The following is a 69,965-nucleotide window of genomic DNA, read 5'->3' as shown; positions in this document are numbered from 1 at the left end:
AGTGTGTGCGAGTGCTGTGCGTGGGACAAAGGATTCCAGAGAAGACACTCAGTCATGAGCGAAGATCTTTCTGCATCTCCGTTTCACCGGGTTAAATGAAGATATAAAAAGAAGGGTCAGTGTGGGGCTCATTGAAGACCACAAGCATTGGACGCTTTGGAGGGGACAGCTCCAGCTGAGGGAATAGATTGCGTGGGTGGGTGGGGGAGCATGCTCCAAGCCGTCTGGAGAAGCAAGGCAGGGTCCTGAAAGCAAGCATTTATTAAATCTGTAGGCTTTTACTGAGCTCCATTCGTACCTAAGATTTCTGGAGCCTATACAGGTTTAGGAGGTATAGTTTGTTAGGGGGGAAGGGGAGAAAGCCGTGGCGTAAGTGACCCCTCTTCATCTCGACTTCCCTTTGCAGGAGCCGTGATGGGGCCCTTCGGAGCCCTGTGTTTGGCCTGGGCTTTGCTAGAGCTGGCCAGAGCGTGTCCTGAGCCTTGCGCCTGTATTGACAAGTACGCGCACCAGTTTGCAGACTGTGCCTACAAAGAGCTGCGCGAGGTCCCAGAAGGACTGCCAGCCAATGTGACCACGCTTAGTCTGTCCGCCAACAAGATTACGGTGCTAAGGCGGGGAGCCTTCGTCAACGTCACACAGGTCACTTCGCTGTGGCTGGCTCACAGTGAGGTGCGCACCGTAGAGTCTGGGGCATTGGCAGTGCTGAGTCAGCTCAAGAACCTCGACCTAAGCCACAACCTCATATCTAACTTCCCTTGGAGCGACCTTCGTAACTTGAGCGCACTGCAGCTGCTGAAAATGAACCACAATCGCCTGGGATCGCTGCCCCGGGATGCACTCGGCGCGCTGCCGGACCTGCGCTCTCTGCGCATCAACAACAACCGGCTGCGTACCCTGGAGCCCGGCACGTTCGACGCACTGAGCGCGCTGTCTCACCTGCAACTCTATCACAACCCCTTCCACTGCAGCTGTGGTCTCCTGTGGCTGCAGGCCTGGGCGGCGAGCACCCGGGTCTCCTTACCGGAGCCCGATTCTATTGCGTGCGCCTCGCCTCCTGAGCTGCAGGGCGTGCCGGTGCACCGCCTGCCCGCCCTGCCTTGCGCACCGCCCAGCGTGCGTCTGAGTGCCGAGCCGACGCCGGAGGCGCCTGGCGCCCCTCTGAGCGCAGGCTTGGCTTTCATGTTACACTGCCTCGCTGAAGGCCACCCTACACCGCGCTTGCAATGGCAACTTCAGATCCCGGGTGGCACTGTAGTCCTAGAGCCACCGGTTCTCAGCAAGGAAGAAGACGGAGGAGATAAGGCAGAGGATGGGGAGGGTGACGGAGATGAGGACCTTCCTACACAGACTGAAGCACCAATCCCGACGCCAGCACCTGCTTGGCCAGCGCCTCCAGCCACCCCGCGCTTCTTGGCCCTCGCAAACGGCTCTCTGTTGGTGCCCCTCCTGAGTGCCAAGGAGGCAGGCATCTACACATGCCGTGCACACAATGAGCTGGGTACCAACTCAACCTCAGTACGGGTGACGGTGGCTGCAGCGGGGCCGCCAAAACACGCGCCTGGAACAGGGGGAGAACCTGATGCGCAGGCCCCGACCTCTGAGCGCAAGGCCATCATCAAGGGCCGTAGCAACAGCGTTCTGCCTTACAAGCCTGAGGGCAAAACCAAAGGCCAAGGTCTGGCCCGGGTCAGCGTCCTGGGGGAAATCGAGGCGGAGATGGAGGAGACAGATGAAGGAGAGCAGGTGGGAAGTCAGATCCCTACAGATTCGGTGGGGGAGAAGCACTGTGGCCATGGGGACCCCTCTCGGTACGTGTCTAACCATGCATTCAATCAGAGCTCAGAGCTCAAGTCGCACGTTTTTGAGCTGGGTGTCATCGCGCTGGATGTAGCAGAGCGTGAAGCTCGGGTGCAGCTGACGCCTCTTGCTGCGCGCTGGGGCCCTGGGCCAGATGGTGCTACGGGAGCACGGCGGCCTGGAAGGCGGCCCCTGCGCCTACTCTATCTGTGCCCTGCTGGTGGTGGCGCGGCAGTTCAGTGGTCACGCGTGGAGGAGGGGGTCAATGCCTACTGGTTTCGGGGCCTGCGGCCTGGCACCAACTACTCCGTGTGCCTGGCACTGGCGGGCGAGACGTGCCACGTGCAAGTGGTGTTTTCCACCAAAAAAGAACTGCCATCCCTGCTGGTTATCGTGACAGTGAGCGTGTTTCTCCTGGTGCTAGCCACTGTGCCCCTGCTGGGTGCCGCCTGCTGCCATCTACTGGCCAAACACCCGGGCAAACCCTATCGTTTAATCCTGCGACCTCAGGCCCCCGACCCGATGGAGAAACGCATCGCCGCCGACTTCGACCCGCGTGCTTCCTACCTTGAGTCTGAGAAAAGCTACCCTGCCCGTGGTGAGGCGGGAGGTGAGGAGCCGGAGGAGGTCCCGGAGGAGGGCCTTGATGAAGATGTGGAGCAGGGGGACCCAAGCGGGGACCTGCAGAGAGAGGAAAGCCTGGCGGGTTGCTCCTTGGTGGAGTCTCAGTCCAAGGCCAACCAAGAGGAGTTCGAGGCTGGCTCTGAGTACAGCGACCGGCTGCCCCTGGGAGCAGAGGCGGTCAACATCGCCCAGGAGATAAACGGCAACTACCGGCAGACTGCGGGCTGAGCCCCCAGCACGCCTGACCTGCCCACCTCTACCTTGGGTATCTCATAGCCTAGGGATGGCAGGACTTTCTCACCCTCACGGGACCCCACCCCACCCCCAAGCCTTCCGTTACTCTTCCTCCTTAGCCCTCCCCAGGCGTCACTACTAGGGATTTCTAAGAGTGGGCCGAATTCAGTGGTCCCCCGCCAGTCACCGTCATTCTCTTGGCGAGCTTGAATCCCCACCCCACCCCCACCCAAAGCACAGAGACAGGCTCCTACCTCCTCTAAGACACCACCCACGGACAGCGAGAAACCGTCTATGCCTTCCATTCCACCGCGACGATCTGCGAAACCCACTGCGCACCCCACCCGGTGGGAACGATAGGGAACCTGGAGGCAAGGGGAACGCGCCAGTCGTTGGCCACATCTGGTGATAATAATGGGGTTGGTTTCGGGGTTTGCCCGGGATCCCTAGGACAGGTCCCAAGCGTGGAGCGCTGTGGCTCTCATCTTGACCCCACTCGCCTTTTCAAGGTTGCATGTGCCAGAAGCCGGCTAATTTTGAGTCTCAAAGTCCCTTCCCTACAGTGATCCAAATCCGCGCCTCCCTCCATCCCTCCCCCTCCCCCGCCCCAATTCTGTCCAGTTGGAACCAAGCTAGGGTCCTGGAACGCCTTTCAACTCAGCGCACTGATTTTCTTATTTTCGTTGTTGTCAAAGACAGCGACATTTCTGGGTCTGGTGCTAACACAACCTTCCCATCGTCTGGGAAACTGGGTGTGTGTCAGGTGTGAGAGTCGGAATCCGTTTTCTTCTGTCTCTCTTAATTTCAAGCGCTGCGGGACCGCGCACCCCTTTTCCTCGCAAGGTGCGGGCTTGGTCCCTGGCCAGTTTCGTTGTCAGTGTCTTGCAGGTGCCAGAAGTTGATGCGCGCACCACAGTGGTTCTTGCAACTCCGTGGGGTCCAGACCCCGGCAGAAACGTGCTGGCAGCGCAGGAAGCTAACTGTGACCCCCGGGCACGTCTCCCGGCCTGACTGGGGCCAGCACGTGGCAGTAGTTGGGGGAGGGAGTCCCTGGGTCCCCTCCTCCCAGGAGAAGAGAGTGCCCAGCTTGTAGTCCCCGCCGAGCGTGGGCTGTAGAAGTCCGTGTCCTGTAAAGCGTGATGGTGTAGTGTAGAGGGGCGGGAGGGCGGGGTGGGAAGGTGGGCGAGGAAGGTGGGAGGGAGAGGGCGGGAGTGGCGCGGGGACTCGGGCGGGACCAGTTTTTAGTTCTTCTAGGAAAGCGTCGGGAGGGGGGTTTTCAGGCGTCTGGAGCTGCGCTCTGGCTCTGGGCGAAGTGCAGCACAAGCGTGGGTGGCCCCGGGAGGAGTTGACCCCGGAGCCCACGTCCTTTTCTAAATACTTCTGTATGTACACTGTCAATAAAGTAATCGATTTGAACAGGACTCGGTGCCTTTTTTTGTGTCGGGGGGAGGGGGAGGTCGGGGTCTGGTGGGAAGTTAGGTGACAACAAAGGAACCAGGCTAGGGATTGAAGAAGGAAGCCACAGAAGCCGCCCTTTGGGGGTCTCCTCTTGTGTTTGCCCGATGGTCAAGTGATTTTGTCACGTGTTTGTTCCTCGCCCCTGCTCTGGGGGCTTCCAACTTCTAGGTGGAAAAGTGAAAACACATGGGGTATGGGGAGGCTGTCAGAGAACGGGGAGGGCTCTTAGGGAGTGAGGGGCTGGTGTCTGTGTGTGTGCACCCGCGCTGAAGTAAGCGCGCTGTTCCCTTTGGATTGAGATTGTTGTGTACTGAGGTCTCTCTGTCTCGCCCCCCCCCTCTCTCTCTCTCTCTGTGTGTGTGTGTGTGTGTGTGTGTGTGTGTGTGTGTGTGTGTTTTCTGTTTCTCAGCACCAGCCTGTGAGTTCTCTAGGAAGATGGGGGATGGGCAAGGAAAAGATTGGGGAGAGGAATTCATAGAGATAGGGCTGTTGTGGTTTGCACAGAGAAGTCACACCACACATTTCAGAGCAGGCAGATGGTGGCAGAAAAGAGGAAAAGGCTGTCTAAAACTCATCCCACTGCCACTGGACAAGCTGAAGTCAGTGTGTGTGTGTGTGTGTGTGTGTGTGTGTGTGTGTGTGTGTGTGTTTCCAGGGTGGGTGGGAGTGCTTAACCAGTGATGGTGATGCTTGGGCAGCTTCTAGGGGTTACTGAGGTGCACCACAGAATCAGGTCTGAAACACACCGACTTCACTGTTCTACAAATGGAGACTGGGAGACAGGAGCAATCAAGACTGGATGCCATGCTCCTGCTCAGCCAAAGTGCTGGCTTTGGGCTTCCGGTGGGTTCAGCTGTGTCTGGAAAGGGCAGGATGTGGCTGGGAAGGAAGATGGAAGAGGAGAAAAGAGACATGAGGAGAGTAGATAAAACTTCCATCCTTCCTAATCCTTCCTGCTTCCATAGGTACTAATCTACTTGGACCAGTGTAGGATGCAGAACAGGCCCAGGTCAGACACCCAGCATTTCATCCTAGCCTCAGGCTCCACTTTAACTTCCTACTGAATCCCTGCCCTGCAGCCTGGTCATTGCTAGGAATACCATCTTTCAGGAAGACTAGTCCCATATCTGGGTAAGGACAAGGACTGGCTTAATTCCCAGGACTGATTCAGTGATCCGCACACAGGATTACACCTGGATACAGGTCTAGCTGGGCCAGTGAGTGCTTAATGGTTTTGGTCCCTCCGTGTCATCTGGTCATGGATCTACAGTGGGAAAAGGGCTACTTCCTCTTCCTCTCTATCCCAAGGATTGGGTGTTCTCTTAAGACCCCTAGAAAGCCTGGATGCCCAGTGGAGAAGGAACAGGGGGAGCTCAGAGTTCAATTCTTTGTTAGGGCCATGCTTCCAATCAGATGAACAGACACTACTCAGCTAGACTTGGTGCTCCCTAGGTGCAAGGTCTGCAGGCTCTGCCCATGGAACCAGATGTGTGGAGGCCAGGGGCCAGGATGCTGGGGCTTTCTGCTGGCTCTGCACATAGATATGAGCCCTCGCAGGAGCTCTGTGTTTCTGTTCAAATGTTTGCAGATGCGTACAACAGCTCTTAGCTTCTGCCTTCCCTCTAAAGCTCCACGTCAATTTTATTCTGTCTTTTCTCTTTCCCCCTTGTTCTCTTACAGGTTGTTCTAATTCAGTTACCCACTTGAGGTTTAATTTGTGGATCCACCTGTCATTCAGAGCTGGGGTAAGCTCACTATTTACCCACCATCACCACCAATGAGCCAGTTTTTGAGCAGCTTTTAAAGTGTGTCTATCTCTGCTGCCACCCGTCTGACTTGACTTTGTCACTGACTTTGCCCCTGTGAGGGCTTGTCGGGGATGGAGATGTAGTCCTCACCTCTATCCCCCACTCCAGAGCTCCACAGCAGCTCACTCAACCCACCTTCTTTGTGCACCTCTGCATGCTTGGGGTGCTGTGGTAGCTCTGATTTCCCCAGAGTGTGTGGTCATAAAACGTATAAGGATGTCACAGAGTCACAGAGTTGGAAAGCTCTCTCTCTCTCTCTCTCTCTCTCTCTCTCTCTCTCTCTCTCTCTCTCTCTGTGTGTGTGTGTGTGTGTGTGTGTGTGTGTGTGTGTGTGTGTGTGCAGTTTTGTATTGAGGGACCTGGAAAATGGTCAGAAAATGCAATATGACAGCAGTAGCCTCAGAACTCAGAGCATTATGTCAGGAGCAGTAATTCTTTGCGCTATAGAAACCAGACACCCAGGATGTGGCCTTGAATTCAATCAGAAACCTGTCTGCAGAAGGTGATTTGAAAGGAGGGCCCCTACAAGTGTTTCCTGGGGATCAGCTAGAATGAGACCATCCCGAGGACCATTAATACGAAGGAACAAAGGACGTCAGGGCTTCTCTAGCAAGGAAGGAGCTGGTGTGGGGACCTCTGCTCCCAGAGCCATCCGTGTCCAGAATGCAGCCCTCCATCTGTGAGAGCAGGATGGCAGCCAGAACTGAATTAATGTCTTGACAAACAGGGAAGGCCAAAAATGTGGAGGTTGTTCCTACCTGACAGTGATGAGAAATTTAATTTCTCTTTCTAGTTCGCAGAGCAATGCTTTTTGGTAGGTAAAGTGTGTGCGTGGGGTGCCTGCGGCTCTCACTCAAGGTTTCTTAACAGCTCAGGTATGGCACTCTTCAGAGAGAGGACAGAAGGCATGACTTGCTGTCGGGGTGGGGAGACACACCAGCATGAGCACTCAGCAGGGAAACTGGAGGCCCTGACTCAGAGATTAAGTGCATATTGAGGGAAAGCTATGCCCAAGTGTCAGGACATAACAAAGGCTCTATGTGGGGACAAGAAATTGTCACATTTGACCTAATGGATGCCTTTCTCTCATACATCTGCAGCACACAAAAATATCGACAAGCCAAGCTGGAGAGCTGGGAGTGGAGGAAACAGGGCCATTCCATTTGTGACACGTCCATTAATTGATTGTGTTTGAAACACACCCACCTACACCTGTACCTTTAGTGACAGGATTTTTCCTTAGGGCTCAATAGGGAACAGTGTCACACGGAAATGAAAAGATCTACTGCGGCTGGCCTGGAGAACAGATTGCATTACGAAGTGTCCTACAGTATTAACATTTAGTTCAAAATATGCCCAGCATTCTTAAGAAGACTTGACATTTTTAAAGCCATTCAAATACCCCGTGCTAAGTAGAAAAAAAAATGGAACAAATTGGGTTAAGTCAGTCGGGAAGGTTTTATATCACACATCGGAAAAGTAAGCAGTTTGAAGATGAGATGCTTTCGAAACTGTGCTTAGTGGTGTTCTTTGTTCAGACATGTGAGTGTAAGTTTAATAACTAAATTTTAGTCCATATGGAGTAAGGAGGATAGAAATGCTTATATTTTTATCGGCTGTTTATGGCTTGAACTCACCCCCTTGCGTATGGAGTAATTTGCTTTTGGCAGATTAGCTGCGTTTTCTCTTAGCGGCACTTGAGTGAACTGGCCCTCAGATTGAGTCTAGAAGCCGTTCAGAGTATTGAACTGTCTGAGAGAAAAGCTGCCAGGGTCACAGGAATGAGGGAATAGCTGATCAGTGTTGAAATGGAGACAGATAAGGACGGGGAACCAATTACCAGATGTGTTTTAATTGCAGTGATTCGCTAAGTGTTTAGACTGGATATTCCAGCAATCACTACCTACTATTAACACAAATAATAATAATGCCATTAATAGCCAAAACTGTTTGAATGTTTACCATGTTCCTGAATTCCAGGGCCATATTCTGCTTTACAATAACCATTTTATTAATCCTTATGGCAATCCTGTGATAATATTATTGTTCCAGTAGACATGCAAAGAAACCAGAGGACAGAGAGGGTTAGCAATTTGTTGAAGGTCACACAGCTGGTGATGATCAGAGTTGAGATTTGTCTAGTTCTCTGATCCATCAAGCTGAACTCCTCCAGATTCCTCTATTAATTAGATTTTTATAGAAGATACTATGTTCTATATGTTGTTAAATTTACTAATAATTATGGAGTTAGCCTAGGGGAAAAAATTTATCTTGCTGTCCTTTATTTCTCAAAATAGCAGTCTGTCTCTGACAATAAAAACAATACCCAATGCCTACTTAAGTCCAAGGCAGTAGGAATATGATTTTGAGGCCATCCTGATTTAATTTTAATTTAATATACATATTAAAATTTAGGCTAGTCTGAGTGACACAGCAAGACCTTGTCTACACAAAACAAAACTTTAAAAAATAATTCCTGCTCAGGCTATTGTTACTGCTTCTGATTTCCCATTGCAACTTGTTGGTAGGACCCTGTTGCTGAAGACAAGACACACACTTTGTGTGGGCACATAAGGAAATAAATCTGGAATTGGCCTGGAAATGTCTTCCCTATTGACGTCCATGATACCAAAAGGTGACACTCCAGGCCTATGAGGGAGAAAAATCACCAGTAGACCTACTCAGTGGTGGACCCTGCATGCTACGATACCAACCCGCCAGGGAAGATGTGCCCCTGAACACAATAGTGGCACGGCTCTTATGGGGGTAACCAGCTGTTTTCTGATTGGATTTGAGTCCTGCTTCACAGAAGGGCATTTGTGCCTGGTACTCCAAACTGGGTCAAACTCCCATGGCTGAGGAAGTCATAGGCCTTCGAGTGGGTACATGCTGTCAAACTGCCCCCTAATATTTATGTTTGAACCCATAAATGAGTGCTGCTCTCAATCTTGATCAGAGAAACTGAGGTGACCAGTGGTCAATACAGACTCATAACTGGTCAAAGTATAGAGGAAAAGACTATTGAGTGTGCAGCCCTGAATGAGACATCTGTTTCAAACCCCAGGGCTCAGGGAACTTTCCAGAAGTGGGGGCAGAAAGGATGTAAGAGGCAATGTATGGGGTGGAGTGTTCTAAAATGCTATCTTTTGGACATGAAATGGGGGCTGCACTTATATAGAGTTACAATAGCTATGGTGACATGCACAAGCTCTGGTTAAAATCAAACCAGTTGGTAATTCCAGGATGGGTGGGGGAGCAATTATGAGGCTCCATCCCTAGTTGAGAAGTTATTGGCATTTGATGGCTGCTAAGGTAGGGGGAGTCATTTTTCTTTGGGGGTTGCCCATGCTTATGCACACAGCACTAACTGGACTCAGTATGTGATGATGAAAATGAGGAGGAGGAGGAGAAGGAGATGCTGGGGGAAGTTCAGGGAAATGGAAGGGGGTAGTTGGTGTAGATATTATTAAAGAATGAATACAAAATATTCTTTAAAAAGGTAAACATGCAGTTCCTGCTTTAACTATACCTTTGTGTTGTCACTGAGAATGTGATTGTCACCTCTTAAGAAAGTGCTTGGCAGTATACAAAAGTTAAAGAAACTTCACAACATAACATATCAGTTTCACTCTTGGATATACACCCAAAGCCCGTAGTGTCTTTCTTTGAAATAGTCCCAGACAGTAGAGGGGAGAAAATAGCCTGTAGTTTATGGTGGAATACTACTCAAACATGAAAAAGACTAACTGTAGCTGTGCATAGCATTGATGTCATCACGCTGAATGAAGTAGCCAGCCACAGAGGAGAAAGCAATGTATGGTGTCGCTCACAGCAAATTTTAAAGCAGGTGAGGCTGGTGAAAGAAAAATAATGTTGGAAGACACTAAGAGGGGCTCTGGGGGGACTTCTGAGGTGCCGGACATGGAGCAGATCTTGATCTAAGTGACAGCTACTCATCAAGTTGCACTTTAGATGTATGCCTTCCATTGTATTTATTAGATGACAATTTTTAGCGTGTGTGTGTGTGTGTGTGTGTGTGTGTGTGTGTGTGTGTGTGTATGCATGCTTGTATGTGTATGGTACATATGCACATGCAGAGGACCAAAGCTGATGTCTGGGTCTTCCTCCATCACTCTCTACTGTATTTACTGGGGCAGGATCTTTCAGCTGAGCCCAGAGTTTGCAGCTAGACTAACTAGCCAGCCTATTCCAGTTAGCCTGACTTTACATGTGCTGGGGTTTCTGGTGGCTACCACTCTTGCCCAGCTGTTTATGTGGGCTTTGGAGATTGGCCTCCAGTCCTCATGTCTTCATGCTGCAAGCACTTTATCCATTGAGCCCCCTCCACAGACCCCATACCTCAAGTGTTAAAGATGGAAAAATAATCCTTAGACCTGAATGTGGTGGCGCATGCCTTTGATTAATCCCAGCATTTGGGAGGCAGCAGGTTGAGCTCAGTCTGGTCTACACATCAAGTTCCGGGCTATCCTGAGCTACATGGTGAGACCCCGTCTCAACAAAAAGGAAACAAATCAAAACAAACAAACCCTTGGGAATGCAGTGACCAAGTTACTTGGGCTCATTTTTGATCTGCCCTGTCCAAGACAGCGCCGCCAGCCACACGTGGCTGTTTTTGGCTTTTAGTTGATTAAAATGAAATACAATCAAAATGTCAGCCCTTCAGTTACATCAACCGCATCTCAAGTGCCCAACAGCTACATGAAGCCAGCGGCTACTGTGGTTTGGACAGAAGGGATAGAGAAAACTGATGAAATTTACAGAAATGCATTGAAAATAAATTATGATTTCCCCAGCCAATGAAAGCCATAGTTAGCACTTTACATTTCCTTTAGACTTTTTCTAAGGCATTTTATTACATTGCATGAGTAGCGTATGAATGCACTTTTGTCGTACAATAGTGAGCACCCCCACCCCACTCGGGGAGCGCCCATGCTGTTCTTTTCAGCCTCCCCAAGAGCTCCCGAAAGCATCCCTACCCCACCAGATTTCTAGGGCTTCTCTCTCCTTCGTCTCTAGCTACAGTGGCCCTAGGATATTGTAAGATAAATCAGATGGTGACCGAACACAGCACTGACAGGCGCCACTCTTGCCGAGAGTCCCCAGAACAAGGTACTAGCTGGAAGTCCAGCAGAGCTGTTTTTGTTTGTCTTGTGGGCTTTTCTTTTTTTCTTCTTTTTCTTATTTTTTTTTTTTCTGTTTTGAGACAAGATCTCACTAGGTAGCCTAGACTAGCCTCAAGATCTCTACCTCTCGTGCTTCCTGAATGCTGAGATCTCGGGCATGCACAACTGTGCCTTGCCCCAGCAGTCATTACTCTGTGAAGACCCCATGGGGAATTGGCCTGTAGCCCGGGGTCAGCTGAAAGAAGTCCAGCAAGGTGGAGTGTAGGAGGTACACAGGCTCAACTAGGTCCTCCTGGGTGGGCTCAGAGCTCTTGGGCTACCTTCATGAGTGCCATCAAAGAACACTGGAGGATGTTGGTTCCTGCTGTACCCATGTGGCAATTCTCTCTGTGGCTGGTACATAGATTAACCGACTGTCTGGTCAGTTCATCTTCCTCTCCATGTTTACTTTTTGAGTTTGGTTCTTAATTCATGAATTTTTAAGTTTTCTTCATCTTAATACTCATGCGTCTAGCTATTAGTGTCCTCTTAAGTACTCCTGCTACAGACCCCTGAGTTTTGATAGCTACTGTTCGCGTTGTCACTTAGTCTTAAATATTTCATTCCTACAAGATTTGTTCTTGGGTTTATGAATAATTTAGAGACATGCTTTTACATTTTTAAATGTATCGTTTTTCTGTCATCTTAAAATCACGTCTTTAATACTAATTTCAGTGCATTGTTGTCACAGAATAGCGGTTGCACATTGCTCATTATTTGGTGATTGTTAGAACCTATTCCAAGGAATAATACATAGCTAATTTCTGTAAATGTTCATTCAAGTTTGAAAAGAATGTTTGTCTTGGCCCTGGGAAGATGGCTAAGTCACTAAAATGTTTGGCATGCAAACACGAATACCTGAGTTCCGTTCCCAGAGACCACATACCAGTGTGCCTTTGCAGCCCTAATGCTGAGAAGCCAGAGATGGGGCCTGTCCTTGGGCACTGGACAGCTATCCTAGTCTTCATGGAGACCGCTAAAGCAGTGAGAGACCCTGTATCAAAACAAACAACAACAAAACAAAGGAAAAACTACTGAGGAACAGCATCCCAGGTGGCCCTCCAGCCTCCACGTGCACACACGTGCGTGCAAACCTGCACAGACAAAAGAACATTTGCCCTGACCTTTTGAATTTGCGATTTTCCTGTGTTCACTAGGTTTGTTATGTTATTGGTTACATGTTCTCTAATTTTTAGTGTGGTGTGCTTGCTCTACCCATGTCTGAGAGAAGTGTTTTAAGATTTCCTTCATTTTCCCTTACGATTTTGTGGATTTGGCACTGTGTGTTCTCGAGGTCCTATCATAAGGTGCATTGTTCCTTAACCAGCATAATGTACAAAAAAGAAAAAGAAAACAAAGAAAGAAAAAAGAAAAAAAAACATAACAACTATTGCCACAAAGAGAAAAACTTGCTCAGCCTGTACCCAGATCAACAGAAATAAAATGACCAGCCCTGGGCTGCTGCCTCATCTTCTTTGATCTACTTCTCCCGCCCCCCCCCCCCCAACCTCTGCCCTGCAGGCCCTCAGCCTGGACTGGAACTTCATGTAGAGGAATTCCACATCTTTGTCCAGCTTCCCTTGCTCAGCATCAGGTCCGTGGGATTCCTAAGGATGACAATTCTTGCCCTTGTCATCCTCACCCTGTTGTTGATGGACACCTGTGCTGTTTCCTGTTTGGGGCTATCACAAAGAACCCTGTTATTAACGTTCTCTTCGTGTCTTTTGGGAAATTTATGCATTTCTGTAGGAGTGGAATTTGAAGCTATGTGATGTGTGTGCTCAGCTTTAGTAGAAACTCCTAGAGTTTTTCTGGATATGTCAGTTTAACCTGCATCAGCCTGGAGGGTCCTTACTGCGGCTTCTGTCTGCTCTGAGCTTTAGGAGTTCTGTTGGGTTGGTAGTAGTACTGTGTCGTGATTTTAATTGGCATTAGCTGATGGCTAAGGAAGTGTGAGTGTTTACTGTCCATCCTGTTATGCAAAAATCCCACTGTAACTTCAAGGCCAGTCAGGACTATGTTTAGCGAGATTTTGTCTAAAAAAAAAAAAAAACCCAAAAAATTAAAAAAAAATTACAAAGTGTCTTTCTTCCCTTTTTATTGGGTTGTATCTGTCTTTCTTCCCCTTTAATTATTTTTTCACTCTTATTTAGGCCCAGCATGTGCTTTGGCGCACATATTGGTGTCTGAGGACAACTTGTGGGAGGTACTTCTCTACTTTTACCATGTGAGTGCTGGAGATTAAACTCACCTAATCTGGCTTGGCTGCAAGCAAGGTCTTCTTTACCTGGTCAGCCATCTTTCTAGTCCTTTCTTTTTCTTCTTAGGCAGGGTTCCATGTTATTATAAGCTGGCCTCAAGCATCTTATGTGGCCAAGGATAGCCTTGCAGTTCTGATCTTCCTACCTCTACCTCCCAGGTACTAGGATTGCAGGCATGGACCACAACTCCCTATTTAGTGCTGAGGATAAAACTGGCTTTTATGCACAGGGCTTTGGGTACTCTGCCAAAACGCTCTACTGACCCTGCTACATCTCCAGCCCCTGGTTATCTTTTTCTTACTATAGGAGTCAGTTATATACTCTGGTTATGAATCCTTTGTCTTTAAAATGCTTTTACCTTGTCTCTGGTTTCTTTCTTTCTTTCTTTCTTTCTTTCTTTCTTTCTTTCTTTCTTTATTTATTTATTTATTTATTTATTTATTTATTTATTTATTTATTTATTGTTTTTTCAAAACAGGGTTTCTCTGTGTAATAACTCTGGCTGTCCTGGAACTTACTCTGTAAACGAGGCTGGCCTCAAACTCACAGAGAGCGTCCTGACTCTTTTTTTTTAATTTTTAAATGATGTCTTTTTATGGAGTTGGCTTTCATTTTAATGTATTCCAATCTGTCAATTTTTCCTCTCATGGTTAGTACTTTTTCAGTCTGTGTATTGGGAATTTTTGCCTAAGGTCTTCAGAATAGTCTCTCATTTTATCCTAAAAGCATTATTTGACATTCATGTTTGCAGCCCATTTGCAAGGCCTTTGGTGTGTATAGTGAACGGAGCCAACATTTCCCCCATGAAAATCTCAAGGTGGCCCAATCGTTCTTGTCACAAAGATAATCTTCTCCCACTCTGAACTCTTTAGCCCTCGGTCATCAAGTAGACGGCAGCATCCGCATGAGTTTCTCCTGCTCCCCTGTGTCTCCAGCTTCTGCTGCCACATCCGTTCTCTGATGCTCTCTTCGGCATCCCTCTTCCGCTCATGAGGATCTCTGATTATACTGAGTCCTGAAGCAATTTTCCTACTTAAAAATCAACCAACAAGCCTCCTTGTAACCTCAGTGTTACCCTTTGTCATACAATACCACTTTCATGAGTTTTGGGAGTTAAGATATACATCTTTGTTTGCTTGCTGTTTGTTGAGAAAGGACCTCCTGTACTACTTTGAAGCTGAGGATGGCTTTGAATTTCTAATTCTCTTGCCTCTGCCTCCCAAATGCTGAGATCACAGGCATGTGCCACGGGGCTTGTTGGTTTATGTTTGTTTGGTTTTTTTTTTTTTTTTTTTTTTTGAGCCAGGATCTCACTGTGTAGCCTAGGCTGGCCTGGAACTCACTGTGTAGCCCAGGCTTGCCTCAGACTTGTGATCCTCCTGAATTCTGAGTTTACAGGGACGAGTCACTGCACTTGGTGAAGACATGTGTATCTTTGGAGGGTTGCACCTGTTACAGTGAGTGTGATCCAGTTCCTCTGCATCATCACCAGCATTTGGGGTATCACTGTTTTGTGTACCAGTGCCTCATTGTGGTTTTCAACTCTCGTTTCTCTAGTGGCTCAAGATGTTGGAGATCTTTTTGGTGCTGTGGTATGTGCTTATAATTCCCAGTACTCAGCAGACTTAGGCAGGAGGATCTTGAGTTCAAGGACAGCCTAGGCTATGAAACAATGTCCTTTTAATTAATAAAAACAATCCTGTGTGTATGTGATGTATGTTTGTTTCTCTGTGTGAGTGTGTGAGCGCACATGCATGCACCATGGCATGCCCATGGAGATCAGAGGACAACTTTCAGGAATTGGTTCTGTCTTTTCTGTGGGTTCCAGCTCAGCTTGTCAGGCTTGCCACGGGAGAGCTGTACCCAGTGAACCATCTTGCTGGCTTGAAAGACTGGTCCTAAAACACAACGTGCTCACGCCTGCGGTCGTTTTCTAATGGGATTGTTTGTGATGTGTTCAGCTTGAACTTGGAAAGCTTTTTACAAACCCTAACCACACACCAGATAGACACGCGGTTTGCAAATATCTTCTCCCATTCAGCAGCTTGTCTTTTGATCCCTTTTGCCCAGTCTTTCACGGGAGAAGCCCTTTTAATTTTTATGAGATCAAATTCACCGAGTTTCCTTATTTTTGCTGTTATGCCTGGGAAGTCTTTGTCTAGCTCCAGGTCCTAAAGATTTTCCCTTCTGTGTCTGTTTTTTCCATTAAAGATTTAAAGTTATAGATTTTATCTCCATCCCTGATCTATTTCCAGTTGATTTTTTGTGTAAGGCTTGCAGTATGGTGGAAAGGATTGCTTGTTGAAAAGCCGACTCTCCACCATAGAGCTGCTTTGTGTCTTTGCTGGAAATCAGTTGGGCAGGTGTGGGTGGGACAGCTTCCGGGTTCTCCAGTCTGCGCCACCGAGCTCTGTGGGTAGTCCTCCATACTGTATTGATTGCTGTAGAAAGTAAACCCAAATGTCAGGTGCAGCGATGCCTCCCACTTTATTTTGCCTACCACAAGGCTATTTTAGCTACTCTGAAGGCAGTGTCTGCCTTTATATATTGTAGAATAAGCAGTCTGTTTACAGAAGGCCTTGCTGAGATTTGCATAGAGCTGTGTCCACCCGCAGACATCTTTACTAGCACGAACCTCGAAACCCACAAACATGATACTGTCTTTCCATTTATCGAGGTCAACTTTGATTTTGAAATTTTCATAATTACAGACTGTATAAAGTCTCAGTGTATATGTATATATGTGTGTATATATGTATATAATAAAAAATGTATTGTTTGAAATTTCAGACTCCGCATGTTTATTATTAGTATATCAAAGTACAAAAAATTTGCATGCTGTTCCTATGTCCTACAACTTTGCTGAACTCACTATTAGTTCTAAAAAAGTTATTCTTTCCTTGATTTTCTAAGATATTTTAATTCTATCATACTGATTTTTTTTATCATTATTATTTTACTTTGAGACAGTGTCTCCCTATGTAGACCAAGCTAGCCTTGAACTCTGCTCCCTAGTGCTGGGGTTTAAGGCATGTCACCATGCTCAGCTTTGGTTTTGTTTTTCATTTTTTGAGGCAGAATCTCACTAGTATTTCTTTTTAGAGACAGTCTCACTCCGCAGCCCAGGCTGGTCTTGAATTCATTATGTGGCGCATACTGATCTCAAACCAATGGAAGTCCTCCTGCCTCAGCCATCAAGTGCTGGGATTATAGGTAGGAGCCAGTATACTCAACTTAAATGTTGATTTGCGACAACTCTCACTTAGTTTTTGAGACAGGATCTCATAATGTAGACCAGTCTGGCCTTGACAGCATGGCGACCCTTCTGTGTCGGCGTCCCGAGAGCAAGAGGGGGCTGACAGGGATGAGGCACCGTTCCTGGACCAATTCCTACTTGATTTATTCATGGGCACATGTGCTGGCTACCTCTCCTAATGTTGTTAGTTTGTATTTCCTCTCTCTTGCCTTTTTTTTTTTTTTTTTTTTTTTTTTTTTTTTTTTTTAATAAAAAAAGATTCTCCTGTTGTGGACTGTTTGAAAGACCCAACTTCTGTGTTTGCCAACCAATTCTGTCCCTTACCTAGTTTATCAATGTCTGGCTTTTATCTTTGTCAGTATTTTTCTTTCTATTTTCTTTATTATTCTCTCTCTCTGTGTCTTTTTTTTTAGCTCCTTGAGAATTTAATTATTATAAAAACTTCTATTGCTTAGGAGCAGATTTGTCGAAGGCTACTGGTGAGACCTTTCTATCATCTATTTATTTTTTAAAAGGTTCTGTTTTAGTATTTTTAATAACATGTAGGTGCATGTATCTGCAGGTGGGAATGTGCACACGAGAGTAGGTACCCAAAGAAAACAGAGGTATTGGATTCCCTGGATCTGGAGTTGCAGACAGTTGTGAACTGCCGGACATGAGTGCTGGGAACCAAACTCCAGTCCTTTGGAAGAGCAGCAAGTACTTTTAACTTTCTGCATATTATTTCAACACTTTTGTTCAGGTTTTTTTTTTTTTTTTCGAGACAGGGTTTCTCTGTGTAGCTTTGTGCCTTTCCTGGAGCTTTGGAGACTAAGGTTTTACTATGTAATGTTTTATGTTTCAAAGAGTTTAAGTTTCAAAGATGTTAGTATGTGGTGACTGATGGAGTTCTGAAGACAGATAGTGGAGACGAATGGAACGTGTCTCTCAGGGTGGTTAAAACTACATGATGTGTACTGCTCGCTGCTAAAAACTCCAGTGAGCATTTGAAATAATTTGACACTATTAGGGATTTGGACTCTGATTCAAAATAAAGTACAATATCTGGAAAATCATCTCATGCATGTTTTACTACAAAAAGTTGGTAAGTTTAGTTTGAATTTCCTCTTGAAGTCAAGATTATCTTTAGGTTGTATTTTATGTTTAATTATGTAATTGTGTGTGGATATGTGCGTGTGTTTGGGGGCCCTTGAAAGTCAGAGCTGTGGGATCCCCTGAAGCTGAAGTTACAGGGGGCTGTGAGCTGCCTGACTTGTATGCTTGGAACTGAACTCAGCTCCTCTGCAAGAACAGTATATACTCTTTTTAAAAATGTATTTCATATGTGTAGCTGTGTAGCCTGCATATATATGTATAATATATGTATACACATACATATATATGCACATTATGCTCTTAGAAACCAGAATCCAGTTTGGATCCCCTGGAACTGTAGTTAAAGATGGTTGTTAGCCACCAAGTGGGTCCTGGAAACTGAACCCGGTCATCTGTAAGAGCAATAAGTACTCTTAACCACCTCTCCAGTCCCTAAGCCAAGGACTTCTACAAGTATATTTTTAATCTTTCAGGTGGATGATTTTGTGAACTGTTGCTATTGGCTGATCTTTTTTTTTTTTTTTTTTTTGATTTATTTATTTATTATGTATACAGTGTTCTGTCTGCATATACACCTGCAGGTCAGAAGAGGGCACCAGATCTCATTACAGATGGTTGTGAGCCACCATGTGGTTGCTGGGAATTGAACTCATGACCTCTGGAAGAGCAGCCAGTGCTCTTAACCTCTGAGCCATTTCTCCAGCCCCTGGCTGATCTTTTTTTAAAGTACATTGATTAGTTAATGTGTGTGTGTGTTGGGGAGCCACGTCTCTCCTCCTGTTATGTGGGTCCCTGGAATTGAACTCATATCATCAGGTTTGGCAGCAAACGTGCTTTTACTCCTTGAGCCAGCTTGCTCTTGCTTTTTTTTTTTTTTTTTTTTTAGAGAGAGAGAGAGAGAATGAGAGAGAGAGAGAGAGAGAGAGAGAAATGGTCTTTCTGTATAGCCTTGGCCATCTTGGAACTCTCTCTGGAAACCAGACTGGCTTCAAACTCACAGAGATCCACCTGCCTCTGTCCCCTGAGTGCTGGGATTAAAGGCGTGCACCCCCATGCCCCCAGCTGGCTATTTTTTTAAAAGAAATTTTAATTTTATAATGTATGGTTTGTGGGTTTGTGAAGGTACCATGTGGTATTTTCTGTGTTTTGAGTTTAAGTGATTGCTTTTGTGAACCAGTTGATTTGTTTGTTTTAATTTCATGTGTGTTTAAAGAGAATATATACTCTCTTACTATTGGGTAAAATATTTTAGATGACCTTTAAGATCAAGTTACTTAATTATCACTGAATCACTTGTATATTTGCTTATTTTCTGTCTGATTTGTGGACTTCTGGGAGATCTATTTGGCTAGCGGGGTGGTACAAACCCTATATCCTAGCTACTCAGGAGTGTGAGGCAGGAGGATCACAAATTCAAAGCCACTTGAGCTACAGAACAAGTTCAAAGGTAACAGGCAAAATAAAAAGGGTTTTGTTGTTGTTGTTTTTAATACTGAAGCCGAGGAGACACCTCAGTTGGTGAAGTGCTTGCTGTACAAAGACCTGAGTTTGATGCACATAACCCATGTAAAAAAGTGGAGTGTGGTGATGCGTGCTTGTAATCCCAGTGCTGAGCGAGAGGGGTGCACTCTAGCCTAGTCATCCAGCTCAAGTCAATGAGAGACCCTGTCTCAAAGAAATTAAAAAAGGAGGGGGTGCTGTAGAAGCAGCTCAGGTTAAGAGCGCTTGCTCCAGCAGAGGACCAAGGTTCAGATCCCAGCAGGCACAACTCACAACAGTCTGTAACTCCAGTTCCAGGAGACCCAACACCCTCTTCTGGTCTCTGTGTTGTATGCACGTGGTGTGCACAAGCAAGTGCAAGCACAGGCATATGAACACACACACACACACACACACACACACACACACACACACACAGCCCTTGAGTGCATTCGAGAACATTAGTACAAATAAAATAAATAAATGTTGTAAGAAAAGCTTTCAAAAGAAAAGGTATCCAGCATCTGAGGAGTGGCCCTGCAGCTGTCTTCCTAGCTCTTCCCAGAACACCCAGACGTGTTTTCCTCTCACATTTCTGCATTTCAAAGCTGTAGTGTGTGAATACCTAGGTGTGTGACCTCCCAGAGGGCCACAGTGTCTGCTCATGTGTCATCCCTGCTGTTGTGTGTGATTTTACCATAAATCTGTTCTTTTTTTTCCGGTGCTAAGATTGCAATTTTCATTTTCTTTGTTTTATAATGTATGCCTAATACATTCTTTTCTATTATTAAAATTTATTTTTAATCAAATATTTCTCTAAGGAAAAAATCCAGCCCTTGTGCCTCTCCTCTGATTCCAGTTCCCCAGGGCAACTGTTCTCAACTTTTCCCACCTCCGCTCTTTCCTACCATATTAAAAAAGACATGCTTTCCTGGATTTTTTTAAGTTTTGAATTTGACATATTGACTTCCTGTGGAGAATGAAGAATTAATTCTCTCTCTCTCTCTCTCTCTCTCTCTCTCTCTCTCTCTCTCTCTCTCTCTTTCACACACACACACACACACACACACACACTCAATACTTCCCTTCCTCCTTCTAGTATAATTAAATTGCAATTATTGCTTAAATCAATGTTCACAGTTGTCATTATGATAATTATGCAAACATTATTCGCAGCTGGTCCCTGTGTAGACCTACACTCCTGTTTCTTTTCTTATACAACCTTCTCTTCTTCTTGAAGTTGATAATTACCTTGTTCTTCTTGTTTGCTTATTTTCTTTATTTCTATTACTGTATCCAAATTGCCTCAGAAGCACAAATTCCAGGGGTGCTGGATATCTGATAAATTCCTGTCTTCATGGTTACCAGGCAAGCACATTACCCACTGAGCCATTTCTTCAGCCCCTACTCTGTCTTTTAATGAAGCAGGTAAGGATTCTGATTTGTAAGACTTAAAATAAGTGTATGTAATTATTAAACAATCAAAAGTAGAAAATTACGCATCACAAAAAATGTCTTTAAAGAACACACGCTGGAACCCACAAGGACGGATGAGAACTCTCTCTGGCTTTGGTAATGCGGGCCCCTTGCTGGAGAAGCGGGTGCCCACTTCACATAACTAGATGCACACCTGGCCCGGGTGTCGGGGGCACTGGAAAAGGATTCTGGGGAAAAGTGGATCGTTTTCAGACCCGCTACACTGAGGAGGTTGCCGGGCAAGGAAGCACCCAGACTGCTGTCTTCTCTCTTCCACGCCTTCCCAAATGTCTCTGTGACCACTCCAACTAAAACTATTCCAGAAGAGGAACTCTGAGAAACAGCTCAGCTCAGCCGAGTAAGTGGACAAATTACAAAGCTGCTTCTTGACGCTAACGACTATGTCCTGTCCCGTCTTTTGTTTTCCTTCTCAGTACTAGGGATTGAACGAGAGTCTCAAGCACTCTAGCTAGTGCTCCATCACCGAGCTGCATCTCCAGACCCTGCCCTGTGGCACTTTCCATAGAGCAAAATAAAAGACTAATTCAGGCTTTTCTTTAGCGTGTTTGATCAAAATATGTTATTATTAGTTGAGATTAATAAGATACATAACATCATAGGTGTCAACTTGAAGGGTTTTGTGTGTGTGTGTGTGTGTTTTTTGTAGGTTTTGTGTTTGTCTCATGTAGCCCAGTCTCAAACTCCCTATATAGACGAGGATGACCTGGAACTCCTGATCCTCTTGCCTCCATCCCCTGCATGCTGAGATTGTGTGTGTTATCACACAAGTTTGTTTGTGGTCAAGATTTCACTGTGTAGCCCTGGTGGGTCTAGAACTCTGTGTAGACCCAGCTGGCCTCAAAGGGGCCATGACCTTTCTCCACCAGCCTCTCAAGTGCTAGAGTTACAGGCGTGTGCCACCACACCCAGGCACAACCTGAAAGGTTTTGTGGGGATGTGTGTTTTAACTTACTTATTATTTACTTTTATGCATATGAGTGTTTTGCCTGCATGCATGTATGTGTACCACATGTGTGCCTGGTGCCTGCAGAAGCCAGAAGACAATGTTGGGTCTCCTGGAGTTACAAAGAGCTCTGAGACACTTGTGGGACTCAGGTCCTCTGCAAGAGAACAAGAGCATAACCACTGAGCCATCTCTTCAGCCACCCCCCCCCACCCGGGGTGTGTGTGTGTGTGTGTGTGTGTGCGTGTGTGTGTGTGTGTGTGTGTGTGTGTGTATTGTCTGTTGCTTGCTTTTTGCTATTGTTTTGAGACAGGATCTCACTATGTAGACCAGGCTGGTCCTGAACTCTCAGAGCTCTGCCTGCCTCTGCCTCCCCAGTTCTGGGATTGAAGGTGTGTGCCACCACAAGCTGCATTTTTACTACAGTCACGATGTTGTGCCCCATAGACATGAAGATTCTGACCAACACTGCTTCATGTGATTCCCACTTGAAAAGCACCCTCAGTTTTAATTTATGGTGTGGCTGGGCATGGAATTCTAGATTTGAGGACATGCTTCCCTAGTGTCTTAAGGTGTTCGTTTATTTAGCAATCCTGAATACGTTTTTGATCGAGCAATGCTTGATTTGACTAAGCCTCTGTGAGAACTGAGCACTTTCCCGACACATCGGCACACCGGGATGATAAGAGGACAATTTTCCTCATGCTAGATTGTGTCTCTGCACCCCAAACTACATACATGGATGCTCACTGAGTTGATCCAGTGGTCAGGAGAACACTCCCAGGCATCATTTTTTTTTTTATAAGAGAACAAGGTGCCCATTACCAACAGCCAGTCATGTACCGAGGACATCTGAGACTCTCTGGCCCGCTGAGTGATCAGCTCACAGCAACACTACGACCAGCTCAGCAAGGCCAGCAGAATTGCCCGGATCGCCAAACCCATAGAAATTTGAAAAGTAATAAACAAGCCACTTCTATCTAAACACCAAGCTTTGGGAGCATTTGTCATGTAGCAATAAATAAGGAAATACGAAAAAACAAAACAAAACAAAAAACAAAAAAAGAAGAAGAAGAAGGAAATACTTGTGGAGCGTATGTATTTAACTGGATTTTAGAAATCCAGGTGGAATGCCTTTTATCCATGGATAACAATGGAGTTATAATTTACTGTGCTTAAAGATATGTGTGGATGAATTTGAAACACTTTCAGTTTTCTGTCCACCATGCCCTCCCACTTTAAGAAAATTGATTATGTTTCCCCACCCCCACCCCGTCCTGATCTGTATTGCTACACATCTTGTTTCTGTTCTTTTGGCCCTTTCTTATTCAAGAAACAAAGGAAGATATTGGAACTGGTTTCCTCATTTTTTCTCTGGCTATTGGATGTGCTTCAGATATAATTAGGTTCATTTTCCCCCCATCATAAGGGAACTACTGCTGAATGGCCTAGAAAACTATGAAATACAGAATAAAGCAATCAGAATCTCGGCAGGAAGGGAGCCCCGTGGGTCTGTCTGTACGTGGGTGTGTGAAAGGAGGGTTCCTAGAATGAGGCTGAGGAACATAATCTATCAGCCGTCACTTTGTCTAATCAGCTACCCATCCGACACTTGTGGAAAGCGTCAGTTCCCAAGGTGACGGGCTGCTCACAACCGCCTGTTTCTCCCCACTTTGCCTTGCTCTGATTGCCCGCAGACCCCTCCCTCTCACCCAGGCTCCCAGGCCCTCTTTCCTCAAGCCAAAGCAAGCACACAGAGCACAGTGGAATGCGACTTCTTATCAGCCTCTCCAGGGAACTGGTGGCCACAGCTGGGCGGTCCTGTTGTTTTCTCCTGCTTCTCCAGCTTCCCTCCAAAGACTTTGCTCTATTCTGCTCATCCCTCCTTCACCCTAAAAAGCAAAATCCTTTTTTTAAATTGATTTTGGGATGTTCTCAGATTTCTAGGATGGGAGTGCCCAGCATATCGCAACAGTCTCTCTTTCTAATAACGTCTTCCTGTTTAAGCACAGATTTGTTTTTAGTTGACAAATGGTGTCACAGTCACCGTTTTCTGGAGATGAAAATGTGGATGACTTCAGAAAGCAGCAGCGGCTGAGCCTTATGGTCAGAATGCCATAAGGTTCTCCATTCTTTCCTGGAACTTCACCATAGCAGGTGTTCAATATGGGGAGGGAGGAAGGGAGGGAGGGAGGGAGGGAGGAAGGGAGGGAGGGAGGACTTTCTCAATTTAATAGACAGAGAAGGAAGCTGAGAGAGTTTGTGCCTGGTCCATCCTTGAGCCAGTTTGCAACTGTCACCACCGAAGATTCTGGAAATACATCCTGCTGCAGTGAGAAATGAGCTCAGTCATTAGGGGTCCACTAGGTTGGCAAACTGGCGTGACTTCTGAGAGAGTCACACCCTTAGAACTCTCTCTCTTCCCCTCTCTCTCTAATTCTAGGGAGTGAATGAGTATGAAGGCCTCATATATGCTAGACACCGAGCTACCTCCCCGATGAGCTAAAACAAAACCATCTCACTAAGTCGCACGGGCTGGTGGCCTCGAGCTCACTCTGCAGCCCCGGCAGGCCTTTGACCTTTCCACCTCCTACTCACCTTTTGGGTAGCGAGGATTACAGGCCCAGCTAGAGCAGAGCTCTGAAACTTTGCTGCTCCAGCAGCTGGTGACTGGTTGACAGTAACTGAGTCCATATGGCTAACTGTGACAGCATCACATGAAGCTAAAATAACTGCTCAGAAATTAAAAAAAAAAAAAAAATTGCCAATGACTCAAGGTCTCTGCCGGCTCTTGCCTTGCTTTCTCCATACCTACTACCTCATCCAGGTTCTTGCCACTGTGTGTGTGTGTGTGTGTGTGTGTGTGTGTGTGTGTGTGAGAGAGAGAGAGAGAGAGAGAGAGAGAGAGAGAGAGAGAGAGAGAGAGAGGAGAGAGAGAGAGTCTCAGCACTTGGCTCATCCTGGTGACAGGCAGGAAGTTGAGCTAAGCCTTGGCGGTCCTGAAAAAGCTAAGTCAACGAAAATCTTCACTTCCCCCCATACCCTCTCTCCTCCCAGACCCAGCGACCAGGCTGTTTCCAGCCCTGGCAGCTTAGCTGTATTTTGTTATCTCTTCGTCACTCCTGACCAGCTCTGCACTATTTCTGGATTCATATCTGCCCTCTAATAAGACAGGCGTCTCTGCTAGCTTCCTGGTAGCCCTAATTCTGCTCTAGAAGCATGGAAAAAGGACATGGTTCAACAGAACTAACATCCCACTTGGGGAAAAACAAAACAAAACAAAACAAAAACAAAAATCAGACTGGGTAAAACAAATTGGGCACACATACATGTTGCTAGTCACATGCATCACATGCCCCAGCCCTGATCTTCCCCACTTAAGTAACTTAGTCTTTTTGGAAAGCTTTTGCAAGCATGCATGCATCTTTAAGTATTGTTGTGGTCGTATTTTCTTAATATTAATGAGTCCCTCTCCCCTTTGGTTAAGAAATCATTTAAGTCCATTTTTACCTGATTAACCCTTCCCTGTCACATCAATGTGCCAGGACCAATGTAATTCCCCAGGAATGGGAGGCACTTCCCTTTCCGCCAGATGATCTTTGGGGTTTGGGCTACAGGCCAAAGATTTCTAATATCTCATTGGCCTTACTGTGACTAACCTATGGTTTGGTGGCCCATCTTTCCCAGGAAACAATTTCAAATGCAGACTTCTGCCTGCTTGTTCCCAGGCTGGCACATGGAGCACACAGCACCATTGTAAACCTGGGAACTAAGCAGAACACAGGCCTTCCCATGGACAGCTGACAGTAGGAGTCATCAGATCTGTGTGCCCAGCTGCTTCCCTCTGCCATGAGGTAGGCTGCATCCTAGGAGGAATCTGCTTGCCTTCCCTACCCTCACCCACCCCCAGCAGGGAGTTTTATGGTAGTGAAACCCTGAGATCACCCATAGCCTCCAGGAACCTTTCTCTCAGTCACGTTCAAAGCCAGGACCCGCACGATGATTGCATCACCTCCCACTTTTTCCATTTGCACGGCTGAATAGCTGTGCATCAGTCTAGAAAAGTCACCCTGAGAGCTAGCTCCAGCTTAGGGAGGAGGCACACTCCTGCTTTGCCCCAAGAGATGCTTGTCTGCCATCCTTATGGTGCCATACAACCTGGGCTGTGTGCTGCAGCCCTGGCCCGGCAGGGAGAGGTCTGTTCACTAATGCGAAAGTGAATCTCGGTCATCTAGGTTGAGATAGCCACATCTCTATCAATCAAACAGACAAGCTAGAATAAATGAGGGGTTTTCTGATTGTGTCATTCAGAAAGGCACTAATGCACCGTTGACAGTAGAGGCCAGCCTTCGTACCTGAGTACATCACACCAAGCACCTCTCCTTACTGTATTGCTCCTTTGATGCTCTAGGAAATGGAGTAAAAGGATTTACAGGTTGCAACTAAAGCACTCTGTGAGGGAATGAAGGGGACATTTGGATAATACCTGGGTCCATCTCTCCCTGGCTTTGTGGGTTATTTCAGCAAACACGCATGCTCTAGCATAGTAAGCAGTGGGTTGAATTATGGCAATGAAGACATGCTTGCCATAGCTGAGCTCCTGGATGTTTTCACTTGAAAAATAGTTTCAAGTTTATGCTGGTCAGTGTTTGTCAATCTGATACAAACTGAAGTTACCTGGGAAGAAACAACCTCAGTTGAGGAATTGCTTCCATCAGATTGGCCAATGGGCCTGTCTGTGGGGCATTTTCTTAATTGTTAGTCGATGTGATTGATGTTAAGCTCACTGTGGGTGATGGTGTCCCTAGGGAGGTGGGCCTGGGTTGTATAAGAAAGCAGGCCAAGCAAGAAGAAGGCAGTAAACAGCATTCTTCCATGCCTTGCTTCAGTTCCTGCCTCTAGGTTCCTGCCCTGACTTCCTTCAATGACGCTACAAAGTGTTCAATGAAATAAACCATTTCCTCCCCCAAGTTCCTTTTGGTGAGTGTTTTATCACAGCAGGATCCTCGACACTGCAAAACCTGTCTGCTATGGCACGGAACTGTAATCCCAGAACTTGTGAGGTGGAGGCAGGAGCCTCAGGAGTTCAAGGCCGTCCTCTGCTACCTAGCAAATTTGACATCAATCTGAGCTACATAAGAACCTGTTTTTAAAAAATAAAATAAAAGGTTGGCAACTTACTTAATTCAAGCTAGGATTTGCTCATCTATCTGTATTTTTGGCAAGGAGTATAAATATAACTGAAAAACTCTATTCAGTCTATAGAATTCGACCCAAGAAAAATTCAAAACTCACCTGCTAACTGTCTGCTTCTCCTTTTATATACTACTGAAAAGACGTGTGATTTTATTACCTGTGAGATGACACTTTGATAATGTGGTCTATGCTCACTTTTCAGCTTCCCAAAAGCATGCAGAAGCACTTGGTGAGATTTTTTTTTTATTTATGGAAGTAGAATGAGATAGTTTTGCTGAAACATATGCAGATGAGATGTCTTGTAGAAAAGATGCTAAAATATTGGCCTTCTGTAAGTCAGCTTTTCAAAGGGTAGGCTAGAGGAAATGTCTTTCTCTAGTGTGGAAACACATGGGCGGCGGGAGACTGAAGGGAAAGGTCATTGCCAAATGGAAGTGATATGCCATTTCTTCAAGACTGTTCTGTGATCTGAGAGGACAAGGATGAACCTGACAAAACCTCATCTGCTGGGAGAGAGAGACAGAGAGAGAAACTAACTCTTGGAAATAAGACTCCTTTGGAACAAAATCACAGTAAGTTAAACAGGACTTTTTCAACTTCTTCAGAAAATCTGTCACTTAATTTTTTTAAAAATCAGGACACAATGTTAGATACCATTGTGGCACTGGTAACGATGTATATCCGTGAGTCTCCTCGGGCCCGCATCTTCCTCACGCCGTTACCCCTGTTCGTCCCTTGTAGCTGCTGCTGGGTTCTTCCCGTTTCACATCCCAGGTGTTCTTTTGCGCTCCTCACATCTTTCCTCACTACAGAATATTACCCTCTCTTGGTCGAGTTCCTAGATTTTTTCCTTAGGCTTTACCTACACTCACATCTCTTTAAATATACACATTATAGGCAGATCCACATGTGAGGGAGAACATTCAGGTTTGTCTTTCTGAGTTTGGGTCACCTCATGTGGTGGTCAGAATGAGATGTGCCCCACAGGTCTGGGTGTTTGAATACTTGGTCTCCAGTTGGTAGCTGTTTGGGGAGGACTAGGGGGTGTGGCCTTTTGGAGGAAGTTTGTCGCTGGGAGCAGGCTTCGAGGTTTCAAAGGACTCACACCATTCTGAGTCAGCTTCCTCTGCATCCTGGTTTGAGATGTGAGCTCTCAGCTGTTTCTACCTCCTCCATGACTGCGCTCCACCATCATGGACCCTAACCCTCTGGAACCATCAGTCCAATTAAATACTTTCTTTTCTAAGTTACCTTGGTCATGGTGTTTTACCATAGCAATAAAAAAGTAACTAAGATACCTCATTTAAAGTTACATTTTCCATATCCATTCGTTTTTCTTCAAATTTCATTATTTCACTTTTCTTTGCAGCAGAATGAAATTCAATTGTGTGCATTCACTACATTTTCATTGTCCATTCATCTGTTGGGGCACATAGGGGGTTCCACTTCTTTGTTGCCATGAACACAGGAACAATAAACATGGATGTGCAAGCATCTCTGTGGTGGGCTATGTAGTTCTTTGGCATCCCAGAAGTGGTGTACCTGAGTCATGCGGTAGTTCTATCTTTAATTTTTTGAGGAGCCTCTATATTGATTTCCACAATGATTATATTAATATGCACTCCCATCAACAGTGAATAAGGGTTCTTCTTTCCCCACATTCTCTCCAATACTATTTTTTTCCAGACAGGGTTTCTCTCTGTAGTTTTGGTGCCTGTCCTGGATCTCGCTCTGTAGACCAGGCTGGCCTCGAACTCACAGAGATCCAGCTGGCTCTGCCTCCTGAGTGCTGGGATTAAAGGCGTGCGCCACCACCGCCCGGCTCAATATATATATATATATATATATATATATATATATATATATATATATATATATATATATATATAATATATATTTTTGTCATAAGGAAACCTGCAGCTTATTTATATCCAACTTCAGTTTCAGACATTCAGATGACTCCATGTTTTTCATCCATCTTCCTGAATCAAGAGGTTTACCTTAGATGATACCAAGTGTCCTTTGAGGCACCTTGGGATGATGGACAGTTTAGACATAGATAGATGGATAGCTTGAATGATGAATTTATGGATGTGAAAAAAATCCTCCCTATGCTAATTCCCTCCCCGGTTCCACCCTTCTGAATGCTTAAGGGAAGTTCCTTGTCTGTGTATCCTGCATATTGGGCGTTAACAGCTTAGACGCAAGATTGTAAAACATCGGTAGCGAACTTCTGCCCTCCAGGGTTCTCCCATTGTGCTGTAAGCCTGTATTTAAGACCTCCTCCCTCCTTCAATAAATGGCATTCGGCATTAAATAATTAATTAATTAATTAAAAAACCAAACAAACAAAAAAATCCCAATTGACAAGCAGCTGGTCTACTAATGAGCCTGCTCTAAAACAGGCCTTTAGCAACAAAGAAAATGGTCATCATCTATGGAGAGGCCAAAACGGATGGCCACAGGTCTAAGAGCCTGGTAGGCAAAATCCCAGGATTCCATGCTCAGGTGCTTTTGTCAAGAGGATATTAATTTGATGTCATCACACATGACACTAGGAATCAGAGCCCTGAGGGCTTGTGAAGAGCAGAGCTGCACATGATAATGAATTTTACATTTACCTCTATTTGTGTTTACTATTACATAGAAGATTGATGTCCTGGGTGCCATGGCAACCAAAGAAGCTCTGGAAGACTGGAAGTCTCTTGAAAAAAAATGTGGTTTTTGAAGTTCATCAAATATGTGTTTTGTTTATTAAATGTAAGGGTTTGTTCAATCTGTCCCATTGCGTTTACATTTTCCTTTTTAGAAATTTCCCATTTATGTATTTTAATTTTGTAAGAACTAGTCTGAAAAAAAAAAAAAAAGGAATTACTCTGAGCCAGGCAGTGGTAGTGCACATCTTTAATCCCAGCACTCTGGAGGCAGAGGCAGACAGAGCCCTGTGAGTTTGAGGCCAGCCTAGTCTACAGAATTAGTCTGTAAGATTTAAACATCCAGGAGGAGTTGTAAAGAGAGGACAGAAACCATATCAAAATACATTATTTTTCTGGGCTGGAGAGATGGCACAAGAGCTTAAGAGCACTGGCTGTTCATGCAGAGGACCTGGCTTTGGTTCCCAGCACTTACATGATGGCTCGTAAGTATCTATAATTTCAGTTCCAGGGGCTCCAGTGCCCTCTTCTGGTCTCTGAAGGCACCAGGCATGCATGTGGTACACATACATATATGCAGGCAAAACATTCATACACAAAAATAAAAAATAAGTCTTTTTTAAAAAATGGTGTTTTCTCAAATATATTATTCAACTAGCTATTTTAATTACAAATGACAATCACTATCTGGTCCTCTTGCTCTGTTTAAGTAACAGTATGTATATTATGTTATTAATATGTAATAGTATATATTACATATTATATTTTGCTATGTATGACAAATAATTACATATTATGTAGCAAATAATATAAAACATATAATTCCAAATCAACATCTATTTTCACTTTTTTTGTTTTGTTTTGTTTTGTTTTTCGAGACAGGGTTTCTCTGTGTAGCTTTGTGCCTTTCCTGAATCTCGCTCTGTAGACCAGGCTGGCCTCGAACTCACAAAGATCCGCCTGCCTCTGCCTCCCGAGTGCTGGGATTAAAGGCGTGCGCCACCACTGCTTGGCTATTTTCACATTTTTAAGATCAAATTCAAAAATATAGAAAGAGCATGGCATGGATTGTTCTGGATTTTCTTTCTTTGAAGAGAGTTCTTTAAGATTTTTTAAAATTACATTTTAAAAATTTGTGCGCATGTGCACACATGTGAGTTAAGTGAGAGCTTTTGGGAGCTGTCTCTCTTTTCACCTTGAGGGCTCCAGGGGTCAAACTCAGGTCATCAGGCTTACCATTTACCCATTGCCTTTACCCGCTGAGGCATCTTGCTGGTGGCGCTGTTGTTGAGACAGGTTTTACTATGCAGCTCCCAAATGCTGGGTTACAGACATGTGCCCCCACACACAAGGCTTTGTTTTGGCCTGTCATTTGAAACACTGGTGACCCTGCCCCGTGCACCACACTTCTGAGGTGCCCTCAGGCCCCTGTGCAAGCTGGCAGCTTCACCTTTTCACCGTTGTTATCTTTTATCCATTTCCTAGCTGATGGACATTTGTGGTTTCTAGTGTGTGTGACTAAGACTATGTCATGTAAGCATGTGCATACAGGTGTCTGTGTGTGCGAACTCGCGTTTTTATTTTTCTTGAATCCTAAGGGTAGACTTAGTGGGTTGCATGGCCGGTGTATGCTTTGCTTTATAAAAACCTCCCACATTATTTTCTGAGGCAGCTAGACCACTTTACATCCCCACCTGCTGTGTACGCGCTGCCCTGAATCCTGCTCATTTCGGAGTTCAGATCCTCCTCAGCTGTCCTTAGAACCTTACACAGTCATTTTGACGGGCACTCACAACTGTTGGTCTCCCATGGAACCCAGACATGAAGAAAACAAGAAAAGAAAATTCTTCCCATGAAATCGAAGAACAGGAACAGGTGTGGAAAAGATCCCCCAAAAATGTGCGTGACATCGGGCAGAGTCGGCTTTGGCTGAGCAGCAGTGTGGTGGTGGTCGAAACAGACTCTCCCCTCTCTCCCAGGAGCTCCTACCACAGCCCTGAAAGTTCCCTTGTGTTTCAAAAGGAAAGAAGGAGAGGGGTTGGGGGGATCTCTTGCTGGAGCAGCTCTTCTTGGGGAGCGACAATCAAGTTCTATGAAGGCAGCCCGCACTCGGTCCCTGTCTCCCCCCAAGAACCTCTGACGTCTTAGGAGCAGCCCTCAGGTGAAATGGATGACATGAAGCAGTCAGTGCACTCAAGTAAGAGGCCATGTAAGCTGCGTCCCCTTGTCACCCTTTAGTGGACATTATCATGTTCTTTCTCTTGGTCTGGAGAGCGTCCTCTTTGCTCACCCTGGCCCTCCTGACATTTTACCATGTCTCACGTCTGTCCCTCCACACACTGCCTCTCCCTTTCTGTCGCCCACACTTCTCTTTTGACAGCCCCCCCCCACTCCCACTACCACCACTGTTCCCACTTTCTATCCATTATCTACACTGGACGTCGGAGTCCTAAGTTCTAGCTCTTATCGCACACCCACACACCTGTGTCTGCTCCCAGACACATGAGAGAAAAGCCACTAGACTATCTGGTCTTCCTGCCTTCCAGCTCCCACTGACCCTCTGAAGAGCTCAAGATTTGGATCAAGTTTTTTGTGTCCTTGATCCTGCTCTTTCCAGGAGAGACCAGTCCTTTCTAGTCTGTATGGCCCCTCTTCAATGTGGAAGGACAAGAGCTTGAAAAGAGAGACACGACTTTGGATTCTGGTCCCCTATTTCTTTCATTCAAAAAGAGAATGTTTTTATTCATTCTTTGAGAATTTCATACAATGTGATTTGTTCATTTTCACTCCACCCACCCCCGAACTCCTCCTTAGATGTGAGGCATGTACCGAGTGTGATTGATATACCAGGTGCCTTAGTCACTGTTCTATTGCTGTGACGAGACACCATGACCAAGGCAATGTATAACAGTAAGCATTTAGTTGGAGGCTTGTTTACATGATCATCATGGCAGGGAGCATGGAGACAGTCAGTCAAGCATGGTGCTGGAGCAGTAGCTGGGAGCTCACATGTGATTCCACAAGTTGTAGGCAGAGACAGAGAAAGAATGAGACTGGGCCTGGCATGGACTTTGGAAACCTCAGAGCCTACCGCCAGTGGCACCTCCTCCAACAAGGCCACACCTCCTAATCCTTTTAGAATAGTTCCACTAATTGGGAGCTACCATACTCCTTGGTTGGGGGCTTTCTCATTCAAATACCACCTCAGGTGTTACACTACCAAAGAAAAGTGACTTTCCCCCTTCCAGGGGCGGTCAAGTGCTGGTAGCTCCTCAGCTAGGGTGAGATCTGTGGGGAGTTTGTCTGGCTTGAGTTTTTCAGGTCTTATGTATGCTATCACAGTCTCTGTGAGTCCCTATCTGTCTTGTTGTGTCTAGAAAACGCAGTTTTGAAGTTATGCACCATCTCTGGCTCCTGCAATCTTTCCACTTTCTCTTCCACATAGATCCCTGGGCTTCAAGGACAGGGAGGGATGTGATGAAGACCTTGGTGTCTTTTATTCTCTGCACATTGACCAGTTGTAGATGTCTGTGTTAATTACCATCTACCAAAAATAGAAGTGTCTCTGATGAGGGCTGAGAGACGCCCTGCTTTATGGGTATAGCAATAAGTCATTAGTAGTTTTATTGTTATGTCCATTTAGCGGAATAACAGTAATGAGTTCCCCCCTGCCCACTAATGTTTCTTTACTTTTGAAACATAGCAACAGAAGTTTGGGAGTTCCAATAGGAGCTTCTGAAGGCTTGGTCTGTTTCACTCCCTACACACACACACACACACACAAACACACACTCACACATACACATTCTTTGGATCTTTTCCTCACCTGTTCTTGTTTAACCACAGGCTTGTGGCCTCATTGACAATGCCAGGTATGGGAGCCATGAGGACTTTTGAAAGAAGGTATGTTGTCCCTTACTGAGAGGAAGTTAAGGAATTCTAAACCTGAACCTCATTGTTCTTTTCTCTGGAATGGGCAATAAAGTGGTTCTCAGTTGTATGTACAAAGAACCTGGCACAAATTAAATGTGAAAAGAACAATAGATAAGATTTCTGGTAATTCCCACCTTGAGTGAAAAAGGACAGAAGGGCTGGGGACATAGCCCAGTCTGTAGTTGTAACGTAAACTCAGGTCATGAGGACTTGAGTTAGATCTACTGAACCCACACTAAAAACAAAAACAAAAACAAAAAACCCCAAAAAACTAAACAAAAAACTAGGTGCGGTGGCCTGTACTTACACCCCCAGTGCTGGGGAGGCAGAGCTGGGTGGATCCCTGATGTTCGACGGCTAACCAACCAAGCTCCGGGCCAGTGAAGACTGTGTCTCGAAAATAAAAACAAAGTAGATCACACATGAGGAACTGCCGCTGAGATTGTCCTCCGGCTTTCTCATGCATGCCCACATATGTGCACCTCCCTCCACACGTGTGCACCTGCACACACATGAATATGCACACACACATACACAGAGAAGTTAAAAATATGGAGGCAATTAATACATTGTTTTCTAATTCTCTTCTGTCAAAATCAAAACCAAACCAACCAAACAAAAAACAAACCTGGAAGGATTCCTAAGGCTGTTAAAGGAATTGCCGCTGGGCCAGCCTAGTGGGTCGCACACTCTAAAGAGAGGGTGGGCAAGCAGGCATGGTAGCTTATAATCTTAGTCCTAGGGAGGTGGAGGCAGAAAGATCAGCATTTCAAGGTCATCCTCAGATAAATATCCAGTCTGAAGCTACATAAGCCTGTCAGAGAGAGAAAGGGAGAGAAACAGAGAGAGAGAGAGAGAGAAACAGAGAGAGAGAGAGAGAGAGAGAGAGAGAGCGCACTTGTGGTTCTATAACCCAGAAGGATTTTTTAAAAAATACCTTTTGGGGTTTCAAAGCACCTTCAGTTGCCTGAGAAGTGAAAACAAGCATTCACAATGTCAATACAGCGAGTGACTAGGTGGTTTTTGTACCAGATGGAGTCAGCACAAGGAACTGCACACAAAGCCAGGGTTATTTTTAGCATTTAGTGAAGGCCTGCTCATTATTCTCTTGACAATAAGAATAACAAAAGCAATTAGAACTTCAGGTAGCTCAGAAGCTCTTCCTAAGAAGCCGTAGCCCAAATATAAGGCAAGTGAGACTCCCATACCTCCAAGCAATTGATGGAACTGAATCCATCTGACCTTGATGGCATCCCAACGCTGGATCAGGAGGGGAGGAAATGTAATCCTTGGATGGTCCTTAGCTCAGCCGTGGTAATGGACTGTGCTCACATGGACATGAGAATGTAATATTAGGCTATTGATGGTTAAAAAAAACTTATTAGAATCTATGAACAAAATGAAACCATTGTACTTGTGACTTTAGAATAGTATAAATATTACCATCCTTTACAATGTACAGATGAGACCGTGAGTGACTTAATTATAGAAGAATACAAGGGAAGAGAGAAGCAAAAGTTTCTTACAGCAGGAAGCCTTAGAGTGCACCCAGCTCTGTGAATTGGGAAGTCCCGCTGCCACACACCTGTATTGCTTAATGCTCAAATGTGACCAACAGGACAATCAAGAATTTTTTTGTTTGTTTGTTTGTTTATTTTTCGAGACAGCGTTTCTCTGTGTAGCTTTTGCGCCTTTCCTGGAACTCACTTGGTAGCCCAGGCTGGCCTCGAACTCACAGAGATCCGCCTGCCTCTGCCTCCCGAGTGCTGGGATTAAAGGCGTGCGCCACCACCGCCCGGCAAGAATTATTTTTTTATTTGTGCGTATGTGGAGGCATATGTGTGGTTGTGGACTTGCCATGACTGCAGGGTAGAGGTCATAGGATGCTTTGCTGGAGTCGGTTCTCTCCCTCTATGGGGGTTATGGTGCTTGAACTCAGGTCATCAGGCTTCGCAGCAAGCACCTTTATCAACTGAGTCATCTCACCTGCCCCAAGAATATTTTTAAATTAAAAAAAAATTTATTTTGTTTTATGTATATGGGTGTTTTGCCTACACATATGTCTGTGTACCACAGACACACCTGGTATACTCAGAGGTCAGAATAGGGTGTCTGATCCTCCTTGAACTGGAGTTATAGAAAGGTGTGAGCTGCCATGTGGGTGCTGGGAATTGATGCTGGGTCATCTGAAAGAATAACCAGTGCTTTTAACTATGGAACCATCTCTTCAGCCCCCTGCCCCAAAAACATCTTAACTAGCAAAATGAGAAGGGTTAGGGAGGGGTGAAAGATTATATAAGTGGAATGAAACTTTACTTTTCATAGAGTGTTTTCTAAAAGGACAGACCCAAAACTAGGTGACTTAAATAACACAGTGTACGGTATCATAGGCCTGAATGTGAGGGCATACAGTCAAGAAGTCCTCAGCGCTGGTCCATCCTATGGGCTGTGAGGGTGGAATCTGCTCCCTGCCTCTCCCTAGGGTCTGCAGGTTGATGGCCATTGTAGGAGTTTCTTCACTTGTGGATGCATCCATCCCTCTCCAGCTACCTTCCTCTCTATTTACCATCCCCCCCCCCCCGCCCCTGTGTCTTCACACTGTCTTCCTCCTTCATTCAATTGTTCTCTTTCGCAAGTGCTAAGTTGGAACTTGGTCTTCTAGGTGGTTGTGAAGGTGTGTTTGTCAAGAAGGAAGAATAAAAACTCCTAGGCAGCTTGCAGGGTGTGTAACATATATTTATTCAGAGTATGTGAGTCTCACCCTGTTGCCTCCTCCTCCCCTTCTCCTTTGTTCATTCCTGGACCTCTCTTCCCAGATTACTCCTCCTTTTTATACTCTCTGCCTGCCAGCCCCGCCATCCTTTCTCCTGCCTAGCTATTGGCCATTCAGCTCTTTATTAGACCAGTCTTCTGTTTTAGACAAGCAAAATAACACAGCTTCACAGAGTTAAACATTAAAGAATGCAACACATCTTTGCATCATTAAACAAAAGTTCCACAGCATAAACAAATGTAACACGTCTTCAACTAATATTCTGCAACAACAATGTCCACTTGCTTCTTCCTTCTCTGAGCTTCTACATACTCAGTGGCTGTGTGTCATGCTGTCCTGCCTTGGCTGCCACCTTGAAGTTTCTGCAGCCAGTGCCACCTCCCCAGGCAGATTAGATACCATCTTTCCTTCTTCATGTCCACTTCCCTTGGGCTGAAGTCGTCACAGCTTTGCTGCCCTGTCCTCCCCCGCTTCGCCCAGCAGCTCAACCAGGTCTCCCTCCTCTTTCTGTCTCCAGCCTGGTACCCCTACTCTCCTCTCCTCCGTAGAAAAGACATATGTCACCTGGACCTCCTCACAGCTCCCTGGGTTGAGAGGAGCCAAGCTCTGATTTCAGGAGCGTCTGGTTGCTGATGTGGAGAGCAGTGTTCCATGGAAACAGACTACAGCCTGACCCGTCAGTGACGGGCATGTGTCAGCTCTGTCACCTTCCTCTGCTGTCAGTGACAGGCTGGCCTTTTTCACAGCTGGCCCCAGTCCTTCCAGATCACAGGTCTCGATGTTTCCACCTCTCCTGACTCTTATTCCGACCCCCACTCCCCTCTCTCCTCTCCTCCCTCTCTCGGCACTGTCCCCAAGCCCCTATCTACCAAGTCCATTATTTCTCCCAACCCAGCAGATGGTGTGTTCCTGCGCTCCCATTCCAGGCTTGGCTTTGCCCACAAAGCTAAACTGTTGCTCTCACCCACATAGATCCTGGCTGGTTATGCATACCCCTAACAGGCCTGTGTAAAGGTCAGAAGATAACTTGCAGGAGTCAGTTCTCTCCTTCCATCATGTAGGTCCTGAAGCTCAGATTCAGGTTGTCAAGTTTAAGGGCAGGTATCTTTATCCGCTGAGCCACCTTGCAGATCATTGGGCCTATATACTTGAAATCTTTAGGACCAGTGTGGGTATCTTTTTGTTTGTTTGTTTGTTTGTTTGTTTGTTTTCCGAGACAGGGTTTCTCTGTAGTTTTGGTGCTTGTTCTGGTTCTCACTCTGTAGACCAGGCTGGCCTCAAACTCACAGAGATCCACCTGCTTCTGCCTCCCGAGTGCTGGGATTAAAGGCGTGTGCCACCACTGCCTGGCTCCAGTGTGGGTATCTTAGTTAAGATTTCTGTTACAGTGAGACAACACCATGACCATAAACAACTTGGAGGAAAGGCTTTATTTCAGCTTACAACTCTCAGGCCACACTTCATTGCTGAGGGAAGTCAGAGCAGGAACTTAAACAGGGCGGGAAAACGGAGGCAGGAGCTGAGGCAGAGGCCATGGAGGAGTGCTGCTTGAAAGCTTGCTCCTTGTGGCTTGCTCAGGCTGCTTTCTTGTAGAATCCAGGACCACAAGCCCAGGAAAGGCACCACCCACAGTGAGCTGGGCTCTCCTACATCAGTCATCAACCAAGAAAATACCCCCATATGATTACCCAAAGGCTGAGCTGGTGGAGGCATTCTCTCAATTAAGGTTCCCTCTAGTTGTGTTGGGTTGACATAAAGCTAGCCAGTACAGCTGGGCAGTGGTGGCGCATGCCTTTAATCCCAGCACTCGGGAGGCAGAGCCAGGCGGATCTCTGTGAGTTCGAGGCCAGCCTGGGCTACCAAGTGAGTCCCAGGAAAGGCGCAAAGCTACACAGAGAAACCCTGTCTCGAAAAACCAAAAAAAAAAAAAAAAAAAAAAGCTAGCCAGTACAGTAGGGAAGGAAAAAAAAATGATTCGTGTGAAATGTGTCCCTGTGAGCTGAACTGCTCAGAACTTCCCTGAGGACAGAAGAGAAGGTTAGACTTGAGCCGGCATTGACCAGGAGGACAGTGGTTCAGAAGAGCTGGGCTGAGGAGCTCCATGATGGAAGAGGTCTGGGGGAAGGTTTTCCACTAGAGGCCAGGGTGATTCTTCGTTCTGTCGCTCAGTGGCAATTTACTGAGCATCTACTGAATGGCCGGCCCTTGTCAGGCCCTGGGGGACAGCAGTGAACAGAATCACGTCTCCACCCATGTGGGGCTCACACTTAGGTTGGAGAGATAGACAAGAAATATTTAGAAGAGATTAGTGGGGAAGGACAGATGAGGCACAGTGACAAAAAGCTGTGTGTACAAGGTGCTCTGAAAGGGCCCTTCTGGGAGCTTGCATTTGAACAAATCTCGAAAGGCAAGAAGTGAGGAAACCTTGTCACAGAAGCACACATTAACTGAGAATGCTGGTGGAGCAGGAGCAGGAGCCGGAGCTGGGCAACCCCAGGCCCGTGGTTTCCAAGGTCAGAGACCCCAAAACAAGAAACTCACACTTGAGTGGTGGGGAGAGTGTGTGGAGGGTGAGGAGGAAAGGGTAAGTCTGTCCCGTGTACAGTCAGGCTTGAGTCAGTGGGAGTCTCCAGGTAGAGGCAGATGCAGTAGAGAAAACTAGGTGGACTCTGCTTTCCCCTCTGTAGTCTCGAGTGTGCACGCCATGGGCTCCTGCTGGCTCTGGTGCACATACTCACACACGTGCATATAGGAGCAAGCACGGGCTCCCCTTTCACACGCATGCCAACAGAAAGAGCCCCGTTTAAACACAGCCGTGTGTGTCACGGACAACCCAGGGCTCTCCATACCTCATCTTTTCTCCCTGGAGACTCATGGGTGAGACAAATTCCAGTGGGAGTGAGCTAGCTTCCTCCCAAGGGTTCCTGCAAGATGTTTGGAGGGCGTTTGGTGTGGGTCAGAGACCAGCTCTGCCCTTCCACGGGCCACTGTGACACTGTGTCGGCACAACTTTTCTGTTGCAGACTCCAGCCCTTTCCCATCTCTTCCCAGGCCTGAGTCCTCCCAGATTCCTTTCTCCCGGGGTCACCCCCTCCCCAGACAAACACCCCATGTCCTCACTCTGGCTGTGACTTTCCGTTAATCTCTCTCTGAGACATTTCCATCCCCCTGTTTCTGTTTCTCCCCAGTTTTCTCTCGCTGTTGGCTCTGCCCCCTACTCCCACCCCTGCCTCCCCCGCTACACCTCCAGTTTCTCTTTGGGATCTTTTTTTCTGCCTTCCAGGAAAAGCTGATGTGGCCTGGCATGGTTCAGAGGCCCCTACAGGCCTCTCTGAGGTGGGGGCTTCCGGCTGAGCAGCCACAGCTGGTGTGGGACTGGCTGCTTTAGTTGGAGGTGGCCGGACAGGAGGGAAGGGGGGAGTGGGAGCCGGGAGAGAAGGCTGAGTCTGCAGAACGAGGAAGGAACCGCTGTGGGACAGAGCGAGAGAGCCAACCGGCTGTCACTGTCTACTGAAGTGGTTTAGATGTAGCCGTGACAATCTTGCATCCTAGAAAGGCCAGCAGGCAAACCAGGGCAGGCCACTCTGCAAGCTGTCAGAGAACCCTGGGGCTGGGACCGGGGCTGGCAGGAGGCGAGGGGGTGGTTCTTCCCTCTCCCTTCCTCTGTGTCCCTCCTTTGAGAGCAGCTGAAGACCGAGATGCCATAGGGGGCCCGAGGATTGGAGAAAGGCTCTCCAGTCATGGGCCTCTGGGTGACAGTCAAGGTCTCACATATCCTCTTAGGGCCCACTCCGACCTGATGTCCCCAGTGGTGGGCAGGGAGCTAGCAACAGGCTTGGAGGAGAATGAGGCCTCCTGATTGTATCCTCTGGAGTGGCCTTTGCAGGAAGTGCTTCATCTGGGATCATCAGTGGGACAGGAAACAGTTACTTGAAGAGGTTGTGCCCTGGAACAACTATAAACTGCTCCTATTGCTCTGCTGGGCGTGGTCTTTATGCCCCATTGTGAAAACACACGGAAGGTCCTATGGGGTCTACTCTGAGCAGTGGCCCTTGGGTGGCAGAGGAGGCATGGCTCTACCCTGATGGCCTTGGTTGGACCTGGGTTAATGCAGAGCTATCAGTGACTACACACACACACACACACACACACACACACACACACACACACACACATGGTCTCTTCTGCATGAATGGGTCCCTCCCCACTCGCTTCTCCTGCCCTCAGCCTTCAGAGCTTTTCTGAAATGGAATTCTGGGGACCAGTGTTTGGCTACCATCAAGAGCTTTGCTGGTGGAGAATGAGGAGGTCAGGATTGCCGTTCCTGGGACAGCTAGTGACAGCCCCCCATCCCTGAAAAGTGTGGCTCCCTTGCATTCTATGCAACCTTTCCTGAAATGCTTTATTGTAAGGAACTTTCCTTGGGCACGTCCCTCCTTCCTTCTGGCCTAGAATCTCCATTTGTGCCACAAGAAGAGAACAGATGAACCTTAAAACGTTTTCCTTTGTGATATCTGATGACCTGCCAACTCTTGCATTCACCCAAGGGCTTCTAGGTACCTGGTTCAATAGCAACCCGCAAGACAAGGCATCTGCCTATGGAAGAACAAATAACTGTAGATCAGAGCAAGGGGGGGGGGGTCAGTGAGGACAATTAGTGAAGAGAACAACCCCAGACTTGGGGGCCTCAGAAAGCTGCATGGTGTGGTGATTTCTCTTTCTTTCCTTCCTTCCTTCTTTCTTTCTTTCTCTTTCTTTCTTTCTTTCTTTCTTTCTTTCTTTCTTTCTTTCTTTCTTTCTTTCTTTCTTTTCTTTCTTCTTCTTCTTCTTCTTCTTCTTCTTCTTCTTCTTCTTCTTCTTCTTCTTCTTCTTCTTCTCCTTCTCCTTCTTCTCCTTCTCCTTCTCCTTCTCCTTCTCCTTCTCCTTCTTCTTCTCCGTCTTCTTTTTTTTGAAACAGAGTCTCTCTCTCTCTACACAGCCCGGCTATACTGGGACTATGTAGACCAGGCTGGCCTCGAACTCACAGAGATCCATCTGCCTCTGCCTCCTGAGTACTGGCATTAAAGACATGCACCATTTGGCTTCTATTGTCTGTGCCAGAAGGAAGCAGCTACAGCAAGAGGGTTAAGGGGAGGGAGGATGGTCAATCTGTCCTTGGGTGGGCTTTAGAGAAATGGGATAGGGTGGGGACTGTGAGCTCGTTGGGGGGGCCCTGCAGGTATGGCTGATGACATACATGGGCTTTGTTCAGTGAGAGTGTGTGTAGCTGTGTTCTGAGAAACCTAGGGAAGCCCTAGTCTCCGGGAAGTTGCCCCTGACAGACTCGGAGGTCACAGATTTCCCTGCGTTGTTGAATCTGGGTATGTAGGCCTCCACCCTCTGCTTATTCCACCCACTTCAGGACTTGTCCCAAACCCTTCTACACAACAAACAAGGTGCGAGAGAAGGCTTTCTGGGCGCAGGGCAGAGAAGGGCACATCTAAAGGAGTCTACAATAACATCCTAGCTTCAGACTCAGTGTTCACAGGCAGCACTCTGGGGTCTTCGAAAGCTCCATGACAGAGAGAGGGTGTGAGGAGCTGGGGTGGGGCTCCTTGTATACTTTCTTTTTTTTTTTTTTTTTTTTTCTTTCGAGACAGGGTTTCTCTGTGTAGCTTTGCGCCTTTCCTGGAACTCACTTGGTAGTCCAGGCTGGCCTCGAACTCACAGAGATCCGCCTGGCTCTGCCTCCCGAGTGCTGGGATTAAAGGCGTGCGCCACCACCGCCCGGCTCCTTGTATACTTTCAGTCAGCGACAATACCCCTTGGCCTCGCTGAGAGGGTGAGTTGAGTCACAGCAGACTCTATCCGGTTAACAGACAGGAAGAGGAAGCATGAGTGCGGGCTACTGGGGGAGATGGATAGATGTATGCCGTGGAGGGCAGAGGAGTCCATGCCAGGAAGTTGTTTTCAGGCTCCCTTGTCTTCCGCTTCCACCCCAGCTCCTTGGCTTCTTCCTCGCTCCATTCCTATCCACGGCCCTTCCTGTCTGGAGAGAAAGGTCTCATACCCTCTCCAGAGGCAGTGTGGGATGGTAGATCCCAGAGGTGGCAGGGCTGGCCACTCTGTCTGGCGTCTATGACAGGTCTTGAACACTGTGGGAACAGAGCCACAGGGACTATTCCTGAAGCGAGGCCCTTCAACATTGCTCTGAGTGCTGGATCCTGGACCATGGAACGTCTTTGTCTGCACGCCAGAGTGTCCAGAATCCCCAGCCAGTGACACCCCTGCCCAGGCTGATTTCTGCTCTCTGTCAGGCATGCTGTCATCCCTTCATCCCGCCTGCACACACGCCCAGCTCAGTGTGGGGCTCAGCTGGGGCCCTGGGAGCTCCCTGCCCAGCAACTTCAGCCTGCAGGATATATTTACTTTAAAAAAAAAAAAAAAAAAAAAAAAAAAAAAAAAAAAAAGAACAGCCTAACATTTTGGTTTCTCACCCAGGGGCTGGAGCCTGGTGGCTGTTCCCTACACTCTGGCCCTCACAGTTTTTTATAGACACCCCAGCACACACACACACACACACACACACACACACACACACACACACCAAGAGAGACACACAGGAATACACACTCACAAAGAGACTAATTCATATCCACACACAAACACACCATCCCACAGACACACACACAAGCACCCTCAAACTCCCCTGAGCACAGTGTCTCCTACTGCATGTCCCTAACACACAGCCTCATCCACACACACAGCAACACCCGCTCTCCCCCACCAAGGCCACAACACACACTCAGCTGTGCACACAAACAGCAACTCAGAGCCAGGAGGGGAGGAAGGGGCCGCCGCTTTCTTCTTGTTGGAAGCGAGGTTACAAATTTCCCACTTTCCGTGAGATCCAGTTTCTCACCCTTCCCCCATTAGAAAAAAAAAAAAAAAGGATCCTTTCTGGCCTCATCTTTTCTTGGGTCCTGCCCAGATAGTGCTGTGACTTTAAGGAAGTTGGAGCTAGAGAGGGAGAGAGGGAGAGAGAGAGAGAGAGAGAGAGAGAGAGAGAGAGAGAGAGAGAGCACATGAACAACCCCAAATTTGGCCCCTTTCCCCTCCAGTTTCTGGTGTCATTTATGAAGCAGGGTCCCTGTGGCCGAAGCTCATTTTTGTTTTGTTGAAAGGCGTCTAGGCTGCACAGATCCTTCTCTGCAGCTCCTGCTCAGGACTGTCCTGGGCACCCTGGTCAGCGGGGTGTACAAAGCAGCCAGCCCCCTCCTCCAGCATCCTGGTCCTGCCTGGCAGTCCTGGTCCTCGGTGCTTTGGTTCTACCCATCTTAAGAGAGGCTCAGCTTGACTTCGGAAGAGCAGTTTGGAGGTGAGTCAGGGAAGAAGGAGTCCCCACAGCTGGGGGTGAGGGAGTTGGGGGTGGAGGTCTGCTAGACTCTGGCTGGTTTGTTCTTCCATCCCCGTGAGTTTGACGGACTTGGAACAGGCCCTTTCTCAGAGCCATCCAGAGAGCGTCTGCTCGGACAATCTCAACTCCAGAACTCCCAGCTGCATTTGGGATGAGCCTCTGGCCCCCTGCCTTAGTTGAGAGGTCCTGGTTGGTTTATTTAGGCAGCTGCCTGGGGTAGTTTGAACGGAACGGGCCCCGGAGTGGGAGCCGTGGAGGGTGTGTGTGCGTTGCACAAGGGGCCTTGTCTGGACTAGGGCAGCAAAACATACCTATGGGGGGGCTCCAGTGGGAGGGACTGTAGCCAGGATGTGGGAGGGCAGAAGGGAGGTTCTGTGAAGTGCTGGGGGAGGGGGGTGGCTGGAAAACAGATTTCAAGTCATAAAGTCAGCTAGCAACAGGCCGAGGCAGAAAGAGCTCTGAGCAGAGGAAAAGCTGGGGTCGCCTTCCATCCTGTCTTCACCTTGCCTGCCTACACGACCTTGGCAAGTCCAAGCCCTCTTATGGGCCTCAGTTTCTTCTCCTAGGGGGTGAGGGTGGTGGGTTAGGTGGTAGTGTCTGGCTGGCTTATGCAGGGCCTTCTAATGGTTGGGGTCTGAGGAGGGATAAGTCCTTTCTGTGAATCCTTAAGCTCACCTGGGTGGCATGTCCTTCCTTGTAGGAGGTACCATGCGGGCACTGCGCCTGCTTTGCTGGGCTGTTCTCCTGAACCTGGTGCAAGCTTGTCCGGAGTCCTGTGACTGTGGGGAGAAGTATGGTTTCCAGATTGCAGACTGTGCCTATCGTGACCTACAGGCTGTACCACCAGGCTTCCCAGCCAATGTGACCACACTGAGCCTGTCAGCCAACAGGCTGCCAGGCCTGCCCAAGGGGGCTTTCAGGGAGGTCCCCCTACTGCAGTCGCTGTGGCTTGCACACAATGAGATCCGCTCGGTGGCTGCTGGTGCCCTGGCCCCCCTGGGCCAGCTCAAGAGTCTGGACCTCAGCCACAACCTCATCTCTGAGTTTGCCTGGAGCGACCTACACAACCTCAGCGCTCTGCAGCTGCTCAAGATGGACAGCAACGAGCTGGCCTTCATCCCTCGGGATGCCTTCCGCAGCCTCCAGGCCCTCCGTTCTCTGCAGCTCAATCACAACCGCCTGCACACGTTGGCCGAGGGCACCTTCGCTCCACTCACCGCGCTGTCCCACTTGCAGATCAACGACAACCCTTTCGACTGCACCTGTGGCATTGTGTGGTTCAAGACCTGGGCCCTGGCCACCGCCATGTCCATTCCAGAGCAGGACAACATTGCCTGTACTTCACCACATGTGCTGAAGGGCACCCCACTGAGCCGCCTGCCACCGCTCCCCTGCTCAGCACCCTCGGTGCAGCTAAGCTACCAGCCCAGCCAGGATGGAGCAGAGCTGCGGCCTGGCTTTGTGCTGGCACTCCACTGTGATGTGGACGGACAGCCGGCCCCCCAGCTTCACTGGCATATCCACACCCATGGTGGCACAGTGGAGATTGTCAGTCCTAATGTAGGCATTAACGGACGTGCCCTACCTGGTACCCTTATGACCAATGGGCGGCCACGCTTCCAGGCCTTTGCCAACGGCAGTCTGCTTATCCCTGACTTTGGCAAGCCAGAGGAAGGGAGCTATACCTGTCTGGCCACCAATGAGCTGGGTAGTGCCGAGAGCTCTGTGAACGTGGCATTGGCCACTCCAGGTGAGGGGGGAGAGGATGCACTGGGGCGCAGGTTCCACGGCAAAGCAGCGGAGGGCAAGGGCTGCTACACGGTTGACAACGAGGTACAGCCGTCTGGACCCGAGGACAATGTGGTCATCATTTACCTCAGCCGTGCTGGGGCCCCAGAGGCTGCAACAGCAGCAGCAGGGAAGTCCGTGCAGCAGCTCTTGGGCCTGCTTCTGCTGGGCCAAAGCTTGCTTGTTCTCTTCCTCGCCTGCTTCTAACTACACCCTGCCCCGGCTGGCTGGAGCAGCCCCAGGGCCTTCCTAACTCCTCCTGACCCTGCCAATGTTCCCTCTAAGTACCGTGAGGTCTGGAGTTGGTGAGGCCTGAGGTTGGCCTGGGGACTTCACATTTTCCTACCTCCCTTTCTGAGCTCTTCCGGGCCACTCATTATTCCGACTTGTCGATTTGCTCAGAGCTAGCAACTAGGATAGAACTGTAATCTCAGAATTCGTCATCTCTGGTACTAATGGCTGCTAACAGCATTGCCCACGCTCCTATCAGGGGCAGCATGCTAACAGGGCAACAATAATGCCCTTACCCTGGCCCACTTTGAGAGTTCTCAGCACTGAGGTAAGGAGCTTCGGGAGGCCACCCAGGTGGGCACCGGGGCTGGTCCGGAAAGGAACCTGGAGTGGACAGTACAGGATCTGGAAAGGAAGGACTATAGGCAAGGACTGGGAAGGCTAAGCGCTCTCTCTGTCTTCCTAATGCCCTCTGATGAAATGTGGAAATTGTCCCTGGCTGGGCCTCTCTGTTCTCTTATCCCAGATCCCACAGCCTGTGCCTGCCTCTCGAGACACTTGCCCTGCCTTTGTTTCCAAGTATGTACCAGTAGCCTGCCCCTCCAAAGAGACTAGCCAGTTTGGGGTAGCAGAAAAAAAAATAAACAGCATTTCTGACGCTCCCCTTTGTCTGCCGGGAATTCTGTTGGGATCAAAGAGACCTTATGAGAGGATGGGATGGCCACATGTGAGAGTTGTGCCGACACGAGACAGGGACCCATTGGACATAAGTGCAGGATGTTTCCAGTAGCATGGGAGGGGAGCCCAGACGCATCACTGGGTCCTAATAGGAGCCAAACTGTAGATTTTCCGTCTCCAAACTAGCTCATGAGATGGAACGTGAGCATCGCTTTCTGCATTTTGGAAAGGGGTGAGGTGAAAAGCCTGCATTGAAGACCCAAGAAGAGTCTTAGGAAGAGAGAGGAATAGAGTTGGGGACATTTGGGGCAAGAGCAAGGAACGAGGCTGAAGGATGGGGAAGCAGGGGACAGAGGATGAGGACGAAACGGAAGACAGCCTGGAGGAAGAGGACAGGGAATAGTGGTACACTCCAGCTTTCCCTCTAGAAAGAGGAAGTGGCCCCAGAAGGGATGCTCCAGCAGAGCAGAAACCTCCGACCTAAGGGAGGACTGGGAGTTGGGGGCTAGCCGCAATGTGAGGTTGTATACAGGCCTGCCAGTAGAGACGCTGCAGAACTCCAGGCCTGCGAGATGTCTCCCTACTCCCCGTCTTTAAAGGTTGGATGTGTGCACACAGGCACGACAGTGACCTTCAGGGGAAGGCCTGCCCCTCTTTCCAGCCCCAGGACTGCTGGACTCAGCAGAACGAAGGCAGGAGGTTGAGGAGTCTGGAGGAGCAGCTGTGAGCTTGGCAGCTGGCCAGCCCCTCCCCCACGGCTGGGGTCCACATGTGAGGCCTCCTTTCTCCCTCGTCCTTCTCTGACTTGTGGCTCATGTTGAGTCCTTGTTAGCCATCAGCCAGCCAGGATCAAGAATGTCTTCACGTCTGAGGGAAAGCACCAGGATGGAGCCACATCCTAGATGCTGTGTTCCTTTGGGTAAGTTACTGCCCATCTCTGGGTTTCAGGTGCGTTAGAAATCAAACGGCAGAGGGGCTGGGAATGTAGCTGAGTTGGCCGAGTGCTTGCCTGGCATGCATGAGGCCCTGGAATAGTGGTGCATGCCTGTCATCTGGACACTCAGGAGGTGGGCACTCAGGAAACAAAGTCAGGAAGACCAGATTCTTACGCTACATAGCAAATTTGAGGCCAGCCCAGGCTACATGAGATCCTATCTCCTGAAAAAACACCAAGAAAAGGTAGTGTCTTAAAGGTCCATCTGACTGATCTAGACTTGACAGTTCCGACTTAGAGCCCTGCATCCCTGCTCCACTCGCCACTAAGGAGGCTGGGCATCCTGAAGGTCCAGCTAGCACCTTTCACTTACCACCTGAGGCAGAGCAACACGGGGACTATTGTGTTCAGGTGAACTAGCTACTCCTCTGCTTTGGTCTTTTGTGGCTTCCACTGTCCTCAGTGTATAGCATGAATTCCCAGCCATGGACCCTGTGACTGGCTGCTCCCGTGAGGACCTCCCCTATCTTCGTCTTCTTACGATGCCTGTGAAGAAGCTGGGTCATGTTCATCTTTACGTAGCCTATGCCCACCCCTCCCCACTATACCCTTTTCCTGATCTTTATCTGGCTGAATCAGTTTTCTACATCACCTCCTCCAAGTTTTTTTCTTGGATCTTCCCCCATCTTCAGCGTGAAGCAGGCCCCTTCCTTTGACCCCTTGTCTTGTGACCCAGCCAGATTATATTCTCTGTGACTGTCTCCTTCTTAAGGGCGGATGCAGAATCGGAGTTTTCCTCCTGTGACTGTGTGGGTTATTGACACCCCACATAAAGACATTTTGCAGTAGGCTGAGGGGGACTTAGAGCATGCTTTCTTTGGCCCCCTGGGCAGCCCAGATCATGGGTTTGGAGGGCCAGGAGGTACCTCTGGTGTGACCCGTGTATGTGTTTGATCTATAGTTGGGAATAAACGGGCAGGATTTTGAGGTTCTCTGACCCAAACAGGGTGGAGAAGCATGGTGAACCACATCTAGAGCATCTCTCTGATTCATACATCCTCCATCTCCTCCAAGACCCCAATGTCCGCATCTCCACCGTCCCTCTGCATCCTTGGTCCACTGCCTGATCTTCCTCTGCTCTGAATGACACCTCTCTCCCCTCTGTGTCTTTCTTTCTCCCTTAGAGTCTCTACCATCCTGCAGCCTCTTCTCCCCTCTCTTTCTTTATTTTATTATTATTATTATTATTATTATTATTATTATTATTATTATATATTTTTTTTTTTGTTTTTTGAGACAGGGTTTCTCTGTGTAGCTTTGCGCCTTTTCCTGGATCTCACTCTGTAGACCAGGCTAGCCTCGAACTCACAAAGATCCACCTGCCTCTGCCTCCCGAGTGCTGGGATTAAAGGCGTGCGCCACCAACGCCCGGCTCCCCTTTCTTTAAATGGTGAGAAAGAGTTCCTGCCCATTCTTTAAAACCTGGAAGTCCAGCATCTACACTGCCCAGCATCTACACTGCCTTGTAGGATCCCCAGCCATCATCATACAAAACTGGGGCTTCTCTCTATCCTCACCCAGTGTCCATCCCAGCACCCCAAGTGCCCCCCTACTCCCCCAGATCAAGCTCAGATTAGATTTACTGACAGTGTAGTGGTTCCCCTGAGAGCCCTCCCCTGTGAGGAGGAATGTTCCTCAGGGGCACGTTTATTACCGGGAGCACACTAACTTCTTTCATGACAACTAACGGCATTAAAACTACAAAAATATGTAGCTCTTGGAACGGGCAGCTCAGTGGGGCCTCTTGGAGTCTGACTTGGCTGCGTAGGAAAGGGTGGTAGGGAGAGAGGAAGGAGAAAGCTGGGCCAGAGAGGAAGCCCACACAGGCTCCACCTTCATGGTGGGAGGGCTGGGACTGAGGTGGGGCCAGCTGGGATGGGAGATACCCAGACCTTTCATCACCAGCAGGGAGCAAGAGGGGCCTCACTGAGGCCTGGCAGGCTGATGGCAGAGCCAGTGTGGGGAGGAGAGGCCTAAATGTGGCCGCCCTGCTCTGCCAGTTCCAAGACCGGGGCCTACCAGCTGTTTTCTCTAGAGCCCTAGCTGGGAGCAGGGTGGACAAGCACAGCCCAAAGTCCTCTTGAGGCTGGTGGTGTAGACACCGCGACTCCAGTCCCCTGATCCCACAGGGATCTGCTGGCTGGCAGAGCTGCCGCTGGGGGAGGGCAAGTGCTGACATGGGCAGGAGGGAGGGTGGTAGACGGGAATGTGCCTCAGCACACAAGAGCAGCGTGGTGTGGTTTTCCTCACCCTCAGGGCTGGGTGCCATTGGTCTTGGCACCACTCAGGGCTGCCTTCCGCAAGGCCTGCAGGCTTGGGTTGTGTAGCAGCGTATAGGCCAGGCCCCAGCGGGCCCTGCTCTGGCTGCCTTTGGGTCCTGTTCCCTTGGCCATCAGGTCCTTGGTCTGTAACAACTGCATTCCTGAGAGGGAGAAAGAGAGAGAGAGAGAGAGAGAGAGAGAGAGAGAGAGAGAGAGAGAGAGAGAGAGAGAGACCTTCGCTGAGTCCCAGCCAAGCCTCCACAGGCCCCAGACCTGAGAAGGGTTTGAAATCTCCAGGCACAGCCAGAGTTCTAGCCGCCAGCTAGGGAACAGCAGAAGGCCGGGCTGCAGAAGCATGTCCCCCTGCTGCTGGAAGAGGAGGGAGGGATGAAGTCTGTGAGGAACTACAAGTGTCAGGCTAGCAGCAGGAGGTGGGGGTTGAGGGAGTGAGGGCAGGCCTAATGTTCCCTACCACAGACCTCCTGGGCAGAGAAGGAGGTGGTGTTCTCCAGGAGGGGAGTACCAGGACACTCATTCTATTTCCTGTGCACACATAAGGTACATGTGTGTGCAAGTCCATATTAAAGAAAAAATTACCCTGAGACCCAGTCAGGAGGGTGACAGCAGAAAGCTGAAGGACAGAAGATGGGAGACTTCCTGCTGCTCTCTATTTTGGAGAGGTCTCCTGTGACTCCTTCCCGAGAAACTGGGAGTCTACATGCCCAGCCCAGGTGAAGAAGTACCTTCTTCTTCCTCTGCTGGTCTGACGCTGTCCTGAGGGGCCAGTGGAGGCCGGGGCTGAGGACTTGGCGCATGAAGGAGCAGGGTGCAGAAGGCTATGACTGCTGGATGGGACTGGCTGGCCTCAATCCTCAGGAAGTTTCGGTATGTGTGATAGCCTAGGATAGGTTGGGAACAGAATGCTGAGGCATGAGGAGCCCATGGCAGATTAGAGGTACTCAGAAACAGCAAGAGGCATCTAGGGCATCCGACCAAGCATGTCACACACACACTGCACACAGGCACTGGCACCCTTGTTAGAATACACCACATCCACCCTGCCGCCCAATCTTGTCCTGCACCAAGCAGCTCTGGCGTTTCTCAGCACACACACTGCACACACCTGTGGAGCCCTGGCAGTGCACACACACAGCCTTACACCACAGGGCCTCGGCAATGCTCACACACCTGCTGCACGTGAGTGCAGAAGCTTACATGCACAGATCCACTTAGAGCTTAAGGTGGGGCAGCTCCTTGGACAGCTCAGCACCCCCCCACCCCCCCACCCCCCCACCCCGCACCCTGGTCCCTGCCTAGTGACCTTACCTGGATCCAGGGATGCCGCTCTGGGTGGCAGCAGGCTGAGGTCCATCTGGCCGAGGTGAACAGTGTTGTAGAGGGTAGAAAGAAGCACCCGCCAGAGGGCCACGATAGCTCCCACCAGTGTGTTGATCGGGAAGAGAAGGAAAGTAGCTATGCAGAGCATGCGCCTGAGGGTAGGGAGGAGAAAGGCTCAGGCAGGCCTCGCCCAGAGTCCTGTGCCAGGCCAGGGTCACAGCTCCATGCCCACAGGCACTGTTGTTACCCAGCGACTGACATTTATTGGGTGGGCTTTTGTACCTCCCAGGGAAACCAAAGTTTACTAGCAGGTGTCTTCCTCTATCACTCTTCTACCTCGTTTTTTGAGGCAGGCTCTCTTGCTCAACATGGAGCCCACTGATTCGGCAAGACTAAGTTGGCCGGCAAGCCCCAAGGATCCTGCAGGCGTGTGCCACCATTCTGTAGACGCTGAGGGTCAACTGAACTCAGGTCCTCATGCCAGCATAGCAAGTGCTTTACCAAATGAGCCGTCCCCTGAGACCTCCACCTGTATCTGTGTGACCCTGGTGTTCCCACCTTCTTCCTCCTCTGTCCTATCCCCCCATCCACAAACTCCAGCTCCTCTTCGGAGCCAAGATTGTCCCACACTCTTGCTCCAAGGTAAGGAGGAGTCTGTGGGGGAAGAGAATACCAGTGATTCTCAAAGCAAGAAAGGCCCCTGGCAGAGCTGGGCAAACAGCGGCAGAGTGTGTCTCCCATGCCCTAGGCCTGGGGCTTGCAAGGCTGTGGGTTCTTATCACCCCCAAAATCTCCAGGGAGGAGGTTGGCTCTGTGACAGATAGGAAAGAGGCATTTTAGAAGGCAAAAATCTACAGAAAGAAGCATCTGGGACCTGAGGGAACCACAAACTTCAGGGACCGTCTTACTGGTTGGTCAGCTCTGGGGAACCATGGTGAGTCTCCAGGAAGACCCAGCGGGCTGCTATGTGCTGCAGGATTACAGCCAAGGCCAAAGTCAGCCAGAAGGGCCTGTAGGTAGGTAGGATGAGGAATGGGGTGTCATTCGAGGGCCCTTTGGAAAGTCCCAGAGCCCCTGATCTTTGCCTCACTCACCATGTGGATTCCAGGGATCGGAAGAGCAGGAGGTTCCTGCCATGGAGCAAAGGCATGAGCACCAGGAAGGCCAGGATGGTGGTCCCCAAGAAGAAGATGACCTGCTGCACCAGGAGCCCTGTAGGGGGCAGAAGGGACAAGGGGACAGACAAGGTTCTGTGGGAGCCAGCTTACCCTGCACTCTAGCAAGCTTCTGTGGCCACTTCCATTCCATGTCACTGCCTGAGCCTTGGATTCTTCTATAAAGTAGGGATGCTAGTCGCTGCCTTGGAGAGCTCTTGTAAGACTCCTGTAGCCTCAGAACCCGTGATATTCCCCTCAACTTGATCCTGAGTTTTGGGGCACAAATTACCTTTTAAATGAGCATGTGTATGCCTGTGAATCAGAGCTTAGTACCTGTGGGTGCTTGGGGTGGCTATGGAAGCCATCGGGCTCTACAGCCACCTGGGATGGTGTATACAGACGGGCTTGGGAGGTCTAAGGTTGACTAAGATGAAAATACAACTTTCAGTTCTATTATTTTACCTATCCTACATTACCTTACCTCCTGCCCTGGGTGAGAATGGGAGATCTCAAGGCCAGGTCTAGCCTTTGGACTTGCAGGAGAGGCCAAGTCCTTCATAGTTTGAGTGTGTTGTGCATCGTCGTCGTGTCTCGGGGAGAACTTGAGACATGGTCTAGAAAAGTCCTTGAGGGTCATCTGACTAGACTCTCTCAGGCAGCACTGCTGAGCAGCCCTCACATGTCCATGGAACCTTGCTTGCATCCCCAGGAACAAGGAACTCTACACCCTGAGACAGTGCATTATGGCCAGCCTTCCCTTACAGAAGCAGCTGTGTACCATCTTGAATGTGCCACATCCAGACCCAGATCCATCTTGCCCATAATCACCCAGGTGCACCTTCATGTGAAGGGCTCCCCTTTTGGGGGACTCTTACATCACCAATCCAGATGTTCTTGTCCTGCCCAGCCCAGGAAAACCCTTGCTAAGTATCCACCCTTCCGACCGGGGCCCAGCTCTAGGAACATGGTGAAGGGGGCTCACCAAGGCAGCTGAAGGCGGTCTGATAGGCGCTGAAACTCATCCAGCAGACTATGGCTTGGCGAGAGGGATGAGTACTCTGAAGTGGGGGACCCAGGTCCAGGGCAGACCCTCGGTGCAATGCTTGAAGATTGGCCCTGGGTTGGGAACAGTGACCTCAGAGAACAACATGATACCTCTAAATGGTAACCCAGGGCGAGCATCTGGCCATCAACAGGGAAACTTAGAGTTGCAGGAGCCTGGAGGTTACCAGTCTGGGAGCGGTCTTCCAGAGGAGGTAAGGTCTGTGTAGTCTTAGGAGACCCCAGACAGAGGCACAACCTGAACCATCACTGGGAATGATGGAATTAGAGCCCAGCTGGGCCTCCAGGGAGAAAGGCAAGGCAGGGAGCCTCAAATGCCAGGGCACGTAGGGCCAGCTCTGTGGTCCAAGACCCTGAGTAGGAACGCTGAAGCCGGTTGAGTGCCGCGAGTAGGTGAACCAGTCCTCTGCATTGCTCATTTCTCAGAACAACTTCCCCAATGCCCCCTCCACCTTCTGGGGTCCCTGCTCACCCTCCATCTTCCACTTCTCTGCTTTTACTCATGTGGTCACCCCTGCCTTTGGTACCCTTCGTCCCTCAGCCCCAGCCTCTTCCACCACTGGAACTGGATTCTTCATTACCAGCCCTCCTAGGCTGTATCATGCCTTGTTACGACTCACAGATCTCAAGGACAACCACACATGCCTGGGGCAGGCGAGGCCCACCTTCTTCTCCCACCACATACAGTCAGCGGGGGGTGGGGGGGTGGGGGGGGTGGGGGAGTGTGGGAGTGTGGGGGGGTGGGGGGGTGGGGGGTGGGGGGTGGGGGGATGGTGGTGGTGGCGGTGGTGGTGGTGCTCTGTGGCAAACTGGCCTACAGAGGAGTCTCTCTCCACCCTGGATTGGGATCCCTCAAGTCCCCTGCCCTACCTCTAGACTGGAGTGTCAGGGCCTGTCACTGACCTGTGAGTCCCCAGGGAACGGATCAGGAGCAGGAAGGTTAATGAGCAGGACAAGACCAGAGCCGAGATGTAGCATGCTGGATGAGAGAGAGAGAGTCGGGGAAGACAGGGGCTAGAGGATCTTCCACAGACTCTGACCCCTATACCTCACTCCAAGGGGAAACCACTGGGCCCCAGCTACCTTTCTTAGGTCCAGCATGAGCTGACACCCTCTACAGCCCCATCTTGCCCAGTAATATGTGATAGCCAAGAAAGAGAAAGGGCAGCTTTGAGCCACAGACCCGGCCTTGACCTTGGTTTTGTTGCTTACATTGTTATGACCCCTGCAATGAGAGATTGCTACCTGGCATCTGCCTGCAGCTCCCCACTTCCTGCCCATGTGGCTGGCCCTCAAGAGGGCCTTATGACAATCACAAGCTTCACTGATGGCCATGATGCTGTGGCCCACCTCCCAGAATGACCCTGGCCATAAACCCATCTGCACTTGTAGTAGTGGCTTTGATCAGAGTAGTGCCCTGTGCCTACCATAGTGAAGGAGGTGCTGACTGTTACCTAGCTCTTCTGGGTGGGGCCCTTCTTCTCGACTATCTCCCGCACACCCCTGACCACACACACAGACACTGAGACAGTCAGGTCCACAGTCTCTGTAACGGTGGATAGAGAGCTCTGAATACATGTGTAAGAATCTCGTGGATGTAGCTGACACACTTTCAACCCACATGCCAGCCAGCCTCACTTAGATCCTCACAGCAAGCCCACAGGGTCTCTCGTGGGAATTGTTCAGGGAGGGCTTGACAGCTCAGACCCCTGTATGCTCCCCATTCTCTGCCCTACACCACCACCATGCCCTGGGATGGCGTCAGGAGAATATGCAAAGCAGCCACATCTCCATCTGCAATGTTGGCAGCCTAAGCTCGAACCATTGCATGCTATTTCTCCAAAGCCAGAATGCTCATTTCGACAAGGGAGCCTCAAGTGGACCAATGGTACAGGTCCCATGAGTCATGACTATCAGGCTTTATGACAGGGTGGAAGGGAGCCCTAACTTGGGCTACAGGAGACCTATATTCTATCAATTGTGCCTGGTTGTACAACCTGAGGCTGACCCCTCCCCAGGTGTCTCCCACAAAGCTGCTGGGAGAGGGTAGGAGGTGGGTAGAAAGGTAACTATAAGCCATATCAGCCACGGAAGGGGCAGCTGACATTGTTCCCTGGCTTGAGGCTTATCACATGGGGCGGGGCGGGGCAGGGTGGGGGGAGATAGTCCAGATAGACAGGGATTTGGGAAGAGAAGGCAGGTGCTCTGCCAGGTACAGCCTGTGCCAAGAGGATTACCCATAAATCCCAGCCCCCACCCCACATATGTATCTTCTTCTCCCTTCCCACCCTGAAGTCACACAGCCATGGGCTTCTCTGTCACTACAGCTAGAGTTGGTCAAAGACACTGGGGCTGGGGGAGAGGAAGATATAATAAAGGTTGATAAGGACCGTAGGCTGCAGAGATGTGGAAGCTCCAACTGCCCCCGTTTTGAGATGAGGCGTGGAGACCCAGAGCAGAAAGGGGGCATGACCAAAGGCATCCTGTGTGTTCATGGCAGGCTATCACCAGGTCCAGTAGCCTGTCCCCCATCCCCTTATGGCCCTTAGGGACACCAGGCAAGCTCACCTTCCACAGCCCATAGGTGATGTTTCACCAGCTCTACCACCTCCTGCCGGTCCTCGGAGAGCACGATCCCAAAGCCAGCCAGCAGGTAGGAGACATCCGTGGTGATCCCTGCCCTTACCTTCTGCACAGTAGGCACTATGCTCACCAGCAGGAGCAGGGCCACCTGGAAAAGTGGGTTGGGGTGGGGGACCAGCTGTGTGCATATCAGCCCCTGCCACCCTAAAAAGTGTGTCCTAGTCTGCTAGAGGAGACTGTACCAGGCTGCAGCCACATGCCCCCAACTGTCCTGAGAGCAGGTCCTTCTGCCTTCAAACAGAGTGTGACATGAAGGTTTAACTTTAGTCCAGGAGGCCGAGGATAGGCCTCCACACAGCTATCCCTAGTTCTTTGCCTCTACTTGTCTATCCACCTGAGATTCAGAATATAAACATTTCCAACTTGGGACTGGAGTAATAGTTCAGTCAGTAAAGCACCTGGTGCATTTTACTGAATTTGATTTCCCAGAACCCATATAAAAAGCTGGGCATGGTGCCTCCTGCTTATAATCCCAGCGCTGGGGAGGCGGAGATGGGCAGATCCCCGGTGCTTGCTAACCAGCCAGCCTAGCCTACTCCAGATCAGTGAGAGATCCTGGCTCAGAATACAAGGTGGATGGTAACTAAGGAATGATCCTGGGAGTTGTCCTTCGGGGCGCACACACACACACACACACACACACACACACACACACACACACCACAGGGGTAGGTGTGAGAGAGATTTCAAACTTTTCCATTTTTTTTTTTGTACTATTGTTGCTTATTTGTTTGTGTTTTGAGACAGGGTTTCCTCTAGTCCAAGCCGGCCTCAAACGGGCTTTGTACCTGGGGAAGACCTTGGACTTCTGAACCTCCTGTCTCTACCTCCTAAGGGCTGGGATTACAGGCATGTGTTTACATGATGCTAGGGATTAACCCAGGGCTTCATATATGTAGGCAGGCACTCTACCAACTAAGCTGCAGCCCTAGTCCCTGGTAGTTTATTTGTTTTTGAGAGTCATGCTAAAGGTAGTGGTGATTTAGCCAACATGGCAACTCACAAAATCTCCCCAATATAGAAAAGTGGTTTTATTTCTTCTATTTTATAGATGAGTTAAAAGGTTGAGGAAGGTGGAGAAACTTGGCCAAGGTCACCCCAGAGGTAAACAATGGAGATACAATTGAAATCCATGTTTATGTTGACTTTGAAACTTGTGAATCATTACGTGAACCTGCTGAGAACTGGCATCCCGCCCATTGGGTAGGCTAGTGTTTCCAGGAGGCGCAGAGCAGCTGATTGGATAAGGGAGCATACCTGGGGATCTGATTGGGCCCTGAGCTGTCCCAGGTTTGGGGGATGAGGGCAGAGGTTTTGGGGACAGAGGGCCCTGCAACTTCAGGACACACCTGGTAAGTGGCTGTTCCTGTCAGAGCGGCTGAGATCACCAGCTTCAAGGGCAGGCGGAATCCTACAGTGACCGGAAGAAGGCATGAGGAGAACAATGTGACCCAGCCTCTGGCCCCGTCCTGTCCAGGCCAGGCCAGTGTGTCCCCTGTCCAGGACACTGACAACTGTGCCTCCATATGAGGAACGAGCTGACCCTTCCCACCAGCTTCTCTGGGCAAGGGCTCAGCCTAACCCTGGACCTCCACCGTACCACATACCTGGCTGTGGAGTGTAGATGGAGTGTTGGAAGTAGGCCCAAGCCTGAGACAGGAGGCCGTGCTTGGAGATGGGGTGGGAGCTGCAGACAAATCCAGGTAGGTGGAGCCTCAGGAAAAGCCCTCTGCTCCAAGGCCACATCCAAGTTGGGTCACGATCTTTCCCAGCACCATGCCACCAACAGGAACCTCCTCTACAGCACTTGTCCAGTCCCATCCTCCCACACAGGGTTGGCTCCCAGAACCTCATCTTCCTGCCTGCTGAGGGATGCCCAGACCTTACCGGCTGTCCAGCTTCTTCGGGTAGAGGAGGGTCCTCAGATACTTCTCGGAGTAGCTGGTCTGCAGCTCCTGTGTGGACAAGTGTTGGAAAGGCTGAGATCTGCCGCCAGCTGTCCCTGGGGCCCTGGCCAAGGACACTGAATGGATGAATGGACACCAGTGGTTTTTGTAATGCCACCTGACTAGGACAGTGGTAGTGGAGTGTAGGGAGACTGACCTATGACCATAGGGACAAGGGCCATACCTTGGAAAGCTACATTCTCCACAAATAAATACCACTCAGTCTTCTATAACAGAGCTGGCAACACTGGGAAGTCCTTCCCAAGATCCCCCTCTTAGTCAGTTCTTGGTTTTCTGGCCTCTTCCCGACAGGACTGGGGCCAAGGGAAACCTGGGCCCCATGGGCTCATTGCTGCTTAGGACACAAGATGGTGCCAGTCTAGGGCATATACTCTAGGCTCCCCTCCTGCTACTGCTTACTCAGGAGAGATCACAGGGTAATGGGATTTACCTAAACCACATTCCAGGCCTTAAGCTGCCTGCACAGTGGCAGAGACCCAGGCAAAGGTGGGGTGACCCTCTGCTTGGATCAGTGGGAGAATACAGGCAGTGGTCATCTGTTGCCACAGCAACCTGGGGACCCAGGGTAGGAATGGGTCAGCTCAAAGCTCGACTGAGTCTCTTGTGGCTTAAATCTTTCTGACTAACACCCAAAAAGGGTTTCATTCTTCTGAAAATTTGGAGGAGAGGTTTGCCATGGAAAGGAGGCAGGGCAGAGGAAAGCCTGTGAGGTGGTGGAAGCACATGTACCCAGGCCACTGTGTCTTCTGGGGGACCCCAGGCTTTGCAGAGAGAATACAAACACCAGGAAGGCAAAAGTAGTGAGCACTTAGGGTCCTGCTACATGTGGATAGCAAATCTGGAACCTAACCAAGAGGCAGGGGCCTCCTGGACCAGATAGGCCTCCTGGGTCCACAGGCTTCCCCTCACCTCTCCATTTCTCCTCAACTCCAGCTCAGTGCCTACCAAGTCCCCTCTGCTGATCTATAACCCAAACAGTATGCACCCAGGAGAACACCACCCTGGGTGGTCCTACTCCTCAGCTACCTGCCCTAGGTCAGCTGGGGGCGGGGGCGGGGCGGGGGCGGTATGGCTGTGTTGTTCAAATCCATGTTTGTGCCCACAGATACTCAGCCAAGCTGAGGTTACAGCTGGATTCTCCCCCACCTCTTTGCCCATGCCCCCATCCCCTAACCTGTGCCTTACTCACCCCATCTGGGCCCTCACCTTGGCCTCCCCAGTCCCTAGGAGGTCTCATAACCTCTGCATCTACATTCCTATGGCTACAGACTCAATGCATCACTGTCTGGGTTTGCTGTGGTACCCATCTCAGGGCACTACCTGCAGGAGGTCCAAGTCAGTGGATTCTGAAGTCCCAAATTCCAGCCAGCACCTGACACAGGGGAGGGCCTTAGAAGCTTCTTGATAAGTTCTTATTATCTTTCAATAATGCTGTCTTGTCACGAGGGATCCATGGATAGCATCCATCCCGCCAAACAATTCAACAATACTTTCTTTCTTCCTTTCTTTTTTTTTTTTTTAAGACAATCTCTCTCTCTTGTTTGTTTGGTAGATTGGGATTTTTTTTTGTTGTTGTTTGTTGTTTTGTTTTTTGAGACAGGGTTTCTCTGTGTAGCCATGGCTGTCCAGGAACTCACTCTGTAGACCAGGCTGGCCTCGAACTCAGAGATCCACCTGCCCCTGCCTCCTGAGAAGTAGGATTAAAGGTGGCCAAGACACTATCTCTTCTATCCTAGGTTGGCCTTGAACTTCCAGTTCTTCTCCCGCTACCTCCTAAGTTCTGGGAGCCACCATGCCCAGTTTACTTGATGCTCAAGTTCAAATCCAGGGCCTCATGCATGCTAGGCAAGCGTTCTACCAACAGATAAAACCTCAGCCTTGTGGAGTATCTCTTATGGGCACCCTGGGACCTTCAAGAACCTGGCCCAGCCTCTGCCTGGGGACAGGGATAGAGGACAGCACAAAACAGTTATTCTGAAAAATTGTTTTGTCTGGGCTGGCAGTGAGTAAAGGTGTGGCCAAGCTTGACAACCTGGGTTTGATCTCCAGGACCCACATAGTGGAAGAAGAGAGTTCACAAAAGTTGTCCTCTGACTTTGCGCTCTCTCTCTCTCTCTTTCTCTCTCTCTCTCTCTCTCTCTCTCTCTCTCTCTCTCTCTCTCTCACACACACACACACACACACACACACACACACACATGAATGCACACAGGCAGGAACGTGCACAGATGCATAGAGAAAAAGGTGAAATTTTAAAACACAGACATAGACATGGGAAGGCAGCCCTGGTCCACATTTTACCTGGGAGCCTACTTACCTGGGAGCCTGCTCCAGTCCGGTAACGGACACTCTGCACCAGCTGCACTGGGTACCAAAGACTCAGGAACCCGAGGCCCAGAAGCATAGGCAAGGAGGCCAGCAAGGAGTAGTACTTGTAGATCTGGACAGACAGACACTCAGTCAGACCTACCTTCTGCTTTCTTCCCAGGATCCACATCCCTCCACCCCATACAGGGCCCTGGGGATCCCAGGGAGCCATGGTAAGCCTTCTGGTTCTAGGGCCTCCAAACTGGGTCACCTCCCCACCTTGTGCCCTAATGGCTTAAACAGAACCCAAAGAAGGTGGCACCATCCCTTCCTATACTCCCATGGGATCCTTTGAAGCCTGCAATCAGCCACCCAATTTCCCAGTTTCTGTGCTCCCAGGATATTAGGACACACACTATTAAAAACTAGAGCATAAAGGGGGCTGGACAGATGGCTCAGTGTTTAAGAGCACTGGCCGCTCTTCCAGGGGACTCGGATTTGGTTCCCAGCACCCACATGGCAGTTCACAACTGTCTGCAACTCTGGGTCTGAGGATCTAGTGCCCTCTTCTGGCCTCCATGGGCACTGTAGGCATGTGGTACACATGCATGTATCCATACGTGCAAACAAAACACTCATACACATTTTTTAAAAAAGTTAAATAAATAAAAAACTAGACAAAGACCTAATTTTGTCTAGTATAGTTTGTCTAGTACGTGCCCCAGCACCCATGTGAGACCTCCCTGGGTCGGCTCCTTCCATATTTATTTGATTTTTCAATTCAGTGTGTTTTTCTTGAGAGCATAATGTGTGCCAAGCTCTAAGTGGTGAACAATGTCCAAGTCCCTTAGCAAAAAAGCTTCTTAGTCTTTGGTGTTTGGTGTCTTTGTTTTCTATTTTGAGACAATATCTCACTATGTAGCCCAAGTTAGCCTCAAACTAGTGATCCTCCTGCCTCAGCTTCCCAAAAGCTGGAATTACAGGTGGGATCCATGATGATTGGATTTTAAAAAATTTCCTAATCTTCACTTTCCTGGAGATATTGGTGTTGTCAACTCCATTGACAGATGGGGAAACTGAGTCTCAGACAAGTGACTCTTTTCTCTGGGCACTTTGCTTTAGGTAGCATCACCTCGCTGTGTGTTGTGTCTCTTCTTCTGGAAGGACAGCTCCTAGAAGGCCAAGGACTTTTTATTTTTCCACAGGCATATTTCAAGGCCCGAAAATGTTTCTTGAATGAATGAATGAATGAATGAATGAATGGGTGACTGAACAAATGAGTGAAGTTGTGAAGCTCTGAAGTTGAGTTGCACCACTGTTCTTTGGGTCTGGACTGAGGAACTTCACAGTCCCAGCCAGTAGCCAGTGAAGCTGTTCTGGGATTCTAGAATTCTCCTTTGGCCTCTGAGACTATTTCCACACACGGCTCTTCCTTCGTCTATTCTCCCTGCCCAAAGGAAGACTCGGAAATCAGGGAGGGGTGCTGTAGGCTTCCTCGTCCTCCACTCTGCCCTCCTAGGCTGAAAGCTGCTGAGGACAGGGCCCAGATCCCTGCCCCAGGCCTCAACCCCACAGCAGCCAAGCTTGGCACAGACATGGGTTGAAGGGCATGAGAGTCTGAGAATAATGGAGGGAAGTAGGGGAGCCCGGAGTATGGACAGAGGTGAAAAAAAAGAGCTGAGCAGGTGCACCCTTCTGCCCTAGGCCACTGTGAGTCAGGGTTACCTTGGGGTCCTGAGGACACTCGGCTCTCTGCCAGATCTGAACTCCAAAGTGGGCCCAGGATAGCACAGTACCCAGTAAGTATGCAGTTCGGAGCCCTGCCGTAGCGCAGGCAGCCAGAGGGTAGTAAAGGACTGGGTAGTAGAGCAGGGCCAGTAACTTCCAGGGCCCTAGAACGTGGAACAAATGAGAGACACTGATGGAGAGAAAGACCGAGGGCCTGGGCCATCCCCCTGAAGCTCTTTCCTATCTATCTTCCAAGCCCCTCCATGGGTCAAAGCTTCTTCAGCGGGTAAGAGCTCACTCTGCTAAAGTTCGAGCAAAGGCTGTGAGCTTAGCCAGGTTACCTCTTGATGTCTCCGTCTGCCCGTCTGTGGAAAGGAAAGGGCCAGTGTTTCAGCAAAGGCAAACCAAGAAGTGCTTAGCATGGTGCCTGAGTAAGTACTCAGCAAACTAAGTACTATTTTATCACTGCTTTCTTCTCTGACCCTTAGTTCTCTCTGCTGTAAATTAGAGCTATTAATACTTCCCACCCTTTGTGGAGACTGTTGATCTAAAGAGGTCATTCTGCGGCCAGAGGATTCCCTACTGGTAGATGTTCCTGTTGCCGTCACCTCCCCAGCCAACCTTAATAAACCAGGACCCCACCCTGCCTTGTCCCATCAGGCCAGCCCCCAGATCCCTTGCACAAGATACCTGGGCTGGATGCTGTCTCCAGGCTCAGGAAAGGCAGTGGGTCCTCACTGGGGAGCCACAGGCACAGATTGCTGAAGAGGACCACAAAGATGGCAGTGGGCACTGTCCAGGACCGTTCCCCAGCCAAGAAATCCACAGGGCTGCCATAGACAGGGAAGGGATACAAGGAAAGCACTCGGTCCCTGACCTTTGTCCCCTCCACACTATGCTCCCTAAACCGTGACTTTGTCTACCATCCAAAGGGGAGACGGGAGGTCTCTCTTCACCGCTGCTTCATTCACTGCCAGCATGTTTGTGGTGGGCCTAGCACCCATCCTGAGCTGGGCCCTGAGGCAAGAGGCGGGTGGGAACAAGCTTTCGGTGCTCCACCCACCAGAGGAGCTCCAGGAAACAGCCGCCTCCACGGGAGAAGATCTGTCTGTCTGGGTTGGCAGGCCTTCAGAGAACACAGGGAGTCATAACATCCTTGTGCAACGACCGCCTCCTTGGACTGGGTGTGGACCAGGGCAGAGGGCAGACAGCGGGCATGGCAGTCTCAGGCGTTTGGGCTCTGCTTCTCGGCTCCAGCTTGCCCTGGTCCTCGAGGAGTCCCATCCTCCCTCCTTCTACTCCCCAGCAAAGCAGATGTCCCCCTGCCCCGGACATCTCAGGCTGCTTCCACGGAAGATCCCAATTCCCAGAGGACTAGCGCCTGCCGCCTTTCCTCACGTTTGCTGTCTCCTTCTTCAGCCAGCCTGGTCCTGTGTCCTCAGAATGGCCCCTCACCTCACTCTCTGAAGTGAGCTACAAGGCCCACAGGGGCTGCAGGGCAATCGCTCCCAAATCATGGAACAGACTGGGATAACATCAGGGGCTGATGGGCCACTCTAGGCCACTCTAAGCCTGAGGGCTGCCTACCCGGACCTCCATTTCCCTTCCCCTCTCCCCATCTCCTGAACACTCAGACTGACATGGAGCAGCCCCTCCACCTCCTCCTGTTATATCTGCCTGCCTAAGCCAAGAACGCTGGGTCGGGAGGGCTCTAGACTGAGAGAGGAGACAGGGGCGATTCTGAAGTCAGAGCTGGCTTTAAAGCATCTAAAAGGTCACCCACCCTCCCAGAGGAGCCTTGTCAAGTGGGGCTTCCCAGAGCCTAGCACCAACCTGGGCAGTCCGAGCCTGCAATGACCACAGCGTGCCCGAAGCCTGCGACGCTTCACCAGCAAGGCCAGCAGGAGCAGAGCCAGGAGCTGGAAGAGAGAGCAGAAGAAGGCTTGGGGGCCAGGCTTCCCAGAGATCTGAGTGCCAAGACTTGTCCCTTTGGGTCTCAAAATGCTCCTCACCCACCCAACGCATGCTCAGGTGACAACTTGGGGACTGGCTAAAAGATGACGGAGTCTATGAGGTTGGACTTGACCAGTACCTCCGGTTTGGGGGCACTAGGTCCCCATCACCATTCCAAATAGGAAGACAAATCCCTCCCTCTGCCTGGACTGGCAGCAGGTGGCAAGGTGGGCTGGACTTACTGACAGGGAGGCCAGGCAGGCATGGTGCAGGGCAGGTGGTACACTGGGCTGGCAGGTCAGCTTCACCCTGTAGAACAAACAGCCACAGGTTTCGCTGGCTCTAGGGTTAGAGGAGGCCTCACCAGCATCTCCCTCCCTCTCCCCCTACCCCAGCCTGCCTAGTTCTGCTTTTCAGAGTCAGTCTGGACCCCCATACCCCTGTGTCGAGCTGGTCCTGTGCCATGGTATAGGGTTAGAGACAGGAGAGTCTGGGAAACACAGAGTACGAACGCTTGGTCTGAATGTCTGTTCTTGTTCACCCAAACCTCCAGGATTCTCATCATCCATCTTTAGGGGACTCCTGACTGCCCAGAGCCTCACAGACCCCTTTGCAGAACAGAGGTTGAGCCCACCATCTGAATCAAGCAGTCTAGCATTTAATCCTGTCTGACTTGCTTCTGATGCCTGATTGATCTAGGACTTGAAGGATCCTTTCTCTTTCCCCATTCCATCTCGTTAAAAGCTTTGGTGTACAGCAAAACACAAGGACAGAAATCAGAAATCCAGGCCATACGGTTCTCCGTGCCCTGTGCCCGCTGAGCTGAACACACTAAATGAAGTGTCCCTTTTCCTGATCACCACAGAGGCTCCCTGGGGACTGGCAGAGGTCCTGCTCTGAAGGTAGTTAAGCACAGAAGGAGGCCAGTGGAAATAAAGGGCTCAATGAGGACCACGAATGTGACAACTTCCACTGCTGGGTCATGTGGCAGAGAAAGCTTCGACTAAAGACGGGTAAGCGGGCAGGCTGGGTGCCAGGACTCGGATAGTTTTCTAGAATGCCCAGCTTGGGTCTGAGAGCCAGAGGGAGGTTTCCAATGTGAGTGAGGCCTGGGAGGATGGGGGTGTGGCATGTGTGGGATGGGGAGGTGGGGGAGGAGAGTGAGGAGTTGGGGTGGGGAGTGGGGAAAGGGTAGAACTGAAAGGAGTCTGCTATGGTTCAGCTTTCCTGGCCCGGGAGGCTAGGTCACCCTCCTTGGCACCTGCCCGGCTGCAGCTGCGTAGCAAAGAGGTGTGAAGAGCCCTGGGACCCTCTGCTGGGTTGGCCTTCTCCCTCCAGCTGGCTTTCTCTTGGGGACTTCCTGAGCTCATCATTGAGGTGGAGGGGTCAAATGGGTGTTTCCTGTGCCGTTTCTAGCCCCAGCAAAGCTGCTCCCATAGGCAACATGCCTGCCATGCAGGAGTGTAGGGGACATCTATTTGTGTGAGCTTGGGTCTCAGCCTCTCACTCCCAAGCGCAATGTGTGGGATGGGCAGGGCTCTGACCAGCCTCAGGACCTCAGGAGTACCACTCAAGTCCCTAAACCCTTCTCTGGGTCTAGTTCTGCTCAGCCCAGTGCTTCTAGCCTTGCCAGGACAGGGATGCAGCACGCTGTCCCTTGAATAACTTGGCCACTTTCTCATGAGCCCACATCAAACTAAAAGCCACCTCAACCCTGGAAACCTTATTTAGGGCCCTCTCTGGGGAACCTCTGGTCCTTATTGAACATAAGGTTCCTGACACCTTAGTTTAGTGTGTTCACTGGGGTGGGGGTGGGGACTCAGGCTTTGTGTGATTGGTCAGACAGGATAACATAGATATGACCAAAGGGAGGGCAAGGAACTCCCTCTCAGGAGAGATGCAAGCAGGTACTAAAGAGTGTAGAGGGGAGAGAAAGTTCTACCACGCTTCTGAGAAGAAGGTTGGAAGGGTTGAAATTGGATCACCACAATGAAAAGGTGACCCTTACAGTGCTTTGGGGCTGGAGTTGGACAGAAGGTTGGTATCTCCACAGGAAAAAAACGGAGGAGGCAGCCCTGGGGTGTGGAAAGAGCCTGAGCAGGGAGAAGACAGTGTGGCGGGCACTAAACAAGCCTCTCAGCTTGCTGGTCCAGAGGGAGGCCAGGGCAAGGTTAAAGCTGGTGGGGGAGGCACTGTGGAGGCCGCCTGTGCAAGGCAGAGGCCTCAAGCTTAGAAGTCTGTGGCTGAGTCCATCCTGACCCTGAGGCCCCACCCCAGCTCCATCCTACAGTGCAGGGGCACACTAAGTCTGCATCCTGGAACTCTTCAAAGCTTTGATGTAGCATACCCCTGGGGTGTCTGACTCACATAGGGAGAGGTGAACCCAAGTTCATCTCCTAGGGAATCCCCTGTACTCCCAGCTTCCCGTTCTCATCTTTGGGGGGTGGGAGGAAAGAGGTGGGGTTGTGTCTAGACTTGTTTTTTTTTTCTAAATAAGTAGATTGCAATAATCCCCTTCATTCTACAGACCCACCTCTACACAGATGCATTTCCCACCATACACTTGCCTTATTCTGAGCCTGTACACAGATTTCCCCAACAACAGAACTAGTTGCAGGCACCTGGCTTCCTGCCCGTGCCCAGCCTGGTCCCTGACACTCACAAGGACACATTTTCTGATTGGGTCCTCACCCCAAGTTAGGAGCTTTGTTTCCTAGGAGAGTCTAGGCCTCTCCTCTAGTCCAGGCCTTCATGGCAGAGTTGGGGAGGCTGGGAGAGGGGGAGTCACGAGGGCCTTGCTGACCACCAACTTCTTCTGCAAGTGGCCAGAACCTTAAGTCCTCCAAACTACAGCTCCTTCCCTCGGGCCTGGGTGGGGCTTCAGTTCCTGCTGGGTGACCCCAACCGAGCCATGCCACAGCCCTAGCCTCTGGGGAAGCACTTGAGCATTTTTCCTTCTCCAGTTTCAAATTTTAATGGGGAACAGATGTGCACACATCTGGCTTAGTACCTCCCCTCCACCCCATCTCACCCCACCCCCACCTCTCTGCCTTACCTTTCCAGCTCTTCAAAAACCCTCAGATGGAGCAGGGGCCAGGAACAATAGGAGAGAGTGCCATGGAGGCAGAGGGACTTAGGGGAGAGGAGTGCCATGCCACAGAAAACTTCAGTGCCCAGACTAAACAGGTAGGAAGGGTCAAGGCCAAGATTCTCAGGACACCAGTGGGGTGAGGGTGAGTTGAACTGCATGCATACCCTCCCTGGGCTAACCTGTGCACTTGCTGTAAGAACCAGACCTCCTTTCTTTCCATAACTTCCTAAACTCCCCTCAGAGTGGTCCAGAGACTTTCCTCCGTGGTCACAGCTTTCCTCCGTGACGCCCAGGTTTTCCTCCTAGGGTTTCTGACTCTCCCATGCTTGTACAAACCATATACCTGTCACCAGAGAGGTCTGTGACACCCGCACTGCTCCCCATCCTGGCTGGCTACAGGCCAGATGGCCTCAAGACCTTAATAATGGCTCAGGAACTGTTTGTTGTTCTCGGGTATTAGAGACAGCCAGAAGCCCAGAGAGGCTGTGACTTACCTAGTGTGACACATCAGATAAACGGGAGAGTCAGTCTTAAATACTTGCCCAGGGTCTCTCTGCCTCCATCTTGGGCAACCTCTCTACCATAATCCATTCTGATGACTAACTGAGCCAAATGCCACACTTACCCCTCTGGCTGCACCTCCTCAGACCCTAGAGGCTCCTCAATGTACCAGCTGCTGTAATCATCTGTCACCCCGGAGGAGGTCTGGTTCCCATCCTCTGCTGCCTGGGACGCCATGCTCCAACCTTTCTTCCTTGAACCCAGACAAGGGAGAGACAGAAAAGAAAAAAAAAGGCATACAAATGTGAAAAGAGGCTTAAAAGAAAGAAAACCAGAAACAAAGGAACATTTCTTCTTAATCCCAAAGGTTACTTTCTTGCTTTTAGCTCTCTGGGAAAAGCCATCTGGGACTTCAGGTCAGGGGAGGGCTGGCGGCGGGGGGCTGGGAGGTGGGGTAGTCGGGGGTGGGGTGGGAGGGGGGTGTTCAGGAGTCTCCTCTTGTCTTTTCCCACCCAATCTTGCTCGGTCTGACAGAGTCAGAGTTCCAGGCTCTTGCTGAAGCACCTTGTGGGCCAACTGACCTGCTACCAGCTGGTCCACTTTCAAAGATTTCCCCAGTGCAAACTGCCGGCACAGACCCCTTCCTTCCCCGCCCCAAGCCCACCCAGATGGACCCACAGACAGAGTAGAAAGGGGGACCAAGGAGGAAGGAGCTGCAGAGATGAAAGGGTGGGCGGGCTGTGGCCGGCTCCACTTGGTCTGCCCCACAGCTGGGTTCCCCACCCCTCCTGCTCTGGGGTCCAGCCCAAGCCCTCCCTCCCCTCTTTGCCAAGGCTCCCTTGAGACCATCCCCCAGTGTCCGCTTGCCCCTGGCCAGACCCTTTACCTTTTCAGCCTTGGTGCTGGGAACACACCATAATTCTTGATGAGCCCCCACAGATGGATGGCTGCTGACCATGCACATGTCTACCTCTAGCACCTGCCCGGAGCTCTCCCCCCTAGGCACAGCCCCTCTGCAGAGCCCAGCATCTTGGCGTCTTAGGATAACACCCTACTGATACTGGCCACAGAGACAGGGAGGAACCTATCCACATGGTCTCCTGAGTATATATGAGGGAGAACACACGTGTTACACTAGTAAAACCTTTTTGTTCTTACGACTTGATTTCACAAGAAGATAACACCCCCACAGGCGGAAATGAGTCCTTCAAACTCAAACCAGACCTGCGAGAAGATGAACCTTGCCTGCCTGCTGCTCCGCTGGGCTCGCAGCAGCCCCGGTGAAGGGGTGAGGGTTTTCCTCTTCTCCCGGAGGAGCTGGACCCCTGGCTGCCCCCTCCCTTCCCCGGCCCAGCCTGTAGGGAGGAGCAAGAGGCAGACAAAGAGGAGAGAGCTGTTCTCAGCTGGGACCCAACACTCCAAGGCTCCCAGTCCTGCAGTGCTCCACATTCCTCCCAGCACGGATGCTGAAAGGATTTGGGCCATGGCCTTGCCCAGATAGGCTTTAAAAACATTTTTATTACGTTTATTTAATTTGTGGGTGTGTAGTTGTGGGCGGGCAGCACATGCCATGGCAGAGGATGGCTTATAGGAACTGACTCTCTTTCTCTCCATCATGTGGATCTTAGGGAGGACAGAGCACAGGTCACTGGGCCCTGGTGGCAAACATCTTTACCCACAGAGCCACTTGACACCCCCCTCCTTTAAAAAGGAAAGCATTCATTCATTTATTCTTTCAACAGAAACTTACTGACCATCTACTATGTGCCAGTACTGTTCTGGACGTTGGGACTAGAGAGAGATCACAGTTCAGGAGAATAGCCAACTAACATATGTACTGAATCACCCCCAGAGCCTGAGGGTTGCAGTGAGAAGCCATAGGGTGTCCTGATTAGCCCCACGGCAACTATTTTTGGAAAAAGAGGATTCCTGAGGAAAATCACCTTTGGGTAGAGCTCTGAAGGACACCAGCTGGTCAGCAGGCCCAGACAGAGCAGACAGGAGCTTGTTCACCGCAGAAGGAAGCTCAGGGTGGACAGGGCCTCCGTCTCACAAGCTGTCCTCTGCACTGCTAGCAAAGCCCATCAGGCTGGATGGGGGCCTGAGCCCTATGAACCTTCTCTGCCTCCTACCCAAAGGACCTGCCTTCCAGGAAGATGGCTCCGACTTCTCTCCTGATCCCACAGAAGAAGTGCTGAGACAGTTTGCTCAGATACAACACAGGAGCCTACACTGGAAACCTGCCCCTCAGGCCTGCTGAAGGCTCTCTGGGGACAGGGCCCTGCTTCTTCTTTCCTGCTCTCTTTCTTCCCCTTAGGACAATGTCTGGCTTCGAGACCACAGAGACTTTAGAAACAATCTGGCAAAAAAAAAAAAAAAAAAAAAAAAAAACCTCCTTGTTTCGGAAGCTCATCTATACTCGTGGACCTCTGTCATGAGGTTGTTACCTGCCAAGCTTGCTGGAGCCCTCTGCTCCAGTGCCACAGCCTAGCATGCCCTTCCCCTCTCAAGGGTCACAGACACTCAGCATAGAGAGCAATCAGCCCCTACCGATTTTAACCCTGCCTCCTGGGATGCTGTTAACCAAGAGAGCTCAGTCCTAGACAGTGGCCAGCCGCCTGGACAAGACAGACGCTCCTGGTTGGCTACCTCTACCTGTCAACCTTGTCCTGTCTT

At 49.5% G+C, this 69,965-nt stretch overlaps 3 protein-coding genes across 4 annotated transcripts; 2 read left to right on the top strand and 1 right to left on the bottom strand.

Moving 5' to 3' along the window:
- The first annotated feature begins 401 nt into the window (after positions 1–401).
- On the top strand, positions 402–3,137 carry Islr2 (immunoglobulin superfamily containing leucine rich repeat 2). The gene has a single exon (XM_059266935.1). It carries the CDS (start codon positions 415–417, stop codon positions 2,650–2,652), a length of 2,238 nt encoding a protein of 745 aa, XP_059122918.1. The 5' UTR covers positions 402–414; the 3' UTR covers positions 2,653–3,137.
- A 40,115-nt stretch (positions 3,138–43,252) lies between these two features.
- Islr (immunoglobulin superfamily containing leucine rich repeat) lies at positions 43,253–46,273 on the top strand. Of its 2 annotated transcripts, none has more exons than XM_059266934.1 (2): positions 43,253–43,551; positions 44,291–46,273. In XM_059266934.1, exon 2 carries the CDS (start codon positions 44,299–44,301, stop codon positions 45,583–45,585), a length of 1,287 nt encoding a protein of 428 aa, XP_059122917.1. In that variant the 5' UTR covers positions 43,253–43,551; positions 44,291–44,298; the 3' UTR covers positions 45,586–46,273. The 2 variants fall into 2 exon arrangements, with proteins under 2 accessions (XP_059122917.1, XP_059122916.1); XM_059266933.1 differs by lacking the exon at positions 43,253–43,551 and adding an exon at positions 43,994–44,114.
- Positions 46,274–48,659: 2,386 nt separating this feature from the next.
- On the bottom strand, positions 48,660–67,542 carry Stra6 (signaling receptor and transporter of retinol STRA6). The gene is made up of 18 exons (XM_059266932.1): positions 67,414–67,542; positions 63,940–64,006; positions 63,578–63,663; positions 62,435–62,574; positions 62,086–62,109; positions 61,742–61,908; positions 60,027–60,149; positions 57,630–57,697; positions 57,350–57,429; positions 57,092–57,153; positions 55,668–55,830; positions 54,003–54,078; positions 53,020–53,153; positions 51,975–52,092; positions 51,789–51,890; positions 50,869–51,032; positions 50,286–50,441; positions 48,660–49,703 (listed from the first exon to the last, which is right to left on the bottom strand). Exons 1-18 carry the CDS (start codon positions 67,524–67,526, stop codon positions 49,534–49,536), a joined length of 2,013 nt encoding a protein of 670 aa, XP_059122915.1. The 5' UTR covers positions 67,527–67,542; the 3' UTR covers positions 48,660–49,533.
- Between the last annotated feature and the right edge of the window lie 2,423 nt (positions 67,543–69,965).

The sequence above is a fragment of the Peromyscus eremicus genome, chromosome 7 (genome assembly GCF_949786415.1).
Source record: "Peromyscus eremicus chromosome 7, PerEre_H2_v1, whole genome shotgun sequence".
Lineage (NCBI taxonomy): Eukaryota > Metazoa > Chordata > Mammalia > Rodentia > Cricetidae > Peromyscus > Peromyscus eremicus.
Note: the sequence above shows the minus strand (reverse complement) of the source record. Positions and strands in the feature narration are given on the sequence as shown.

Coding starts and splice junctions, on each gene's coding strand:
- Islr2 (XM_059266935.1), top strand. CDS start 415: ATGGGGCCCTTCGGAGCCCTGTGTTTGGCCTGGGCTTTGCTAGAGCTG.
- Islr (XM_059266934.1), top strand. CDS start 44,299: ATGCGGGCACTGCGCCTGCTTTGCTGGGCTGTTCTCCTGAACCTGGTG.
- Stra6 (XM_059266932.1), bottom strand. CDS start 67,526: ATGGCGTCCCAGGCAGCAGAGGATGGGAACCAGACCTCCTCCGGGGTG. Junction 64,007..67,413: donor GAGGAGGTGCAGCCAGAGGG/GTAAGTGTGGCA, acceptor TTTGTTCTACAG/GGTGAAGCTGACCTGCCAGC. Junction 63,664..63,939: donor CCTGCCTGGCCTCCCTGTCA/GTAAGTCCAGCC, acceptor TCTCTCTTCCAG/CTCCTGGCTCTGCTCCTGCT.